We start from the raw sequence: 72089 nt of genomic DNA on the forward strand, positions 1-72089 counted from the left end.
TTTGGATGAAGAAAACAAATCAACTTGTATATATTTGTTTGCAAATGTGCATTTTAGCTATCATGTTAGGTCTAAAACTTTATCTTCAAATGTAGGTTATGTTTATGCTGATGAAACAGAAACGTGTCTTAACCTTGTAACATTAACTGCAGATCAGCTTATTTACAACAGCTAATCGAAACCACAAAATTTTGAAACCTATAGGCCTGCCCAGTACTCTGCTTTTTGTCATTTAACCAATTGATCATTGACTTAATTCCTCCCTGACTCAGATACTCTTATAGGTGCTTAGTCTACATCAATAAACTAAGCAGGCAGACACTTATTCTCATGGAAATGATATTACAGCCTGGGGAAGACAGATAATCTGCAATAAACATGAATCCAAACTAATTAACCTCCAATTAAAATAAATAAATTTATATTTATGAAAAAGTTTTAGTCTTGCAAGTACATTATATGATGTGTTAACAGGTGATCTGTACTATGGGAAAAGAAATAGGAAAGCAGAGGACGGGGTTTCAGGAATGAATGTGAAGAAAGGGACATGATTTAAAGAAAAACAATTTAGACCACACTGAGGGGAGCAAACATGCTCTCTTGCATTCAAGATTCAAGTTTTCCCCTGTCCAATCAAGACTCTTGGTCTTCTACCCAACTTCAAAAATGTTTCCGTCTCTGAGGCTCTATGCAGACTCATGCAAACATGGATGTTCTGAACATTCTGCCTCTCTTCAGTTGAACTGGTTTCATAAAAATTGTTGGTAAACTCCCCCAAATTAAGTAACATTTTATGCAGCAAATTTTGATAATTTTCTGATTCCTGGAGATCTAATATCCAAATTATTTTCCATTTTTCAACACACTGTCAGTGACCTAATTATATTATGTAAAAATATTATATATGCATTGCTATTCTAATATATTATGACTTTAAAAAATATACACAAAATATAAACTAAATGACAGTGAGATAAAAATAAATAAAAATAGAAATGGTAACATTTTCTTCCCCAGGGCATGAAGATATTCATTTTTATGGCCACTGGGCTAATAGATTCTGAATGTACACACATAATTATACCAGTTGTTTAACTATGATAATAATGTAGTTTCTTTCATGTATAGCTTCAATCAAAGTTCTCAGAATACCACAAGGGGCCAAGAATGAAATTAGTGAATAACTCTCTTCATATGCATATATAAAATTTTGAGCTCAATTAAGTAATCATCTAAAGTTCTATTGTTATTCTGTTAATGCATCTACTGGTAAGTAATCCAAACTCTACAATAGATTTCTTTTTTTCAGGGTTTAAATCACAAATCATAATAAAAGCAGAGCAATGGACTTGAAAAAAATGGCCTAGTGAAAAAGTTGGCTTAAAGCTCAACATTCAGAAAACGAAAATCATGGCATCTGGTCCCATTACTTTATGGCAAATAGATGGGGAAATAGTGGAAACATTGGCTGACTTTATTTTTCTGAGCTCCAAAATCAATGCAGATGTTGACTGAATCTGAAAATTAAAAGACGCTTACTCCTTGGAAGGAAAGTTATGACCAACCTAGACAGCATATTAAAAATCAGAGACATTTTTCTGGAATTGAACTGCAGGAGTTGCTTGTATATTTTTGAGATTAGTTGTTTGTCAGTTGCTTCATTTGCTATTATTTTCTCCCATTCTGAATGCTGTCTTTTCACCTTGGTTATAGTTTCTTTTGTTGTGCAGAAGCTTTTAATTTTAATTAGGTCCCATTTGTTTATTTTTGCTTTTATTTCCAATATTCTGGGAGGTGGGTCATAGAGGATCCTGCTGTGATTTATGTCGGAGAGTGTTTTGCCTATGTTCTCCTCTAGGAGTTTTATAGTTTCTGGTCTTACATTTAGATATTTAATCCATTTTGAGTTTATTTTTCTGTATGGTGTTAGAAAGCGTTCTAGTTTCATTCTTTTACAAGTGGTTGACCAGTTTTCCCAGCACCAATTGTTAGAGATTGTCTTTAATCCATTGTATATTCTTGCATCCTTTGTTGAAAATAAGGTGCCCATAGGTGTGTGAATTTATCTCTGGGCTTTCTATTTTGTTCCATTGATCTATACTTCTGTCTTTGTGCCAGTACCATACTGTCTTGATGACTGTGGCTTTGTAGTAGAGCCTGAAGTCAGGCAGGTTGATTCCTCCAGTTCCATTCTTCTTTCTCAAGATTGCCTTGGCTATTTGAGGTTTTTCATATTTCCATACAAATTGTGAAATTATTTGTTCTAGCTCTGTGAAAAATACCGCTGGTAGCTTGATAGGAATTGCATTGAATCTGTAGATTGCTTTGGCTAGTATACTCATTTTCACTATATTGATTCTTCGGATCCATAAACATGGTATATTTCTCCATCTATTAGTGCCCTCTTTGATTTCTTTCACCAGTGTTTTATAGTTTTCTATATATAGATCTTTAGTTTCTTTAGGTAGATATATTCCTAAATATTTCATTTTTTTTTTTTCGTTTTAATGGTGAATGGACTTGTTTCCTTAATTTCTCTTTCTATTTTCTCATTGTTAGTGTATAGGACTGCAAGGGATTTCTGTGTGTCGATTTTATATCTGAAACTTTACTATATTCATTGACTAGCTCTAGTAATTTTCTGGTGGAGTCTTTAGGGTTTTCTATGTAGAGGATCATGTCATCTGCAAACAGTAAGAATTTTACTTCTTCTTTTCCAATCTGGATTCCTTTTATTTCTTTTTCTGCTCTGATTGCTGTGGCCAAAACTTCCACAACTATGTTGAATAATAATAGTGAAAGTGGGCATCCTTGTCTTGTTCTTGACTTTAGGGGAAATGCTTTCAATTTATCACCATTGAGGATAATGTTTGCTGTGGGTTTGTCATATGTAGCTTTTATTATGTTGAGGTATGTTCCTTCTTTTCCTGCTTTCTGGAGAGTTTTTATCATAAACGGATGTTGAATTTTGTCAAAGGCTTTCTCTGCATCTATTGAGATAATCATATGGCTTTTATATTTCAATTTGTTAATGTGGTGAATTACATTGATTGATTTGAGGATATTGAAGAATCCCTGCATCCCTGGGATAAAACCCACTTGGTCATGGTGTATGATCTATTTAATGTATTGTTGGATTCTGATTGCTAGAATTTTGTTAAGGATTTTTGCGTCTATGTTCATCAGTGATATTGGCCTGTAGTTTTCTTTTTTTGTGGCCTCTTTGTCAGGTTTTGGTATTAGAGTGATGGTGGCCTCATAGAATGAGTTTGGACGTTTATGTTCCTGTGCAATTTTCTGGAAGAGTTTGAGTAGGATAGGTGTTAGGTCTTCTCCAAATTTTTGGTAGAATTCAGCTGTGAAGCCGTCTGGGCTTGGGCTTTTGTGTACTGGAAGATTTCTGATTACAGTTCAATTTCCGTGCTTGTGATGGATCTGTTAAGATTTTCTATTTCTTCCTGGTTCAGTTTTGGAAAGTTGTACTTTTCTACGAATTTTCCATTTCTTCCACATTGTCCATTTTATTAGCATATAATTGCTGTATATATTACTTTTTTAATTTACTTTTAATTGGAGTATAATTGCTTTACAATGTGTTGGTTTCTGCTGTACAACTATGAGAATCAACCATAAGTATACATGCATCCTCTCCCTCTTGAATCCCCCCACCATGCACCCCATCCCACTTCTCTAGGTTGTCACAGAGCACTGGGTAAGCTTCCTGTGTCACACAGCCACTTCCCACTAGCTACCTATTAATATTTTACATTTGGTAATGTACTAAGTGTCAACGCTACTCTCTCAATTCAACTTGCCCTCTTCTTCCCCCATTGTATCCACAAATCTCTTCTCTGTCTGTGTCTCTCTTCCTGCCCTGAAAATAGGTTAACCAGTGCCATTTTTCTAGATTCCATACATACATTAATATACAATATTTGGTTTTCTCTTTCTGACTTACTTCACTCTACATAACAGGCTGTAGGTTCATCCACCTCAGCTCAAGTGACCCAATTCGCTTCCTTTTAAGGTTAATTAAAATTCCCTTGTATAGGTGTACCACACCATCTTTATCCATTCCTCTCTCAGAGCACGTCTAGATTGCTTCCATGTCCTGGCTATTTAAACACTGTTGCAATGAATTTTGGGGTACATGTGTCTTTATGAATTGTGGTTTTCTCAGGGTATATGCCCAATAGTAGAATTTCTGACATATGGTAGTTTTGTTAGGACTTCCCTGATGGCTCAGCAGCTAAAGAATCTGCCTGCAATGCAGGAGACACAGGAGATGGTTCAATCCCTAGGTCGGGAAGCTCCTCTGGAGGAGGAAATGGCAACCCACTCCAGTATGTTTGCCATTTCCACCTACCCCTCTGCCATAGTGCTGACCCTCAGTTACATATGTATTAGAAAAGATCTTCCCTGTTTATTAATAAGTCACATTCCTGTCATCTGACATGTTTACCTTTTATTTTTTGAAGAGAACACAGGTAAGTTTCACTCTATTATACAGCATCAATTGTACAACACAATTTTATCAGTTATAGTCATCATGCTACACATTAGATCTTCAAACCTTGTGATTTTCATATGTTAAGATGTGAATAAAAATATGTGTTTTACAAATACATTCCTATTTCCTCCACTCCAAGCCCTGGCAACCACTTTCCTACACTGTTTCTACTTTTTTTTTAGATTCCTTACAATTGAGGTCATACAGTATCTGTCTTTCTTTAACTTATTTAACTTAGCATAAGCCCCTCCAATTTCATCCATGCTGCCACAAATGGAAGAATTTGCTTCTTTATTAATGGCCAAATAAAATTCATATATATATATATATATATATATATACAATATATATATCACATCACATTATTTTAATCTCTTCGCCTGCTGACAGATACTTAGATTGTCCTATAAAAGGTTGTTTTTAGAATTCTGTGATGGAGAAGGAAATGGCAACCCACTCCAGTATCTTGCCTGGAAAATCTCATGGATGAGGAGCCTGGTAGGCTGCAGCATGGGGTCACTAGAATCAGACACGACTGAGCGTCTTCACTTTCACTTTTCACTTTCATGCATGGGAGAAGGAAATGGTAACCCATGCCAGAGTTCTTGCCTGGAGAATCCCATGGATGGGGGAGCCTGGTGGGCTGCCGTCTATGGGGTCGCAAAGAGTCGGACACGACTGAAGCAACTTAGCAGCAGCAACAGGCTACTGTCAATATTGATATAATGAATAAGGGAGTACAGATTTCTCTTTGAGATAATTATTTCATTTCCTTTGAATGTATATTCAGAAATAAATATATATCCAGAAGTGGGATTAATGTCTACATAACAGTTCTTTGTGAAACTTCCAGAAGCTATTCCATGGGAGTTGCACCAATATACATTCCAATCAATAATCCATTAAGACCTCCATTTTCTACACATCCTCAATCACACTTATTTCTTACTTTTTGGTAAAAGCCATTTAAACAGGAATGAGGTGGTATATGTTGCACTTCCTTGATAGTGATGTTGAGCAACTTGTCATATACTACTTGGGCATTCTGTATGTTTTATTGGGGAGAGGGGATTGTCTGTTCTGTAAAAAAAAATAGCATGCCTTTTGTAAACTGTGTTTGAATATACAAAACTCAGTTAACTATCCATACACCAAAACAAATTACAGAAATACAAATAATTATGTTTACAATTGCACCCCCAAAATAAAATACTTAGAAATAAATTTAAGCAAGGTTTTTAAAGAACAATGTATGAAAACATTCAAGACACTCATGAAACAAATGTTTAAAAGACACAAAAGGAAACGTATTTCATATTTATTGACTGGAAGAATTAATATTGTTAATACATCCATACTACCCAAAACTATCTACATATTCACTGCAGTCTCTTTCAAAATTCCAAGGCATTTTTCACAAAACAGAAATAAAAAATTCTACAACTTGTATAAAACTGTTGTTCTCTTTCAGTTGCCAGGTCATGTCTGACTCTTTGTGACTCCACAGCCTTCAACATGCCAGACTTCCCTGTCCTTTACCATCTCCTAGAATTTGCCCAAGTTCATGTCCATTGAATTGGTGATGCCATCCAACAATCTCGTCCTCTCTCAGCCTCTTTTTCTTATGTCTTCAATCTTTCCCAGCATCAGGGTCTTTTTCAATGTGTCAGCTATTCACATTAGGTGGCCAAAGTATTGGAGCTTCAGCTTTAGCATCAGTCCTTCAGAAGAGTATTTGGGGTTGATTTCCTTTAAGGTTGATCGGTTGATCTCCTTGCTGTCCAAGGGACTCTCGAGTCTTTTACAGTACCAGAGTTGGGAAAACATCAGTTCTTCTGCAATCTGCCTTCTTTATTGTCTGTCCACTCATACATGCATACATGACTACTGGAAAGAGCATAGCCTTGACTATACAGACCTCTGTCGGCAAAGTGATGTTTTTGCTTTTAACACGCTGTCTAGGTTTGTCATAGCTTTCCTGCCAAGAAGCAATCATCGTCTAATTTCATGGCTGCAGTCATAATCCACAGTGATTTTAGATTCCAAGAAGAGGAAATCTGTCACTGCTTCCACCTTTTCCACTTCTATTTGCATGTAAGTGATGGCACCAGATGCCATCATCTTAGATTTTTTGATATTGAGTTTTAAGCCAGCTTTTTCACTCTCCATTTTCATCCATATCAAGAGGCTCTTTAGTTCCTCTTCACTTTCTGCCATTAGAGTGGTATCATTCACATATCTGAGGTTGTTGATATTTCTCCCAGCAGTCTTGATTGTAGCTTTTAGGACTCATCCAGTCCAACATTTCACATGACATGCACTGTATATAACTTAAATCAACAGGGTGACAATATTCAGCCTTGACAGACTTCTTCACTAATTTTGAACCAGTTTATTTTTCTTCGTCTGCTTCTAACTGCTGCTTTTTGAACTGCACACAGGTTTCTCAGAAGACAGGTAAGGTTGGTCTGGTGTGCCCACCTCCTCAAGAATTTTCCACTTTGTTGTGATCCACACAGTTTGGTGAGATCAATGAAGCAGATGATTTTCTGGGATTCCCTTACTTTCTCTATGTTCTAGAGAATGTTGCCAATTTGATCTCTGATTCTTCTGCCTTTGCTAAACCCAGCTTGAACATCTGGAAATTCTAGGTTCACTTAATGCTGAAGCCTAACTTGGAGGAATTGAGCATAACCTTGCTGGCATGGGAGATGAGTACAACTGTTTAGTGGCTTCAACATTCTTTAGTACTGCCCTTCTTGGGAATTGGGATGAGGATTGACCTCTTCCTGTCATCTGGGCCCTGATAGCTTTTCGAAATTTTCTAACATATTGAGTGGAGCTCTTTAATACCATCATCTTTGAGGATTTTAAATAGCTTTGCTGGAATTCTATCACCTCCAATAGCTTTATGGGCAGAAGTGCTTCTTAAGACCCACTTGACTTCACATTGCAGAATGTCTGGCTCTGAGTGAGAAACTACACCATTGTGATTATATGGGTCATTAATATATTTTTTGTATAATTCTTCTGTGTACCTTTTCCATTTCTTCTTGGTCTATTCTGCTGTATTAAATCACAAAAAACCAAAGAGTGAAAATGATCCTGGGAAAGAAGAACAAATTCCGACACTAGGGTTGCTGATTTCAAACTGTGTTAGAAAGCTATAGTAATCAAAACAGAATGATTTGCTTCTGGCACGAAAATAGACACATAGGTCAACAGAGCAGAACAACGAAGCCAGAAAGAAATGCACACCCATATATTGTCGGTTAGCTTATGAACAAGGAGCCAAGAATATCCAGTGGGGAAAGGACAAGCTTGTTAAAAATGGCACTGGAAAAACTGGATAGTCCTATGAAAAAATGAAACCCTACCCATCTTTTACCATGCACAAAAATGAACTAAAAAGGGATTAAAAGTTGAATATAAGACTTTAAGCAATTAAACCTCTAGAAGAAAACATTGTGGTAATCTTGCCATCAGTCTTTGCAATGAGTTTTTGGGTTTCACACCAAAAGCAAAGGCAACAACTCCAAAAACAAACTAGTGGGACCACATCAAACTCCAAAGAAAGGAACATCAACAAAATCAAATGGCAATTTACAGATTGACAGAAGATATTTTCAAATCATATATTTGATAAGGGCTTAATATCCAAAAACACATGAGACATACAACTCAAGGGCAAAATACCACAAATAATCAAAAAATTTATTGGAGCATAAGAAAAGTAACAGTTTCATGAATCTGAAGATTAGACTGTAGATGAGAGACACGGCAAGGTTTTCCTTCTAGAACAACAAAAACATGTTCCTTCCTGGCATTAATTTATTCATCTCCACTCACTTGTTTGACAATTACAGTTCACAGTGTACATTCTCCAGTCAATAGCAATCACCCCTCAGTGAGCTGTAATATGTACTAAGAACAACCCACTGGGGGCAGGGAGAGTGGTGAAAAAAACCAGAAACTAATATTTGCATACTTACCAATGAGGCGTATCAAAAGGAAGATAATTTCCAGAGTTTACCATCCATTGTTTTCTATATTTTCATTTCAAAATTGAGCCATCTAGTAAGGAAAATCAGTTAAGAGACCTCAATAATATATAGATAGAAAATCAGTTTTAAATGGGAGCATTAATGGATTATAATTCGGGGGTAATTTATTACTACTCTTGTAACTGTAGTCCTTTTGGTTCTCTACAGCATCAGGTTAATTATTTATTATAAATATTATTACCAACACAGGGACACATACTTCTAAAGTTATAGTGAATAGAGAAAGACATAGAATATATTAGGCAAGAAGTCAAAGTATGGGAAGTCAGCAATGGTAGTAAAGGAAAGGGCAGTTTTGCAGTGAGAGGAAGGAAGGTTCTCAAAGTTTCTTGAAACACCAAGAATAAGCCAGTTGTGAGGAATTAGCTTAATTTTAAACCAGAAACTCTGCCAGAAGAAATTTAAGTTCATAAAAACATTATGATGCTAAAACCCAGAATTTAGACAGAGAATAGGGTTCAGTTCAGTTCAGTTGCTCAGTCGTGTCCGACTCTTTGCGACCCCATGAATCACAGCACACCAGGCCTCCCTGTCCACCACCATCTCCCGGAATTCACTCAGACTCACATCCATCGAGTCCATGATGCCATCCAGCCATCTCATCCTCGGTCGTCTCATGAGTCAACTCTTCACATGAGGTGGCCAAAGTACTGGGTAGGGTATATAGACATTTAAAATTCTCCATTGTTAGTGCATCAGCCACTCAAGGACCACCCTCACTTAAGTATTTCTCTATTGCTCACCCTACAGGTACCAGCATGGAGAAAGAGATAGCTATTCCACGGCAGGAGAACCCTACTTGTATGGCCTCATGGCTTTCATTAAGAAGCATTCCATGCAGCAGATTTCCACCATCCCATCCTGCTGGGAGCCAGTGTGGAGAATCCCACCCAAGGCAGAGGTCATGAGGAAGAGGCCTGATGGGCAAAGGGGAGATCAGGCCTTGAGGGGCCCCCCTTCTCAAGCATCTGCCCCCAAACCAGAATCTGTCTGTCTTACTATTTTATGTCTTTCACCAACTCTTCTGACATTAACAGGGGGCTGTCCCCGACTACCTTTCTCTGGAAAGAATTAACTTAGGGCTTTAGTTAATAAGTCTCCTGGACAAGATAAGAGTGTTTCAATTCAAACCCCCTGTTAGCATTCTAGCTTACTTGGCAGGTTTATTCAGACTCTTGCAACGTTGTTGAGCCAATGCTTGCTGCCAAGTTCTCACATCCCTTATCCATTATGTTCCTGGGAGTGCATATAGTCAGGATGTAGAAATAACAAGCAGTAGCTTTAGCATTAGCAACATTAGACTTTGAGTTAATAAGTTCTTTCTTTGCTGTAACCCGCTGAATCTTTGCTCCATGAAAATGTAACTCTGTACTTTAAGGGTGATGCAGGCTAAGAATTTAAGAAGAAACACTTTAAGGGAAAATTATTGTTCTGGCTGACCAACCTTTATCAAAAAGAGATCATAAAATATCAACAGGCCTCCAGGCCAGAAGATAATGTACAAAAAAAATAAGACTCAGGAAGGAACCTGGTATCGATAAAAGTTAATACTGATGGAATGCTGAGTTGACTCTGCATTTTTCACTTTGCTCAATGTACAACTCAGGGTATAAAAGCCCTCTCTGAAAATAAAGTAAGGGGCCTCACTCACTGAAGCTTGGTCACCCCATGTCATTCTTTCCTTATCTCTTTCTCTATCTTTCTGATATCTTTCATCCTGAGGATATCCATGGACTGTGCTGAGGCTGGACCCCGGCACCATCCCATCTGGCTGACTCCCCACAGTCAACAGGAGTCCTCAACCTGGGATCATTCCACAATCCCCATGGCTCCAGCTCCCAGCTTCCGTGGACACCAGTGGACTTACAAGCCTGTCCAAGGTATGAAAGATGCAGCATGGCTTGTCTATGTGGTTCTCACTCTGTTCAGACTGTCACAGATTAGTGAGTTCACTCCCCCAAAGCTTCAAATGCCTCCCCCATCCCAGTGGATGGCCATGGATGTGGGGATCTCTCCCCTGTGCTTCAGCTCCTTCTCCCCCAGGTGCAAGCTGGTCCCACTTGCTCTGCTCCTTCTTTCCCCTTCCTCCTTGTTCCTTCTTTCCTTTGTCCTACCGAGTTCTGTATGGATCTGGATATTCCTTCCCAGTAGTCAGGGGGTCCTGCCAGTGTTCACCTGGTCTTCTGTGAGAACTGCTGCATCTTTAGACCTTCTTGATGCATTGGTGGAGAGAGGTGTACTCCACTTCCACCTACCCCTCCGTCATCTTGTCCACCCCCATTTGTGCATGTATTAGGAATGAGTTTCCCTTTCTATTAAGTAACACTGTCATCACCACACATGTTTAACTTTTGCTTTTTGAGGAGAACACAGGTAAGCTCCACTCTCTTCAGTTGAGTCAGTCATTCAGTGGTGTCTGAATCTTTGCGACCCCATAGACTGCACGCCAGGCTTCCCTGTCCATCCCCAACTCCCAGAGCTTACTCAAACTCATACCGTTGAGTTGGTATGCCATTCAATGATGTCCACTCTCTCAGAGATTATTTCTTTGAGATTCCTTATAATTGAGATCATATGGTTTTTGTCTTTCTCTCACTTAGCTTATTTAGGGTAATGCCCTCCAGTTTCATCCATGTTGCCACAAATGGAAGGATTTCTTTCTTTTTCTAAATGCTGAATAATACTTACCTATATATGTCACATCACATTGTTTTAATCCATTCATGTGTTGAAAGATACTCAGGTTGTTCATATACCAAGGCTACTGTGAATCCCTCTTTGACACAATGATTTCATTTCCTTTGAGTATATATCCAGAAGTGGGATCATGCATCACATAACAGTTCTCTTCTAAATTTCTTGAGGAACCTCCACAGTATGTTTCTTTGGGAGTTTCACCGGTATACATCCCTACCAACAGTGCATAAGAACTCCTTTTTTTTTTTTTTTTCAAATCCTCAATAACATTTGTCATTTCTTACGTTTTTGGGCTAGCCATTCAAATAAGTATGAAGTAATATCTCTAGTGCTTTTGATCTGCATTTCCTTTAATTATTAGTGATGCTGAGCATCTTGTCATATACCTCTTCATCATCTGTATGTCTTATTTGTGGGAAAATGTCTATTCTTTAAAGGTGTAGCATACATTATGTTTACTATATTTCAATATATGAAACTCAGTTGCCAACCTATATATCAACAATGAACTATCAGAAAGTAGAATAAAGAAAACAATCCCATTTGCTATTGCATCAAAAAAAGATAAAACACTTAGAAATTATCTTAAGCAACGTGTTGAAAGATTTTATACAAAACCTTGAAGACATTGACAAGAGAAATTTGAAAAGACTTAAAGATATGTAAACTTAGGTTGTCTATTCAATGTAAACTTCCCTCTTAGAACTGCTTTTGTTGCATCCTCTAGGTTTTAGATCATCGTATATTCATTGTTCTTTGTTTCTAGGTAAGTTTTGATTTGCCTTATTTCTTCAGTAACCTGTTTATTATTTAGAAATGTGTTGTTTAATCTCCATGTGTTTGTATTCGTTGAAGTTTTTTTTTTTTCCCCCCTATAAACGATATCTAGTCTCGTAGTCTCATGGTCAGAGAAAATGCTTAATATAATTTCAATTTCCTTAAATTTACTGAGGTTTGATTTGTGACCAAAGATGAGAAAAATGTTCCATGAGCACTTGAGATGAAAGTGTATTCTGCATTTGGATGGAATGTGCTGAAGATATCAGTTAGGTCTGTTTGCTCTAATATTTCCTCTTATGCTTATGTTTCTTTATTAACTTTCTGTTCCGTTGATCTGCCCATTGGTATAGGTGTGGTGTTAACATGCCCTACTATTATTGTGTTACTATCAATTTCCCGTTTTGAGTCAGTTAGTGTTTAACTTATATATTGTGGTGCTCCTATGTTGGGTACATAAATAGTTAAAACTGTTATGTGTTTTCTTGGACTGACCCCTTGATCATTTGGTAGTGTCCTTCTTTATCTCTTTTAATAGTTTTGATTTTATGGTCTATTTTTTCTGATATGAGAATTGCCAATCTGGCTTTCTTTTGATTTCCATTTGCATGGAATATCTCTTTCTGTCCTCTCACTTTCAGTCTGTATGTGTCTCTAGGACTGAAGAGGGTCTCTTGTAGACAGCATATTTATGGGTCTTTTTTTCATATCCATTCAGCCAGTCTGTGTGTTTTGGCAGAATGGCAGAAGATAATAGCAAATAAAGCAACTAATAAAGGATTGCTTTCCAAAATACAAGCATCTCAAACAACTCAGTCATCAAAAGCCAAGGGAAGAACTGCAAAAATAAACTAGTGAGACCACATCAAACTCAAAACCTTCTGCATAGTAAAAGAAGCCATCCATAAAATGAAATGGAAACCTATGGAATGAAAAAAAAATTTGCAAATCACACATTTGGAAATGGCTTTGTATCCAAGTATATATAAGGGACTCATGCAACTCAGTATGAAAAGAAATCAAACAACTCAAATTATTAAATGAGCAAAGAAAGAGTAAGTGTTTTGAATAATCTGACCAGTAGACTGTAGATGAGAGACACTGTAAGTTTTTCCTTCCAGAACAAAAGCCCATTTCTTTCTGGCGTTGTATCCTGTTGGTGATTGCAGTTCACAGTATATATCCTTCATTAATAGCAATCATCCTACACTGAGCTATATGTGCTAAGAATAGCCCTACTAACTATAAAAAACTAATAATTACATACTTAATCTTGAGGCATCTAAAATCCAAGGTGATTTTCAGAATTTCTACTCCATTGTTTTCTACATTCTATTTCAAAATTGAAACACCTAGTAAGGAAAAGTAGGGGACCTCAATAATACATGGATAGAAAGTCATTTAAAACTGAGCATTACTGGATTATAATTTGGGGGAATGTATTATTTCTAATACTATTGTAATTTTATTCCCTTTAATTCTCTGCTATACTAGGTTGATATTTATTTAAAATAGTAATACAGCCATTAAGGAGAACAGGGTGGAGATTCCTTTAAAACTGGAAATAGAACTGCCACATGACCCAGCAATCCCACTGCTGGGCATACACAGCGAGGGAACAAGAATTGAAAGAGACATGTGTACCCCAATGTTCACTGTGGCACTGTTTATAATAGCCAGGACATGGAAGCAACCTAGATGCCCATCAGCAGATGAATGGTTAAGAAAACTGTGGTACATATACACAATGGAATATTACTCAGCCATTAAAAATGATACATTTGAATCATTTCTAATGAGGTGGATGAAACGAGCCTATTATACAGAGTGAAGTAAGCCAGGAATATCAATACAGTATACAATTCATATATATGAAATTTAGAAAGATGGTAACAAAAACTCTGTATGCGAGATGGCAAAAGAGACACAGATAGATATATAGAACAGTCTTTTGGACTCGTGGGGGAGGGCGAGGGTGGGATGACTTGGGAGAATGGCATAGAAACATGTATATTATCACATGCGAAATGAATCTCCAGTCCAGGTTCGATGCATGATACAGGATGCTTTGGGCTGGTGCCCTGGGATGACCCAGAAGAATGGGATAGGGAGGGAGAAGAGAGGGATGTTCAGGATGGGGAACACATGTATACTCATGGCAAGTTCCTGTCAATGTCTGGCAAAACAAATAAGATGTTGTAAAGGAATTAGCCTCCAATTAAAATTAACACAATAAAATAAAATAGTAATACCAATATAGAGACACACAGTACTCAAGTTACAGTAGATTGAGAAAGGCAAACCTTATGAGGCAGGAAGTGAAATCATAGAAAATTAGCAATGTTACCAAAACAAGGGGCAGTATTGCCTAGAAAGAAAGCAGAGTTCTCTAATTGTTTGGAGACAACACGAACAAGCCAGATGGGAGCCAGCCAGCTTAAACTGTGTACCAGAAACCACACCAGAAGGAAAATGAAGTTCATAAAAATATGCTGATGCTAAACACCAAAATCCAGACAGTAAGAGAATAGGGTAGGGTTTATGTAGATGCTGAAAATTACTCAGAGAGGTAGACATGGAAGCAAATACACTAATGAGCATCAGAAAGATCAAAGCACAAGAAGGTCTGAAAAATAAATCATAAAGAGACTTGGTAGTCTGATTAAAGGAATAAGAGAATCAAATTAGAAAACCAAAATATAAAGACTTGTGCACATGATAGACCCAGCGAATGCTCAGGTGAGAAAATTTCGGCCTTAGTGACAAGCAAACAGAAGCTTCCAGCATCAGGAACAAACACTCTGGGCAGGACTCAAGACTATGCACTTCTGGAAACAGTCTCAGTTTCAAAGTTTGGGCACTGTACCACCTAAAAGTGAACACAGACAAGAATTATAGCTTGCTATGGCACTGAATCACAGACAGTAGTGTTTGTTAGTTTATTTTTCTCATTCAACTATAAAGTTAATGAATCATTAACCAAAGATAATTGACACCATCAGTTTCCAGTCAGATCCTCATTAGTCATACAGTGGATATCTGAACCTGTTATATGATCCACAATAACAGTTTTTAAAATTGAATTTATTGATGTTTAATTGAAGGGGAATTGCTTTACAATACTGTACTGCTTTCAGCCAAACATCAACATGAATCAGCCATAGGTATACCTATGTCCCCCGCTCTTGAACCTCCTTGCCACCTTCCTTTCCATCACAACCCTTGAAGCTGTTAGAGAAAAATATGGAAGACTTCACAAATTTGAGCATCATCCTTGGGCAGAGACCATGTTAATCTTCTCAGTATTATTCCAATTTTTTAATATATGTGCTACCAAAGCAAACACAAGAATAACAATTTAACAGAAAAAATAATCATATAGTTAGTCATCTACCAATAAATGATCAATTACATTAGGAATTAGGATATTCTGCTATATTTCAGTTCAGTTCAGTTCAGTTTAGTCCCTCAGTGGTGTCTGACTCTTTGCGACCCCGTGAATTGCAGCACGCTGGACCTCCCTGTCCAGCACCAAATCCCGGAGTTCACTCAGACTCACGTCCATCGAGTCAGTGATGCCATCCAGCCATCTCATCCTCTGTCGTCCCCTTCTCCGTCTGCCCTCAATCCCTCCCAGCATCAGAGTCTTTTCCAATGAGTCAACCCTTCACATCAGGTGGCCAAAGTACTGGAGTTTCAGCTTAAGCATCATTCCATCCAAAGAAATCCCAGGGCTGATCTCCTTCAGAATGGACTGGTTGGAGCGCCTTGCAGTCCAAGGGACTCTCAAGAGTCTTCTCCACACCACAGTTCAAAAGTATCAATTCTTCGGCGCTTAGCCTTCTTCACAGTTCAACTCTCACATTCATACATGACCACTGGAAAAACCATAGCCCTGACTAGACAGACCTTAGTCGGCAAAGTAATGTCTCTGCTTTTGAATATGATATCTAGGTTGGTCATAACGTTTTTTCCAAGAAGTCTTTTAATTTCATGGCTGCAGTCACCATCTGCAGTGATTTTGGAGCCCAAAAATATAAAGTCTGACACTGTTTCCACTGTTTCCCCATCTATTTCCCATGAAGTGATGGGACCCGATGCCATGATCTTCGTTTTCTGAATGTTGAGCTTTAAGCTAACTTTTTCACTCTCCTCTTTCACTTTCGTCAAGAGGCTTTTTCGTTCCTTTTCACTTTCTGCCATAAGGGTGGTGTCATCTGCATATCTGAGATTATAGATATTTCTCCTGGCAATCTTGAATCCAGCTTTTGTTTCTTCCAGTCCAGCATTTCTGCTGTATTTATCACCTCCAATAAAGTCAAATTTTATAAGGTCCAAAGTTCCAAGAAGGAATTAAGCATATATTTATGCATAACACATGTATACATGCACAGAAAGATATACGCACAAATACATCTATGTTATACAAACTATTATCCTCCTTGCCTGTCACAATAAGCTCTTTGTTTGATCAAAGAAATAGTCCCAAATTTCTCCACCTTATATGTCTCCTTTTTGAGAACCACTTCTTTTATTTTCATCACCTAATTTTGCTGTGAAAATGCTGTGCTCAATATGCCAACAAATTCAGAAAACTCAGCAGTGGCCACAGGATGGAAGACGGTCAGTTTTCATTCCAATACCAAAGAAAGGCAATGCCAAAGAATGCTCAAACTACCGCACAATTGCACTCATCTTACATGCTAGTAAAGTAATGCTCAAAATCCTCCAAGCCAGGCTTCAGCAATATGTGAGCCGTGAACTTCCTGATGTTCAAGCTGGTTTTAGAAAAGGCAGAGGAAACAGAGATCAAATTACCAACATCTGCTGGATCATGGAAAAAGCAAGAAAGTTCCAGAAAAACATCTATTTCTGCTTTATGGACTATGCCAAAGCCTTTGACTGTGTGGATCACAATAAACTGTGGAAAATTCTGAAAGAGATGGGAATACCAGACCACCTAACCTGCCTCTTGAGAAATCTGTATGCAGGTCAGGAAGCAACAGTTAGAACTGCACATGGAACAACAGACTGGTTCCAAATAGGAAAAGGAGGACATCAAGGTTGTATATTGTCACCCTGCTTATTTAACTTCTATGCAGAGTACATCATGAAAAACGCTGGACTGGAAGAAACACAAGCTGGAATCAAGATTGCTGGGAGAAATATCAATAACCTCAGATATGCAGATGACATCACCTTAATGGCAGAATGTGAAGAGGAGCTAAAAAGCCTCTTGATGAAAGTGAAAGAGGAGAGTGAAAAAGTTGGCTTAAAGCTCAACATTCAGAAAACGAAGATCATGGCATCGGGTCCCATCACTTCATGGGAAATAGATGGGGAAACAGTGGAAACACTGTCAGACTCTATTTTGGGGGGCTCCAAAATCACTGCAGATGGTGACTGCAGCCATGAACTTAAAAGACTGTTACTCCTTGGAAGAAAAGTTATGACCAACCTAAATAGCATATTCAAAAGCAGGGACATTACTTTGCTGAATAAGGTCCGTCTAGTCAAGGCTATGGTTTTTCCTGTGGTCATGTATGGATGTGAGATTTGGACTGTGAAGAAGGCTGAGTGCCAAAGAATTGATGGTTTTGAACTACGGTGTTGGAGAAGACTCTTGAGAGTCCCTTGGACTGCAAGGCGCTCCAACCAGTCCATTCTGAAGGAGATTAACCCTGGGATTTCTTTGGAGGGAATGATGCTAAAGCTGAAACTCCAGTACTTTGGCCACCTCATGCGAAGAGTTGATTCATTGGAAAAGACTCTGATGCTGGGAGGGATTGGGGGCAGTAGGAGAAAGGGACGAGCGAGGATGAGATGACTGGATGGCATCACGGATTCCATGGACATGAGTCTGAGTGAAATCCGGGAGATGGTGATGAACAGGGAGGCCTGGCATGCTGCAATTCATGGGGTCACAATGAGTCAGACACGACTGAGCGACTGAACTGAACAGAACTGAACTGAATTGAACTGAATTTAAATAACAATTTTATTCTTAGATACCATGCCCCTTTAAATTAAGAGCAGAGAAAACCTAGTAAATGCTGATATCTTATCCTTAATTCAATTATCACTCTTCTAGTAAACTGGAAAAAAAGAATCATGCTCAGGTCTCATTCAGAAGGATATAATCTCTATTTTATCAGTTCTCTTGTCCAAACTCAATTCTTGCTCACTTCAGTCTTAAATTCTGCTTACTTACAAAGGGCGCACAGGAAAAGTAATATTAAAATCATGCTAGCAAGAGTCTATGATTTTATGCTTCTGTTGTCCAAAGGTAGGGCCAGGAATAATTTCTGAAATATTACAATACATCACGGAAGCATGAAGGTCTAGTTCTACTGTCAAAGAGGAGATGCTTGGAGACAGTTCAAAAACTAAGCCCCATGCATTGTTAGGATGTACTCCTGACCAAACAAGTAAATTTTGTCCCTAAATAGTCAAAGTCAGGAAAGAGCAGGCCTTGTTCGCAGAGCCACTGACATTGTCTTGGGTGCTGTCCAGGTAATAGTGTTGTATTACCATTTGGAGATTTATTTGCTATTTTTTTGAAGAAACAAACATAACAAGAAGATTAAAGATGCATAAAAGAAGAAGATCTCTCAAGGTGCCTAAAAGAAAGGCTAGCCAGGAGACCAGGCCCCCACACTGATAGTCAAAGACTTTAACAGTGAGTGTTTTATAGACAGAGCAGAACAAGTGGATAAAACCAGTGTTCTAGGGTTGCTTTGTTTTGCAGTCAAAGACAAAATATTTTTCTCTTTAAGCAGAGTCATCACAGCTCCTGCTGTGGTCCTGGTTACACACATGCAGACCGAGGGCCACAGGCATGTGTGATGTGACATCAGGAAGTGAACAGATGAGTGTATTGGTGCCCAGTCACCTGCATCTGCTAATAATGGGACCTGGGAAAAATTACTTGCCCTCTCCAAGTCATTGCATCTTCATTAACACAACTTGATGATCATATTGAAGATTAAGGTTATCTCACAGGGTTACAGTGAAACACAAACTTTAAGATGTTTTAAAGCATTTGGGAAAGTATCAAAGACATGCATGGGGTTACGAAGGTGAGTTAGCAGATCCAAGGTACAGTATCTTTTTTCTGTTAGTATTCTCTCTGTACTCAATAATAGTGATCAGTCAGTCACGTGTTTACCCTTACCTCAGTGTGATGGTAAACCACACAGGTCAACTGGACTTTTCTTGTCATTTCAGTGTCTAAAATTCAAGCATTAGTCAATGTAGAGTGAAAAAATTACAAACTCCTAGACGGCCTTGCTGCTCAGAGTCTGTAGATTCCCAATATTAAACTGTCTTGGAGAATGGCATTCTATCATGTATACTATCATGTAAGAATTGAATCGCCAGTCTATGTCTGACGCAGGATACAGCATGCTTGGGGCTGGTGCATGGGGATGACCCACAGAGATGTTATGGGGAGGAAGATGGAGGGGGGTTCATGATTGGGAACACATGTAAGAATTAAAGATTTTAAAGAAAGACTCCATCAGAAAAGGAGGACACTGGTTCTCCTTAAGGGCCAGTCACCTTCTCTTTCCCTCTAATAAATTTACCTTTTGCCTGACTGCCTAGTTCACTCTTTTTCTCTGCATTTGCCTTACAAATAGTATTTCAAGATAACTGTAACAAATGTAATAATATATGAATGTATCATCACTTTATTTTTTTGCTAGAAAAGTCCCAGCATCGTAGATAGTGCTAATATTAATGGGGTTTGTTGCCTATATTCATAACTGAAAAAAATGCTGCATTTCAGTTAGAAGTTAGTGAAAAAAAATATATAATTGATCTCATCTAAGGTCATAGACCTAAAAGACGCTTACTCCTTGGAAGGAAAGTTATGACCAACCTAGATAGCATATTCAAAAGCAGATACTACTTTGCCAACAAAGGTCCATCTAGTCAAGGCTATGGTTTTTCCAGTAGTCATATATGGAAGTGAGAGTTGGACTGTGAAGAAAGCTGAGCACCAAAGAATTGATGCTTTTGGACTGTGGTGCTGGAGAAGACTCTTGAGAGTCCCTTGGACTGCAAGGAGATCCAACCAGTCCTGGGCGTTCTTTGGAAGGAATGATGCTGAAGCTGAAACTCCAGTACTTTGGCCACCTCATGCGAAGAATTGACTCATTGGAAAAGACTCTGATGTTGGGAGGGATTGGGGGCAGGAGGAGAAGGGGACAACAGAGGATGAGATGGCTGGATGGCATCACCAACTCGATGGATGTGCATTTGAGTGAACTCTGGGAGGTGGTGATGGACAGGGAGGCCTGGTGTGCTGCGAATCATGGGGTCACAAAGAGTTGGACACAACTGAGTGACTGAACTGAACTGAACTGAAAGTCATGGACACCTTGAATTTCATCTGTGGACCTGAAATTAAGACCCTGATCTATACCCATGTGTACTAAGAACTATGAATCCTGTTTAAGATGGACTGGTTGGTCTACAGTGAGTCTTGAAGATTTAGACACATGTTGACAGCATTCAGAAGCCACATGTCAGACTAGAGAGAATTCTGTATTGACTCAAAGTCAAATACATTAAAATTCAAAAGAATAAACCTAAACTTTTAAGTGGAAAAAAATAAATAAATAAAATTAAATTAAAAAAATAAAAAACTAAAAAAACAAAACAAAAAAAAAACAAAAAAAGAATGCCCTGAACACTCTGGCTCAGAATTAAGTTCCAAATGTTTGCAGAGCACAGAAATACTTCTGGGAGCAATTCAAAAATACAGGAAATAACTTACTTCTCCAAGTATCTATCTGTGCAAATATCATCATCCACCTAAATTTTACACAGAAGGCACTCCTTCTTGCCCACCCCAGCTTCTACAGCAGCAACTCCTGCTCAGAGCAACAGAGAAATAAAGGCTTCCCTCCACAGGATGGATTTGATAACCTCAGGCAAATAGATCATTTCAGAATGGCTCATGTTTTTATTTAAACAGGGTCCTGCCTGCTGCTGCTGCTGGTCATGTCAAATCTGCTCCTGTGCAAAGGCAACTCATGCCCCTCCTGCGGTCCTGACGTGTTTGTCACCTCCCTGAAATCCCTTACAAACGTGTTTATTGATTCCGCCAGGCTCTCCCACAACTTCCATAACCTTTCTGCAATAATGTTCAAGGAGTTTGTAAGTACTATGGTAGTGGTGGTTTAGTTGCTAAATCGTGTCCGACACTTGCGACCCCATGGACTGTAGACCACCAGGCTTCTAGAAGTAAACTTTGCCTAAGTGACGGCGCTATACTATCCTTTGAACAAGAAGGCTGCAATAACACACTCTCTTGGGCAAAGAAGCTGTCAGCTCATAAGATGTGGAAATTGAAGAAAGGATCAGTTTTGTGAAATCTCAAAGTTTCCTAAGAAGTGCAATAACTTTTTCAATTTCCTTTCATTCATTTTCTTTTTTAAATAAGCAAAATAAATGATTTTGTATTTGTCAGGTAGGAATGCTATAAAATAATACATTAGATTCAGTGGAATAAACAACAGAAATTTATTTCCTCACAGTCCGGGGGCTAGAAGTCCAAGATCAGGGTGCCAGCAAGGTGAGGTTCTGGTAAGAACTCTTTCTTCCCAGGCTGGCTTCTCCGTGAGTCCTCACAAAGGGTGGGTGGTGGGGAAGAGAGATAGAGGAAAAGACACAGAGACACAGAGAGAATTCTCTGGTGTTTCGCTTCATGAAGACACTAAACCTATTGGATGAGTGTTCCACCCTAAGAGCTCATTTCCCATTAATGGGCTTCACTGGTGGCTCAGATGGTAAAGAATCTGCCTGCAATGTGAGAGACTTGGGTTCTATCCCTGGGTCTGGAAGATTCCCTGGAGAAGGGAATGGCAAGCCACTCCATTATTCTTGCCTGAAATCCCATGGAGAGAGGAATCTGGTGGGCTATAGACCATGGGATCCCAAAAAGTCGGAACCCTTTTCAAAACACAGTATTTTGGCAGTTAGGTCTCTAACACATGAATTAGAAGAACACAGATTCAGTCCACAATACTACCTGACACAAAGCACTTTTAGGTGGGACTGGGGAAAGGAAGCATATTGATTTTCTGGTCCTTCAGTGTCTCTGGGCTTTCTTCCCCAGGCTCAGAATAAATAGCCAATAAATGAGACATGCTCTGCAGTGAACTGGGTAGATGGAACTTATTAAACAAAGCTGAATCCCGATCACAAAAACGAATACTGGTAGTTCTTTTAATGCTACAAATTATTGTTTTAAGATTTGCAGTGAATAGGTTTCGAGCTACAATAGAAGGGGTGTTTACAATTGGAAACAATTATTCTCTTTCTGAGGAAGGTATTTGAAAGTTGTATGTTAATTCTTTACAGTCAATCAGGGAGCACACAGTAGAGCAGACAGCTAATAAAAGGCGGTGCTAAAGGTTTCTATTAAAGTTATGCAGTTCTTTTTACTCACTAGATTTTCTTTCATCCTCCATTTTGACTGTCCATTTTTTTCCCAACTCTTGCAAGTAGACAAAAGATTAAATGGTTAAATATAGGTGCATGCATACATTCTAAGTCAATTCAGTTGTGCCCAACTCTTTGCAATCCTACTGACTCTAGCCCAACAGTCTCCTCTGTCCATAGGATTGGCCAGGCAAGAATACTGGAGTATGCCCCTGTACCCTCTTGCAAGGGATGCTCCACACCTAGGGATCAAACCTGAGTTTTCTTATATCTCCTGCATTGGCTGGAATATTCTTTATTACTACCATCCCCTGGGAGGCACCAAATATTGGTACATATGCACTATATTTGGTTTAAATAGTAAAAAAAAAAAAAAAAAGATAATAATAGAACAGAGAAGGGAAAAGGTTAAACTTAAAAAAGTTATATGTAAAATCATTTTTATAGAGACAAGGTATGGAAAAGTAGGAAAAGAAGGACTTTCACATTTTGCGATGCCCCCCTGTTAAAAAAAATACACGTCTATCAAACATGTTAATGTTCTGTTAATGGGTTCATCTACTGAATGCCCAACAACCCTAACTAACTGCCTGATCACTTTCAGGATGAAAAATATGCCCAGGGCAAACAGTACTATATCAATGCAACCAACAGCTGACATACCAATTTTTTCCATACTTCCGAAGAAACAGATAAAGCTCACCAGATGAACGTGAGTTTACCCTGGGTTTTTCATCAGATCAAATGAGACAGTATGTAGGTTACCAGACTTCAGATTATTAGAGGTTATGTAACTGTACACACAGAAAAAGGTGGAGGAACCGTAATCAATTGAAGAGAAATTATATTATGCAGTTGATGAAGCATGAGCAAAATCAAGGGATGACTAAAGATCTGTAGTTCAGTTCAGACGCTCAGTCGTGTCCGACTTTTGCGACCCCATGATCCGCAGCACGCCAGGCCTCCCTGTCCATTACCAACTCCCGGAGTTCACTCAGACTCATGTCCATCGAGTCAGTGATGCCATCCAGCCATCTCATCCTCTGTTGTCTCCTTCTCCTCTGCCCCCAATCCCTCCCAGCATCAGAGTCTTTTCCAATGAGTTAACTTTTTGCATGAGGTGGCCAAAGTATTGGAGTTTCAGCTTTAGCATCATTCCTTCCAAAGAAATCCCAGGGCTGATCTCCTTCAAAATGGACTGGTTGAATCTCCTTGCTCTCCAAGGGACTTACAAGAGTCTTCTCCAACACTGTACTTCAAAACCATCAATTCTTCGGTGCTCAGCCTTCTTCACAGTCCAACTCTCACATCCATACATGACCACAGGAAAAACCATAGCCTTGTCTAGAGGGACCTTAGTCGGCAAAGTAATGTCTCTGCTTTTGAATATACTATCTAGGTTGGTCATAACTTTTCTTCCAAGGAGTAAGCGTCTTTTAATTTCATGGCTGCAGTCACCATCTGCAGTGATTTTGGAGCCCCCAAAATAGAGTCTGACAGTGTTTCCACTGTTTCCCCATCTATTTCCCATGAAGTGATGGGACTGGATGCCATGATCTTTGTTTTCTGAATGTTGAGCTTTAAGCCAACTTTTTCACTCTCCTCTTTCACTTTCATCAAGAGGCTTTTTCATTCCTCTTCACTTTCTGCCATAAGGGTGGTGTCATCTGCATATCTGAGGTTATTGATATTTCTCCCAGCAATCTTGATTCCAGCTTGTGTTTCTTCCAGTCCAGCGTTTTTCATGATGTACTCTGCATAGAAGTTAAATAAGCAGGGTGACAATATACAACTTTGATGTCCTCCTTTTCCTATTTGGAACCAGTCTGCTGTTCCATGTCCAGTTCTAACTGTTGCTTCCTGACCTGCATACAGATTTCTCAAGAGGCAGGTCAGGTGGTCTGGTATTCCCATCTCTTTCAGAATTTTCCACAGTTGATTGTGATCCACACAGTCAAAGGCTTTGGCATAGTCAATAAAGCAGAAATAGATGTTTTTCTGGAACTCTCTTGTTTTTTCCATGATCCAGCGGATGTTGGCAATTTGATCTCTGGTTCCTCTGTAGTAGCAACATAAATAATAGATCTATTGATTGTCCATGCAGACAACTTTAGTTCAACCAATGCATTAGACACAGGATTGCAGCTATTATTCTTTATGAAAACAGGAAATGAATGGGAACTTCCATGTGTAAAATATAAGATTGCAAAATTCATAAATATGTAAGAAACACACCTCAGTTTTGAGTCCTTCCTCTTACTAGTGACTCCTACTTGGGAATCCTATACTGCACCACCCACGCTCCCACATCTGCCTTTCAAGGCTCTCCTGATTCTTCTTCTACTTCTCCTATACCTCCTTCATTTGTCATTCTCAATGACTCTCTGTCACGTTTTATTCTTAATTTGTAAGTCTCCCCCACAATGGCCTATAAAACATTGTTTTGCTTCTCATGGCTGCAACAATTGCCTCTGTTTTGAGGACAACATGTTTATATATCAAGCCTCAATCACTTATGGCAACTCCAAATTTTCACTGTTATAATCTCTCCTTTCTGATTTCGTGCATTATCCTTCCTCCTAACATTATTTAAACTATTTTCACATGCATCCCCCCTTAAAATTCTTTCTCTCTCTACAAGCTTCTTATGATACCGTCATTGTTTTCCTCTGTTAAGCTCATTTATTAATGAGGGTGAACAAGTAAAGGAAAAAGGACAAAGAGGAAGAAGAGGAGGGATTGTTCAATAAACTTATTGAGATTTACTACATGGCCTCACATTTTACTAAGCACTTTATGTGCATTAGTATATTTAATCCTACTCAGTTGTCTGTTCTTTACCAGTAAAACAGTTCATGATTATAAAAAAATCAAGCATATTAACTAGAGATCTTCAGCCCCTGGGATTTTCAGGCTCAATTCTGCTAGTAGTAGTGAACTGGGGAGGGAACCCTAGTATGAAAGAGGTGTCAGAGGTTTTCCTATCAAGCGCCTTAAAGATTGAGAACATGTCAGACAAACTTCAAGCATTCACAGAGAGTCAGTTCAGCAAGGTGAGCATCCTGCAGAGGGCTTTCTTGCTTTGTTCATGAATGAAAGAGGTGACCTCTGTAATGCGTAAGGAGTTTGGAAATATCTCATTTTGCAAGAAAAAGATTCATGACTACTATATGCTAGACTGCTACTACATAAAGCAGGAGCCTAGTCATTCATAGTGATAGATTCTACTGTGAAGGAATCAGAATTTCTATGCAATTTTTGACATGTGCAGCTTTGCCTGCATTGCACACAATTCTGCCAGAAGCTTGCCTCTTCCTGGGCACAGGTGGTTGAAATATTTTCAAGAGTATTAGTACTAGAGAACAGAATTTCCAAGATCAGCATTTTTCTAAAGTATGCCAGAAAGAAAAATATCAATACAGTATACTAACACATATATATGGAATTTAGAAAGATGGTAATGATAACCCTGTATGCGAGACAGCAAAAGAGACACAGATGTATAGAATGGACTTTGGGACTCTGGGGGAGAGGGAGAGAGTGGGATGATGTGGGAGAATGACATTGAACATGTATACTATCATGTGAGAAACGAATCACCAGTCTATGTTTGATACAGGATACAGGATGCTTGGGGCTGGTGCACAGGGATGATCCAAAGAGATGATATGGGGTGGGAGGTGGGAGGGGGTTCAGGATTGGGAACTCATGTACACCTGTGGTGGATTCATGTCAATGTATGGCAAAACCAATACAGTATTGTAAAGTAAAGTAAAAATTAAAAAAAAATTGAAAAAAATAAAATAAAAATACAGTATCCCAGAACATCTGCTATTGAAGTTCCACTTGTCTTCTTTCTCTGTTCTCCTCAAACCAACGGATGAGAGTAGGAAGGAAGAAAAGAGAATGTTAAAATTAAACCTGTGTTATGTTTCTACTTTTTAGATTTCTAATAGTTTTCTCATAGGCTGGTTCCCAAATCCATATCTAGAGAGATTTATATTCCTATGTCTTCCCCAAATCTTAATTTGATAATTTGAAGAAAAAAAGATAACCAAATACTAATAAAATGCATAAGAAGTCATTATCATTTGGGTATTCAGATTATTGTTCCAGTCTTGCAGACAATATAGGAGGCTCGCATTACCTGGTCAGGACTCCCATCCCTGACGTCCAGCGATGAAGATAGGCGTGATTCTGAATTTTATAACCTGTTCCACTGCCTGTGCAGGAATTCATGTAAAGTTGACATGTACATCAAGATCCTAGTGTGCCAAACTGCAAAGTGTGCCAAATTCACATCCATCCCATCCAGCTCTGAGATGGTCATAATGATCTATCCCATAGCAAGCTATTTTGAAATTTTACAGCTTTTTAATGCATGCTCTGTAATGGGTCTTTTCTTAAAAAAATAAACACAGATGCTTTAGAGATGTCAAAGTCTGAGAGGGCATTTTGTTAACATTTCTTATCTTAATTTAAGAGAAAATCAAAAGAAAATCCACTCTTACATTGAGAGACTGAAGCGCCTATTAAAGTTAGTCACAAATAGCAGAACCTGGCATTACAAAGAAGACCATTAAGAGATTATGTAAGAATCACAGCCAATTATTCTGGGTCAAGTTATTAGAATCAAAGATTTAGACAATTGTTCATGGCTCTGGTCATGCCACCAAGAAGACTGAATTCTCAGGATTCTTTATGAAAGCCAGCCACGAACTGTCAGCTAACTATCACAGTGTAAAACCAGACAAGACAAGTGCTTTGCACTTTTGTGTAAATAGTATGAGGTTTATTGAACTGTCTAAAGATTGTTAGGATGCTGTCTTAGTCCTTCTGGGTTGCTATAACAAAATATCACAGACTTAAAAACAATGAAAATGAATTTCCACAGCGTGGTCATGCAGGGTCCTTTTTGGTCATACACTTCTTACTGTATCCTCGCACAGGGGATGGCTCCGGAGCTCTGTGTGTCTCTTATATATAAAAGCGCTCATATCTCATTGAGGAGGCTCCACCCTTATAACTCCATCACCTCACAAAGGCCCCACTTAGGGTTACCATAACCATGAGAATCAGCGTTTCATCATATGAAATTTCTGGGGGACACAAAGGCTGAGACCATAGCAGATACAAACGTGATCTGGCTCATCCTCCTCCAGGGGCTGTCGTCACTCACACTCCACTGCATCCTCATCTCCTGCATCACCGGGCACCCATTCCACACATTCCATCACTCTGGGTTTCCCAAGTCCAGGTCAGTCAAGTGTCAGCTCCATCTCATATTCAGCCTATTCAATGTTTCCCTCTCCCCTGCTGAGGCCCAGGGGACCTACCAGAAAGTGCAGATGTGTCCATTTCTGCAAGGTTCCTTCTCTCTCCATCTCTGGATCTTCATTCCTGGGGTCATGTTGGAACAGGGTAGATGGTAACAAGAGGGAAAGTTCTGACATCACTGACTTACATGGTGCTGTTGTAGCCTTCTCTTGGTCCAGATGGACTGATCTGAAATTCCCCCTGACTGACAAGTGTTCCCTTGAGGGGTATCCTGGTGATTTTCCAGGACATTCACAAGTTGGGGATCCCCAAATTCATAGTTTCCTTTTTAATCAAAGGAAATGTTCTCAAACCCATAGCTCCCCACCTGCAGTAGTCACCAAAGCCTCTCTGTTTCCCTCACTCTGCAAGCACCATCTGGAGAATATTAAGCAGCCCACAGTGAGCTGCCTACTAGCTCACCCACAGGAGACCCATGTATCATAAACACTCTAAACAATTGAATGGCAGAAATACTGGTGTGCATCTGTCCCTGCCTGAGGCCTCTGGACAATTGTCCAATTGGTCATGTAGATACTGAGTAGATCAGAAAGCTGAATTCAAAAACACATTTATCTGAAAAGTGAGATACCATTCTCTCTTCCTTTTAGAGTAACTATCCTTGTCATTAATTATTTGGCCTTACAAACATGCCCTAGTAGGTCCCTGAATTATAAAATTCTCCTAATAGACTGAGACTGGAGCAATGTGACTGGATTAGGGATGCTCAGCTTGTTAAACAGCCTCCAAACAATCTGGGATGAGGGCCAATCTCTTGACTGGCTCTGCTAAGAAGTCAGTGATATTGCTGGGCTGGTTTTGCAGCATCTTTAGGGCTTATAGCAGTAATTCCTGGTAAAGAAAATGGGAAATCAAAAGGTAGATGGGAAAGGGGGATGCATAAGAGAGAAGTAGAGAAAGACAGAAGGAAGGAAAACCAGGAAAAAGAAAGTGAGCCTAGGGCATGGGTAGTGAAGGATGAAATGCTGTTAGAACACTTTATTTTTAAGGACCCAAATATATAGGCTTTTTTTTAATATCCTAAGAGCAAATATTTCATATTACCTTTCCATGAAAAAACCTTGCAAGCACTTTCTAAGTCAATTACTGCCCTAAACATCTAATTCTGTTACTTGCTTAACTTTCTTCCCTTCAATGTCTCTATATTTCCAGCAGAGAGGATGGCATTTATTAGAGGGATAATTTGGCAATTAAGGGGACAATACAATTGGAGGAAATATACACACAACAATAGACCACACACATCTTCATATATTTGTCTCTTATAAAATTTATTTCAAGCATAAATTTATGTCTTTAGATCAACAACAGTAGTGGTGACATTCAGAGGTCTCTCCTTGCTTGACTGTGACATAAAAAGTGAATACTGTAGATTTCAGACAATATTGAACAGAGCCATGGATATACTATAGAGTCAGTCAGGAATAGCCAAGGCGGGGATACTTGGACAGCATTTAACAATCACTCCCTTGCCATCCACAAAGTGTTGATTTTCCCCTCTTTTACACATTTGCATGTAATATTACATTTGAAGAAATGGCCCTGTTATATCAAGAATAGTAGTAGTGGTTACCGAAAAGAAACAAACAAATGAAGAACCTTTGAAGTTCAGTGACCTTATAGATTAGTAAATCACATGTCATGGATACAATGAGGACTTAAATTGAGGTTTAATAAAATCTCTATTTTCCAGAAGCAGGCCCGCAGTTTGTGGAGAAGGAGAGGGTGATATAAACACACCAACTGCTATACTGCATGGTAGCGTGAAGAAGCAGTGATGCCACCACGGGGCCACAGTGGATTGAAGTACAGCTAGGAGCCGTCTGAGTGTGTCATAGGAGTGATGCTGATGGGATAGCTTTCTGATGGAGTTTTGAAAAGTTGATGGGACCTTGATGTGCAAAAATAGGAAAACAGTATATCTGTCAATTCATTTAGGATCATCCTATGAAGTAAGGATCTCTGACATCCCAGATCAAGGCAACTGAGATATTAACACATATAGCATTATAAGGTATCAGTGGAAAATCAAGTCTGACAAAAACACGAGATATGTTCATTTTTTTACCATTCATGTTTATCTCTCATGATTATGCTCCCATGATATACTGCATATATTATTGTAGGGTTAGAATGGAGAAATACTTGTATGGATTTTTATGCATTAGCGAGAATCATATATTGCAAAATGGACAGTTTCTCTTTATTCTTCAACCCAACAGGAATCCAAGAACATTCAGTCCAAGACAGCAGTATGTCCAGAATTAGAAAAGAGAAACTTTAATGTGGATTGAGGAGTTGTGGCTGTTGGCTTTGGTAGAGAAAAAGAAAGAGACCAGAAAGAGCTGGGAATATTATGGCAATAAAAATCAAAATGGGTTCATGTTGATGTATGGCAAAACCAATAAAATATTGAAAAGTAATTAACCTCCAATTAAAATAAATAAATTTAATTTTAAAAAATCAAAGAGAGCTCTGCCAAGTAAACTGAAGCAAAGCATGTGAGAGATACAGGAAATGAAATAGACCTTGACCACATGCAAGGAATGAGGCAGACATAATAGTCAAAAAAGGTATCCAACAATATGGGACTAGTTCAGTCAATAAATGATTGAAAAGTGAGGGGGGGGGAGATAAATTACAATTTTATCCAAAATCACCTGAGTTCTATTTTCCTGTATTTCATCAACTTAGTACCAGAAATCACCAAAAAATGTTAAGGTTCTGCAACAAATGATAGAAATATGCACTCTAAGGTGCCTCTGCTAGACCCTATGGAATACCAGAACCAAAGAAAGACTACCCAGTGATAACAAGCAGTAAGTCACTAGTCACTCTCAACACTTAAATAAGACATACATTGTAAAGCATAGAGGATGAATGGAAATCAAATGGAAACAACCAATACCTTTACAGAGCCAGCCTAAACAAAATCTAAAACCCAAACAAACTAGAGGTAATGGTCTCCTTAATCATGTGCCCACTTTCTCCAAGAGTTTCTCATTCCTTTTGCCTGAATCCTCCCTTGTTTGCTAACCCTTCATTGCCCTACTCTCAGCAGACTGTCACCTAATCACTAATCAAATAAATAATTAAACAGTGTTCACTCCTGAGACATATTTGTATTGATGGATTCTTCAAACTGAAAAGCTTTCTAATCCCCTGAAAGTAAAATGCTAATACTGCCAGGACTCCATTCCAGCCTCTTTCCAAAGTGCCCAGTGGGCAGCAATTGCGAGTCTAGCTACTTAGACGTCTTCTGCCATAATTATAACCTGTTTGGATAGTGAAGACAGGAGACGGATGAAGCACTGAAAGATGTCGAGAAAGAAATGGATGGACAAGTGGAAAATACCATAAGCCTTAAACACTGATCTATGCCTGCATACCATACTATGTGTGATGGGAGCCAGGTAGGCCTAATGAGGGATGGATTTTTCAAGAAAGCTCTCTATGAGTTGGCACTGAGAAGTTTGATTCAATTCAACTGTTTCAACATGATTCTTTGATTCTAAGACTCAGAGTCACTTGTCTCATTTAACTGCACTAAGTCAGAAAGGGAATATACTTATGGCCTATTTGAACATTGCCAAGAGATCGTAAAAGTTTTCATCACAAGGAAAAAATTGTAACTATTTCTAATGATGGATGGTCACTAGAATTATTACGGTGATCATTTCGCAATATATATCAAATAATTATGTTGTACACCTGAAAACAATATAACAGTATATCTCAATATTATCTACGTATAATGATACATGAAACTGAAATAGCATATTTGTCAATGCGACTTATATAATAACTTATATAATGATCATATAATCATTACGTTATGGACATAACACATATGCATACCTTAATTAACTTCAGTCACTCAGTCATATCCAATTGTTTGAGACCACACTGACTGCAGCACATCAGGCTCCCCTGTCCTCCACCATCTCCTGGAGCTTCTTCAAACTCGTGTCCATCGACTCGGTGATGCCATCCAACCATCTCATCCTCTGCCATCACCTTCTCTTCCTGCCATCAATATTTCCCAGCACCAGGGTCTTTTCCAGTGAGTCAATTCTTTGCACAGTTGGTCAAAATATTGGAGCTTCAGCATCAGTATCAGTACTTTCAATGAATATTCAGGGCTGATTTCCTTTAGTATGGACTGGTTTGATCTCTTTGCCGTCCAAGGGACTCTCAAGAGTCTTCTCCAACACTGCAGTTCAAAAGCATCAATTCCCTGGTACTCAGTTTCCTTATAGTCCAGCTCTCACATCCATACTGACTACTGGGAAAACAATAGCTTTGACTAGATGGAATTTTATTTATATATATAAACATATATGTACACACACCTATGTAAGGAAAAGTTTTTGAAAAGCAATATAATTATATTTTGGATAAAGAAAACAAATAAACTAGTATAATTTTTTTTCAACTATGCATTCTGGCTATCATGTTTGGTCTAAAACCTTATCTTTAAATGTAGTTTATTTTTATGCTGATAATAGATACAGAAACATGTCTTAACCTTGTAATATTAACTGCAGAACAGCTTATTTACAACAGCTAATCAAAGTCACAAAATTTTGAAACCTATAGTCTTGCCCAGTACTCTGCCATTGATCATTTAACCAACTGATCATTGACTTAATTCCTCCTTGACTCAGAAACTGTTATAGGTGCTTTATTTACATCAATAAACAAAGCAGGCAGACACTTATCCTCAGGGAACTGGTATTCTAGCTGGGAGAAGACAGGTAATCTGCAATAAACATGAATCCAAGTACATTATATGGTATGTTAACAGGTGATCTGTACTATTGGAAAAGAACTAGTAAAGCTGAGGATGGGGTTTAGGGAATAAAGGTGAAGAAAGGGAGGTGATTCAAAGAAAAACAACTTAGACCACACTGAGGGGAGCAAACATGCTCTCTTGCATTCAAGATTCAAGTTTTCCCCTGTCCAATCAGGTCTCTTGGTCTTCTACCCAACTTCAAAAATGTTTCCTTCTCTGAGGCTCTATGCAAACTCATGCAAACATGGATGTTCTGAACATTCTGCCTCTCTTCAGTTGAATTGGTTTCTTAAAAAATTTTTGGTAAACTCCCCCAAATTAAGTAACATTTTATGCAGCAAATTTTGATAATTTTCTGACTCCTGAAGAAGTAATCTCCTAAGTATTTTCCATTTTTCAACACACTGTCAGTGACCTAATTATGTAAAAGTATCATATATGCATTGCTATTCTAATATATTATGATATTTAAAAAATATACACAAAATATAAACTAAATGACACTGAGATAAATATAAATGGAAATGGTAATAGAAATAGTAATATTTTCTTCCCCGGGGCATGAGGACACTCATTTTTATGGCCACTGGACTGATGGATTCGGAATGTACACACATAATTATAACAGTTATTTAACTATCACGATAAAGTAATTTCTTTTACATATAGTTTCAATCAAAGTTCTCAGAATATCACAAGTGGTCAAGAATACAATTATATGTGAATAACTCTCTTCATATACATGTGTAAAATTTTGAGAGCTCAATTAAGTAATCATCTTTGGTTCTTCTGTTATTCCATCAATTCATCTACTGGGAAATAATCCAAACTCTACAAGAGGTATCTTTTATTCAGGGTTTAAATCTCAAGTCATAATAAAAGCGGAGCAATGGCCTAGAAGAATGAATAAAATGTCATATGGATATCATCATATATATGCATTTGTAAAGAAAATTAATGAAAAAATATAGATTTACAGATTGCTGAAACAGAAAGTGTACTCACTCAGAGCTGAATATACATATCACCTAGAAAAAATACTTTCTCAGCTTCTGATGACTTCTAAAGAAAGGGACTCCACGACTTTCATCTCCAGCCTACTGTGGACTCTTTTCCACTTTCCTGTTCAACTTCCCTCCATGAAATCTCTTCCCTAGGTTATAAAACACACCTTAGGCTTCTGGTTCTGACAAGATGACATTAATCTCTTTGTGCCCAGTCCTCTGTTTATTCTGAAAAAAAGAAGAGACCACTAAAGGAGACCTTGTATATTTGGCAAGAGGAAGGTGAACTACTTTAGGGCCTGAAGAATGGAAGAGCAACAAAGCAGCACCTAAGAGAAGACAAGCCAGGCCCAGCATTCCTGACCTCCAACCTAGATCAGAAGGCAGCCTGAGTAGGGCTGTTCCTCCCAAGCAACAAATGTGAAGGAACACCAGGTGGTGGTTTAGTTGCCAGGCTGTGCCTGACTCTTTAGGACCCTATGGACTATAGCCCACAAGATTCCTCTATCCATGGAATTCTCCAGGCAAGAATACAGATTCCCATGCCCTCCCCCGGGGGATCTTCCCAACCCAGGGGTTGAATCCAGGTCTTCATGAGGCACGTGGATTCTTTACTGTCTGAGCCACCTGGAAAGCCCAAAAACTCAACAATGGCATGAATACCTAGAAAATAAAAGGATAAAAGCATATGTTAATATTAGATAAAGTAGAGTTGAGAGCAAAGAAAATTTCCAAAGACAAAGGAATACAAGGACATTACATAAAGAATAAAGAGTTGAATCCCTGGGTCAGGAAGATCCCCTGGAGGAGGGCATGGCAACCCACCTCAACATTCTTCCCTGGAGACTCCCCATGGACAGAGGAGCCTGGCAGACTATATAGGCCATGGGTCACAAAGAGTTGGACATGACTGAAATCACTTAGCACACATGTAAGGCAGTAAAACTTAAAAGCCCTCACCAAAAAGATCTTGAAAGGTAAATATGTGAGGTGATATTAATAGATATGTTAATTAAATCAATCAGGGAATCCATTCATAATGTATACCTATTTAAATTGTAAGATATTCTTTAAATATCTTGTCATTTTATCTGGAAAATATAGTTTTAAAGTAACTAGCCTCCAATTAAAATAAATAATTTTAAATTTAATTAAAAAAAAACCTGAAAAAATAGCAAGAATTTCAATGCTTTTTATATAATTTATTTCAGACATTACACTTGGTATGTAAAGGGTTGTTTTTTTTTTAATTCCAGATAATAACCAGTGGGATTCATTCATCGGATTTTCAGAAAAGTCAGACACCTTGGAAATTATCTAGGCAATTCTCGCATATTAAGGATATATAAGTAAATCCAACAATGATTATGTCACTTATCTAAACTTATAAAACTTGATGCAAAAGTAGCAATAGAAACCAGGTTTCCTAGGTTTAGATGAATCTTTACCGAATTACCCGGCGAAAGGAAATATCTCCTATGCTCTGCATAACTTGATTCTTATCTCTTTCACAGAACTGATCATATTCCACCGTGTATTCATTGTCCAGTTAGCATAAGTTTTACCAAGTAAATTGAATTCCTTGAAGGTTCAATCCTGGCATGTCTGTTCTTACTCTATATTCTCACATATGGCTAAAGCCCCTTATAAATGCCTTCTTCTCCCTGGAACACCCTTTCTCTCTTACATGATTACCTCCTTGACATCTTTCAGATCTCTGTAAAAACAATCACCTCCAAACACCGTTTCCTGACTCTGACACAGCTCAGGTCTCCTTGTTATGTGGACATATGGCATTCTGTGCTTGTCCCTCTCAACAGGTATCCCAATTGTGGCGCAACATTTAACTTTGAAATTCAACTCATTTCTGATTTTCTATTAAAATTTAAGTCCTAATTCACAAAGTCCACATGTGTGCTCTTCACTGCTGTCCATTCTTTGCATCCAGCAGACCTTGCTTAGGTGTTTGTTCAATGAAACACTTTTATTCGTGCAGAATAAAATTTCAATGAATTTTTGAGCTGCTCTCACAGCATACAGTGAACTAAAACCTGTTTGATCTTGTATTCCTCCTACACTAGCCCTCACAGTTTCATGTCCTAAGATAATGTGATAATCGATCACTGACAAAAAGGCTGAATAGGACAGAATCTTAACTGCTATTCCAGATAAAAGTTCCTTTTGTGTGTTTTTTTTTTTTTTTCCTTTCAGAAAGAACTTGCATTCTAGATTGCTTTCAGGTGAATAGAAACTGGACTGACATGTTAACTGGAAAAAAAAAAAAACAACACTGTTGCAGTAAACAAAAGTAGACAAATCACACATATGTATACGTCAAGAATCATTTTATCAGGAGCTGTTGGCTCAGACAGTAGAGTCCCTCTGCAGTACAGGAGACCTGGATTCCATCCCTAGTCAGGAAGATCCCTGGAAGAGGGCATGTCAAACCACTCTAGTATTCTTGCCTAGAGAATCCCCATGGACTGAGGAGCCTGGTGGGTCGTCAGACCATGGAGTTGTAAAGTGTTGGACTCGACTTAGCAACTACACATAGAAAAATTCCTCAAGGTGACATACTGACATTTAGAAACAGTTTCTCTCACTAGTGTGCCTAACTACAACTTCTGCTTTTCAATGAAAGACCAAAGATAAAAGTAGTATTCCATAATAATCAAGTAATTATTTCTATCAAGGGATTTTTCTTAAAGCTAAGCTAGAGAAATACACAGTGAGATAGAGAAGAAAATGCGAAGTAGAAGAGATCCAAACAAGGAGGCTTCATGACCGATAATTTCCTTTTCAGGAAAAAGAATAAAACCTCAGTTTGGGATCATGTTTTATACAGAAATTTGCATACTCTTTGGAAATGTAAAAATTTTCTACTCTAATTTCCTTGTTTAGTTGAGAAAACCAAGGCCTAGAGAATTGAAGATAAGTTTTCTAAGTCAAAGAGCAATTATGTTAGGATCTGATGAGAACCCAGTGACAGGCCTTAGGGTCCAGTTGCTTCACCTTTAGGCTGACAGGCTGGAGACTGGGGTAGCAGTAATGGTGCCGTCTCCAGGCTGAATTGCTTTTACTTTGGGAAACCTCTATCTTTGCTCTTAACACCCTAAACTGATTGCATAAAATCCATAATCTATTGGTTTAAATGTTAATTACATCTAGGAAAATATCTTCCCAGGTGAGCATGTCAAAGAACTACAATTTGAAGGAAATGTACAGCTCTATGGAGTATGTCACCACGTGCCCCTGGAATTGAATATCTATGCTACCTGTTCCACATTCAAGACCTAGGAAGGGAAAACAAGATTGACAATTTTTTTTTTTTTTTAGCACTTAACCATATCCAGTGTTTTAGTGCATGCAGGCTGCTATTACAAAATGCCAAAGGCTGGGTGGTTTATAAACCATGTTTGTTTGTTTGTTTGTTTTTTATCACAGTTCTGGAGGCTAGAAGTCCAAGATCAGGGTGCCAGCATGGTTGAGTGAGTGAGAGCCTCTTCCTGGATATATCCCTAAATAAAAGGGATGAGCAAGTATTTCAGGCCTCTTTCACAAGAGCCATAATCCCATTTATGTGCCATCTGCCTTCATGTGGGTTCTGAACTCATGACCTAATTATTTACAAATGGTCCCACCATCTAAAATCGTCACTTTGGGGATTAGGTTTTCAACATATGAATTTTGGGAGAACACAGTATGAGACCATGGCACCCAACGAGGAGTCTGTCTTGGCTAAGGTAACCCAAAGCTTCATCCATACTGAATGCTCTGTGGTGTTGATACGAAGCCATGGACTAAGGAATTATAGATTACTCCTGGTATATACCCAGGGAATTGCAGGGTTTTGATAGGTACAGATAAAAAACTGCCCAGATTAAAAATTTTTTTATTTGGGGGAAAATTGTCTATTCTGTAAAAAATAGCATGCATTTTGTATACTGTATTTGAATGTATAAAACTCAGTTATCTATCCATACACCAAAACACATTATAGAAATACAAATAATCCCATTTACAATTGCATCAAAAAAATAAAATACTTAGAAATAAATTCAAGCAAGGTGTTGAAAGATCTATGTATGAAAACATTCAAGACACTCATGAAAGAAATGTTTAAAACACACAAAAGGAACATATTTCATATTTATTGACTGGAAAAATTAATATTGTTAATACATCCATTCTATCCACAGCTATCTACGTATTCACTGCAATCTCTTTCAAAATCCAAAGGCATTTTTCACAAAACAAACAAAAAAATTCTACAACTTGTATAAAACTGTTGTTATTGTTCAGTTGCCAGGTCATGTCTGACTCTTACTGACTGCATAGACTGCAACACGCCAGACTTTTCTGTCCTTTACCGTCTCCTAGAATTTGCTGAAGTTCATGCCATTTGAATTGGTGATGCCATCCAATCATCTCATCCTCTGTCACCCTCTTTTTCTTCTGCCTTCAATCTTTCCCAGCATCAGGGTCTTTTTCAATGAGTCAGCTGTTCACATAAGGTGGCCAAAGTATTGGAGCTTGAGCTTCAGCTTCAGCATTAGTCCTTCTGAAGAGTATATGAGGTTGATTTCCTTTAAGGTTGACTGGTTTTGAACTCCTTGGTGCCCAGGGACTCTCAAGAGTCTTCTAAAGCACCACAGTTCAAAAACATCAATTCTTCAGCACTCTGCCTTCTTTTTTTTCTGTCCAGCTCTTACATGTGCACATGACTTTTGGAAAGAGCCTAGCCTTGACTATACAGACCTCTGTCCACAAAGTGATGTTTTTGCTTTTAACACACTGTCTAGGTTTGTCATAGCTTTCCTGCCAAGAAGCAATCGTCTTCTAATTTCATGGCTGCAGTCACCATCCACAGTGATTTTAGAGCCCAAGAAGAGGAAGTCTGTCACTGCTTCCACCTTTTCCCCTTCTATTTGCATGTAAGTGATGGCACCAGATGCCATGATTTTAGCTTTCTTGACATTCAGTTTTAAACCGGCTTTTTCACTCTCCTCTTTCACCTCCATCAGAGGCTCTTTATTTCCTCTTCGCTTTCTGCCATTAGAACGGTATCATTCACATATCTGAGGTTGTTGATATTTCTCCCAGCAATCTCGATTCCAGCCTTTAGGACTCATCCAGTTCAACATTTTGCATGACATGCTCTGCATATAAGTTAAATCAGCAGGGTGACAATATTCAGCCTTGATGGACTCCTTCACCAATTTTGAACCAGTTTATTGTTCCTTGTCTGCTTCTAACTGTTGCATTTTGAACTGCATGCAGGTTTCTCAGAAGACAGCTAAGGTTCGTCTGGTATTCCCATTTCCTTAAGAATTTTCCACTTTGTTATGATCCACACAGTTTGGTGAGATCAATGAAGCAGATGATTTTCTGGAATTCCTTTGCTATACCTATGTTTTAGCAAATGTTGCCAATTTGAGCTCAGGTTCCTCTGCCTTTTCTAAACCCAGCTTGAACATCTGGAAGTTCAAGGTTCACATAATTCTGAAGCCTAGCCTGGAAGATTTTGATCATAACCTTAGTAGCATTGGAGATGACTGCATCTGTTCAGTGGCTTTAACATTCTTTAACACTGTCCTTCTTAGGAACTGGGATGAAGATTGACATTTTCCAGTCCTCTGGTCACTGCTGGCTTTTCCAAATTTTCTGACATATTGAGTGGAGCATTTTAATAGCATCATCTTTCAGGATTTTAAATAGCTTTGATGGAATTCTATCACCTCCACTAGCTTTGTTGACAGCAGTGCTTTTTAAGACTCACTGGAGTTCACATTCAGAATTTCTGGCTCTGAGTGAGAAACTATACCATTGTGATTATCTGGGTCATTAAGATATGTTTTTGTATAGTTTTCTTTGTATTTTTTCCATCTCTTCTTGGTCTATTATGCTGTATTAAATCACAAAACACCAAAGATAAAAGTGATCTTGAGAAAGAAGAACAAAGTTTCGACTAGGGTTGCTGATTTCAAATTGTATTAGAAAGCTATAGTAATCAAAACAGAATGATTTGCTTCTGGCACGAAAACAGACACATAGATCAACAGAGCAGAATAGCAAGCCAGAAAGATACACACACCCATATATTGTCGATTAGCTTAGGAAAAAGGAGCTAAGACTGTCCAGAGGAGAAAGGACAAGCTTGTCAAAAATGGCACTGGGAAAACTGGTAGTCCTATGAAAAAATGAAACTGTACCCCTGTCTTTGCCATGACGAAAAATCAGCTAAAAAGAGATTAAAAAGTTGAACATAAGACTTTAAGTGATTAAACACTGAGAAGAAGACACTGAGGTAATCTTCTTGCCATCGGTCTTTGCAATTGTTTTTTGGGTTTCACACCAAAAACAAAAGCAACAATTGCAAAAACAAACTAGTGGGACCACATCAAACTCCAAACAAAGGAACATCAGCAAAATCAAACGGCAACTTACAGATTGACAGAAGATATTTCCAAATCATATATTTGATAAGGGCTTAACATCCAAAAATACATGAGACATACAACTCAAGGGGTAAAAAACCCAAATAATCCAAAAATTTAATGGAGCATAATAAAAGTAAGAGTTTCCATAAATCTGAAGATTAGAATGTAGATGAGAGACCCAGCAAGGTTTTTCTTCTAGAACAACAAATGCCTGTGCATTCCTGGCATTACCTTCTTAATCTCCACTCACTTGTTTAATAATTACAGTTCAATGTGTACATTCTTCAATCAATAGCAATCACCCCACAGTGAGCTGTAATGTGTACTAAGAACAGCCCCACTGTGGGAAAAAACCTAATATTTGCATCCTTACTAATGAGGCATATCAAAAGGAAAGCAATTTCCAGAGTTTACCACTCCATTGTTTTCTATATTTCATTTCAGAATTGAGCCACCTAGGAAGGAAAATGAGTTGAGACCTCAATAATATATAGATAGAAAATCAGTTTTAAATGGGAGCATTAATGGATTATAATTTGGGGTAATTTCTTATTATTGCTGTAACTTTATTCCTTTTGATTCTCTACTGCATCAGGTTAATAATTTATCATAACTATTAATACTAATAGGGACACCTACTGGTAAATTTACAGTGAGTAGAGAAAGAAAGAATATATTAGGCAAGAAGTCAAAGTATGGGAAGCCAACATTGGCAGTAAAGTAAAGGTCAGTATGGCCTTAAGAGGAAGGAAGGTTCTGAGAGTTTCTTGAAACACCAAGAAAGAGTCGGATGTGGGGAATTAGCTTAATTTGTAAACCAGAAACTCTACCAGAAGAAATTTAAGTTCATAAAATAGTATGATGGTAAAACACAAAATTTAGACAGAGAATAGGGTAGGGTCGGGTATATAGACATTCAAAATTCTCCATTGCTTAGTGCATTGCTCAGGCACTCAAGGACCACCTTCACTGAAGTCTTTCTCTATTGCTAACCCTACAGGTACCAGCATGGAGAAAGAGATAGCTCTACTACGCAGGCAGTTGGACTCTCTTTTATGGCCTCCTGGCTTTCCTTAAGAAGCATCCCATGCAGCAGATTTCCTCCATCCCATCCCATCAGCCTGACTCCCCACAGTCAACAGGAGTCCTCTCCCTGGGATCATTCCACAATCCCCATGGCTCCAGCTCCCAGCTTCCGCGGACACCACTGGACTCACAACCCTGTCCGAGGTATGAAAGGCTGCAGCATGGCTTGTCTATGTGGTTCTCACTCTGTTCAGACTGTCCCAGATTAGTGAGTTCACTCCCCAACTGCTCAAATGCCTCTCCCATCCCAGTGAACGGCCATGGACGTGGGGATCTCTCCCCTGCACTTCAGGTCCCTCTTCCACTGATGCAGGCTGGTCCCCTTGCTCTCCTCCTTCTTTCCCTCCACCTTGTCCCTTCTTTCCTTTGTCCTACCAAGTTCTGTATGGATCCAGATAATCCTTCTCAGTACTCAGGGAGTCCCTCCAGTATTCACCTTGTCTTCTGTGAGAACTGCGGCATCTTTAGACGTTCTTGATGCATCCGCGGAGAGAGGTGTACCCCACTTCCACCTACCCCTTCGGCATCTTGTGTACCCCCATTTGTGCATGTATTTTTGGAACGAGTTTCCCTTTCTATTAAGTAACATTGCCATCACCACACATGTTTAACTTTTGCTTTTTGAAGAGGACACAGGTAAGTTCCACTGTCTCCAGCTGAGTCAGTCATCCAGTTGTGCCGACTAATTGAGACCCCATGGACTGCAGCATGCCAGGCTTCCCTGTACATCCCAGACTCCCAGAGCTTAGTCAAACTCATGTCCATCGGGTCAGTGATGTCCCTTGATGATGTCCACTCTCTCAGACAATTTTAAAATTACAACACAATCTTATTAGTTAAGGTAACCATTCTCTACATCAGATCCTCAGTCCAGTTCAGTTGCTCATTCATTTCCGACTCTTTGTGACCCCGTGGACTGCAGCAACACAGGCTTCCCTATCCATAACCAACTCCAGAGCTTGCTCAAACTCATGATTAGGTCTCATGATTAGATCATGAAGCTAAAATTTAGATCTTCAGACCTTATTAATTTTTTATATATGAAAGTGTGTAACCTTTCAAAATCTCTTTCTATTTCCCCTACCCTCCAGTCTTTGGCAATCATTTTTCTACTCTGAGTTCCATCTGGTTTTTTTTTTTTTTTTTTTTTTTTTGAGATTGCTTATAATTGAGATCATATGGTATTTGTCTTTCTATGACTTAGTCCATTTAGTGTAACGCCCTCCAGTTACATCCATGTAGCCACAAATGGGAGGGTTTCTTTTCCTAACGGCTAAGTGATATTTATCTCTATATGTCGCATCACATTGTTTTCATCCATTCCCCTGTTGAAGGATTCTTGTTTCTATACCAAGGCTACTGTGAATAATGCTGCAATGAACATGGGAATACAGATCTCTCTCTGAGACAATGATTTCATTTCCTTTGACTATATATCCAAAAGTGACATAACGGTTCTCTTAAATTTCTTGAGGAACCTCCACACTATGATTCCATGGGAGTTGCACCTGTATACATCCCTACCAATAGTGCATAAGCACTCCTTTTTCTCCTCATCCTCAATAACATTTGTCATTTCTTACATTTTGGTACTAGCCATTCAAAGAGGTATGAGGTGATATCTGTTGTGCTTTTGATCTGCATCTCCTTTGATTATTAATGATGCTAAGAATCTTGTCATATACTTCTTGATCTTATTTGTGGGAAAATGTCTTATTTGTGGGAAAATCTCTATTCTTTAAAGATGTAGCATACATTATGTTTATCATATTCCAATATACGAAATTCAGTTGCCGACCTAGATATCAACAATAAACTATCAGAAAGTGGAATAAAGAAAACAATCCCATTTGCTATTGCATCAGAAAATGATAAAACACTTAGAAATAAATGTAAGCAAGGTGTTGAAAGATTTTATACAAAACCTTTAAGACATTGATAAAAGAAATTTAAAGAGTTAGAGATACATAAAGTTAGGTTGTCAATTCAACGTGATTTTTGAGGTAGAATTTGTATTTCTAAAAACTTCCCTCTTAGAACTGCTTTTGTTGCTTCCTCTAGGTTTTAGATCATCACGTTTTCATTGTTCCTTGTTTCTAGGAATGCTTTGATTTCCCTTATTTCTTCCGTAACCTGTTCATGATTTAGAAATGTGTTGCTTAATCTCCATGTGTTTGTGTTCTTCACAGATTTTTCCCCCCGTATAATCGGTATCTACTCTCATACTGTTGTGGTCAGAGAAAATACTTGATATAATTTTAATTTCCTTAAATTTACTGAGGTTTGATTTGTGACCCAAGATGAGGAAAATGTTCCATGTGCACTTGAGAAGACAGTATATTCTTCTGCATTAGGATGGAATGTATGAAATATCAATTAGGTCTGTTTGCTCGAATATTTCCCTTTAGGCTTATGTTTCCTTATTAATTTTCTGTTTTGATGATCTGCCCACTGGTACAGCTGCAGTGAAAATGTGCCCTACTATTATTGTGTTACTGTCAATTTCCCCTTTTATGTCAGTTAGTGTTTACATTATGTGTTGAGGTGCTCTATTGTGGGTAAATAATATTTAAAAGTGCTATGTCTTTTCTTGGACTGGTCCCTTAATCATTTGTTAGTGTCTTTCTTTATCTCTTATAATAGTTTTCATTTTAAGGTCTATTTTTTCTGATATGAGAATTGCCAATCTGGCCTTCTTTTGATTTCCATTTGCATGGAATATCTTTTTCATCCTCTCACTTTCAACCTGTATGTGTCTCAAGGACTGAAGTGGGTCTCTTGTAGACAACATATATATGGGTCTTATTTTTGTATCCATTCAGCCAGTCTGAGTCTTTTGGTAAGAATGGGAGAAGATAGCAGCAAATAAAACAACTGGTAAAGGATTGCTTTCCAAAATATAAGCAACTCAAACAACTCAGTCATCAAAAGCAAAGGCAAGAGCTGCAAGAATAAACTAGTGGGACTGCATCAAACTCAATACCTTGTGCAGAGTAGAAGAAGCCATCATTAAAATGAAAAGACAACCTATGGAATGAAAAAAAAGTATTTGCAAATCACATGTTTGGTAAGGGCTTCATATCCAGTATATATAAGAGATTCATGAAACTCAGCAGGAAAAAAAATCAAACAACCAAAATTATTAAATGAGCAAAGGAAGAGTTTGTGTTTTTAAAAATCTGAAGAGTAGACGGTAGATGAAAGACACTGTAAGTTTTTCCTTCCAAAAAAGAAACCTGTGTCTTCCTGATATTGCTTTCTTTGTTTTCAATCACCTTTTTGGTGATTACAGTTCATAGTATACATCCTTCACTCAATAGCAATTACCCTACACCGAGTTATATGTGCTAAGAATAGCCACATTAATTATAAAAAAATAATAATTACATACTTAATCTTGAGGCATCTAAAATCCAAGGTGATTTTCAGAATGTTCACTCCATCATTTTCAACATTCTATTTCAAAATTGGAACTTCTAGTAAGGAAAAATGTGTAGGGGACCTCAACAATACATGGATAGAAAGTCATTTAAAACTGGGAGCATTACTGGATTATAATTTAGGGGAATGTATTATTCCTAATGCTATTGTAATTTTATTCCCTTTAATTCTCTGCTATACTAGGTTGATAGTGATTTAAATAGTAATACCAACATAGAGGCACATGGTGCTCAAGTTACAGTAGGTAGAGAAAGACAAAGCTTGTGTGGCAGGAAGTGAAATCAGAAAATTAGCAATGGTTTCAAAACAAGGAGCTGTATGCCTAGAAAGAAAGCAGAGTTCTCTAATTATTTGGAGACAACACGAACAGGCCAGATGTGAGCCAACCAGCTTAAGCTGTGTACCAGAAACAGCACCAGAAGAAAAATGAACTTCATAAAAATATGCTGATGCTAAATGCCCAAATCCAGACAGTAAGAGAATAGGGTAGGGTTTATGTAGATGCTGGAAACTACTCAGAGAGGTAGATATGGAAGCAAATACACTAATGAGCATCAGAAAAATCAAAGCACAAATGGGTCAGAAAAATAAATCATAAAGAGACTTGGTAGTCTGGTCAAAACAATAAGAGAGTCAAATTAGAAAGCCAAAATATAAAAACTTGTGCACATGATAGACCCAGGGAATGCTCAGCAGAGAAAATTTCGGCCTTAGTGACCAGCGAACAGAAGCCTCCAGCATCAGGGACAAACACCCTGGGCAGGACTCACGACTGTGAGCTTCTGGGAACAGCCTCAGTTTCAAAGTTTGGGCACTATACCACCTAAAAGCGAACACAGACAAGGATTATGGCTTGCTATGGCACTAAATCACAGACAGTAGTGTTTGTTAGTTTACTTTTCTCATTCAACTATAAAGTTAATGAATCAATGACCAATAATAATTGACACCATGAGTTTCCAGTCAGACCCTCTGTTATATGATCCCCAATAACAGTTTTAATAATTGAATTTATTGATGTTTAATTGAAGGGGAATTGCTTTACAATACTGTACTGCTTTTGGCCAAACATCAACATGAATCAGCCTTAGGTATACCTATGTTCCCTTGCCCTTGGACCTCCTTCCCACCATCCTCCAGTCCCACCCCTCGAAGTTGTTAGAGAAAAAATCATATGGTTAGTCATCTACCAATACATGATCAATTACATTAGGAATTAGGATATCTGCTATATTTACTGGCTCTAATAAAATCGAATTTTATAAGGTCCATAGTTCCATGAAGGAATTAAGCATACATTTATGCATAGCACATGTATACATGCACAGAAATAGATGCACACAAATACATCTATCTTATACAAGCTATTATTCTACTTTCCTGTCACAATAAGCTATTTAGTTGATGATAGATACAGTCCCAAGTTTCTCCAACTTATATGTCTTACTTTTGAGAACCGCTTCTTTTATTTTCCTTTTTTTTTCAGTTTTATTTTATTTTTGGAGTCTTTTCTCTCCACACTTTGAACTTATTGTGTTGTATTGGGGAACAGTTAAACAATTTTGTGATAGTTTCAGGTGAATGAAGGGACTCAGCTATACATATCTATGTATCCATTCTCCCACAAATTCCCCTCCCATCCAGGCTGCCACATAATTGAACAGAGTTCCATATGCTATACAATACATCCTTGTTGTTATTCATTTTAAATGTAGCAGTGTGCACATGACCATCCCAAACTCCCTAACTATCCCTTCCCCCCAGCAACCATAAGTTCATTTCTTGAGTGTGTGAGTCTCCTTCTGCTTTGTAAGTAAGTTCATTTGTATCATTTCTTTTTAGATACCACTTGTAAGGAATATTGTATGATATTTCTCCTTCTCTGTCTGACTTAATCTACTCAGCATGACTCTCTAGGTCCATCTATGGACCTACATATGGAACAATGTATGTTGCTGCAATCGGCATTATTTCATTCTTTTCAATGACTGAGTAATATTCTGCTGTATATATGTACCACATTTTTTTTTGTTGTTTATATGTATCTATTTATTGATATTTACCACTTAATAGAGTCACCATTTCTTTCCTGTATCCTTTTTGTTTTCTTTTTTGGCTGTATCAATTTATTTAAAACTTTTTTTAAATATAAATTTATTTATTTTAATTGGAGACTAATTCCTTTACAATATTTTATTGGTTTTGCCATATATCAACATGAATCTGCCACAAGTGTACATATGTTACCTATCCTGACCCCTCTCACCTCCCTCCCTGTACCGTCCCTCTGGGTCATCCCAGTGCACCAGCCCCGAGCATCCTGTATCATGCATCGAACCTGGACTGGTGATCCGTTTCACATATGATATTATACATGTTTCAGTACCATTCTCCCATATAATCCCACCCTCTCCCTCTCCCACATCATCCCACCCTCTCCCTCTCCCACAGAGTCCAAAAGACTGCTCTATACATCTGTGTCTCTTTTGCTGTCTCGCATACAGGGTTATCATTACCATGTTTCTAAATTCCATATATATGTGTTAGTATACTGTGTTGGTGTTTTTCTTTCTGGATTACTTCACTCTGTATAATAGGCTCCAGTTTCATTCACCTCATTAGAACTGATTCAAATGTATTCTTTTTAAAGGCTGAGTAATACTCCATTGTGTATATGTACCACAGGTTTCTTATCCATTCATCTGCTAATGGACATCTAGGTTGTTTCCATGTCCTGCCTATTATAAACAGTGCTGCGATGAACATTGGGGTACATGTGTCTCTTTCAATTCTGGTTTCCTCAGTGTGTATGCCCAGCAGTGGGATTGCTGGGTCATAAGGCAGTTCTATTTCCAGTTTTTAAGGAATCTCCACACTCTTCTCCATAGTGGCTGTACTAGTTTGCATTCCCACCAGCAGTGTAAGAGGGTTCCTTTTGCTCCACACGCTCTCCAGCATTTACTGCTTGTAGACTTTTCTATTGTAGCCATTCTGACTGCTGTGAAGTGGTACTTAATTGTGGTTTTGATTTGTATTTCTCTGATAATGAGTAATGTTGAGCATCTTTTCACGTGCTTGTTAGCCATCTGTATGTCTTCTTTGGAGAAATGTCAGTATAGTTCTTTGGCCTATTTTTTGATTGGGTCGTTTATTTTTCTGAAATTGAGCTTCAGGAGATGCTTGTATATTTTTGAGATTAATTCTTTGTCAGTTGCTTTGTTTGCTATTATTTTCTCCCATTCTGAAGGCCGTCTTTTCACCTTGCTTATAGTTTCCTTTGTTGTGCAGAAACTTTTAATTTTGATTAGGTCCCATTAGTTTATTTTTGCTTTTATTTCCAATATTCTGGGAGGTAGGTCATAGTGGATCCTGCTGTGATGTATGTCAGAGAGTGTTTTGCATATGTTCTCCTCTAGGAGTTTTATAGTTTCTGGTCTTACATTTAGATCTTTATTCCATTTTAGTTTATTTTTGTGTATGGTGTTAGAAAGTGTATTTTCATAGCCTAATTTTAAATAACCATTTTATTCTTAGATACCATGCCCCTTTAAACTAACTAAGAGCAGAGAAAACCTAGTAACGGTTAATATTTATCCTTAATTAAATTACCACTATTCTGGTAAATTGGAAAAGGAATCATGTTCAGATCTCATTCAGGAGGATAAAATTTCTATTTTATCAGTTCTCTTGTCCAAACTCAATTCTTGCTCACTTCAGTCTTAAATTCTGCTTACCTACAAAGGATGGACAGGAAAAGTGATATTAAAATCATGCTTGCAAGAGTCAATGATTTTATGCTTCTGTTGCCAAAGGTAGGGCCAGGAATAATTTCTGAAATATTACAATACATCATGGAAGCATGAAGGTCTGGTTCTAGTATCAGAGAGAAGATGTTTGGAGATGGTTCAAAAACTAAGCTCCATGGGTTGTCAGGATGTACTCCAGACCAGACAGATAAATTTGATCCTTAAAAAGTCAAAGTCAGGAAAAGGCAGGCCTTGTTCACAGAGCCAATGACGTTGTATTAGTGCTGACCAGGTAATATTCTTGTATTACCATTTGGAGATAAATTGCTATTTTCTCAAAGGAGCAAATGTAACGAGAGGATTAAAGATGCATAAAAGTAGAAGAGCTGTCAAGATGCCTAGAAGAAAGGCTAGCCAGGAGAACCAGGCCCCCACACTGATAGTCAAAGAATTTATTTAACAGTGAGTGTTTTATAGACAGAGCAGAACAAGTGGATAAAACCAGTGTTCTCAGATCACTGCTGTTTCGCAGTCAAAGACAAAATATTTTTCTCTTTAAGCAGAGTCATCACAGCTCCCGATGTGGTCCTGGTTACACACATGCAGACCAAGAGCCACAGGCATGTGTGATGTGACATCAGGAAGTGAACAGATGAGTGTATTGGTGCCCAGTCACCTGCATCTGCTAATAATGGGGCCTGGGGAAAATTACTTGCCCTCTCCAAGTCATTGCATCTTCCTTAACATAACTTGATGATCATAGTGAAGATTAAGGCTGTCTCACAGGGTTCCTGTGAAACACAAATTTTAAGATGTTTTAAAGCTTTTGGGAAAGTATCACAGACATGCATGGGGTTACCAAGATGAGTAAGCAGGTCCAAGGTACAGTACCATTTTTCTCTTAGTATTCTCTTTGAACGCGATAGTAGCGATCAATCAGTCATGTGTTTACTCTCACCCCAGTGTGATGGTAAACCACACAGATCAACTGGACTTTTCTTGTTATTTCAGTGTCTAAAATTCAAGCGTTAGTCAATGTAGAGTGAAACAATTACAAACTCCTTGAGGGCCTCCCTGTCAGAGTCTGCAGAGTTCCAACACTAAACTGTCTTAAAAATATGGCCTATACAGTCTGGCTCAGAATTAAGTTCCAAATGTTTTTAGAGCACAGAAGTTCTTCTGGGAGCAATAGAAAAATGCAGGGAGTAACCTACTTCTTCAACTATCTATCTGTGCAAATATCATCATCCATCTAAATTTATACAGAAGGCACCCCTTCTTCCCCACCCCAGGTACTACAGCACCAACTCCTGCTCAGAGCAACAGGGAAAAAAAATGGCTTCCCTCCACAGGAATGACTTGATAACCTCAGGTGACTACATCATCTCAGAATGGCTCATGGTTTTATTTAAACAGGGTCCTGCCTGCTGCTGCTGGTGGTCATGTCAAATCTGCTCCTGTACCAAGGCAACTCATGCCCATCCTGCTTTCCTGACATGTTTGACATCCCCCTGGAATCCCTTACAGACCTGTTTCTCAAGCCACCATGCTGTCCCACTACATTTTTGGCCTTTCCTGGATAATGTTCACTGAGTTTGTAAGTACTATGGTGGTGTTGGTTTACTTGCTAAGTCATGTCTTGCTGTTGCAACCTTATGGACTGTAGCTGGCCAGGCTCCCAGATGGAACCTTCGCATAAGTGACTAGCTATACTGTGCTTGCAACAAAAAGGCTGCATCAGCCAAACTTCAAATAACACAGTCTCTAGGTCAAAGAAGCCATCAGCTCATAAGATGTGCAAGTCAAAGAAAGGGTCAGTTTTGCGATATCTCAAAGATTCCTAAGAAGTGCAATAACTTTTTCAATTTCCTTTCATTCAATTTCTTTTGTAAATTTCCAAAATAAATGAGTTTGTATTTGTCAGCCACAATGCCATAAAAGAATACAATAGACTCAGTGAAATAAACAACAGAAATTTATTTCCTCACAGTTCTGGAGGCTAGAAGTCCCAGATCAGGGTGCCAGCAAGGTTAGGTTCTGGTAAGAATTTATCTTACCAGGCTGGCTTCTCCATGCCTCCTCACACAGGGTGGTCAGTAGGGAAGAGAGATAGAGGAAAAGACACAGAGACACAGAGAAAATTCTCTGGTGTTTCACTTCATGAAGACACTAAACCTATTGGATGAGTGTTCCACCCTAAGAGCTCATTTAACCTTAATGGGCTTCACTGGTGGCTCAGATGGAGAAGAATCTGCCCACAATGTGAGAGACCTGGGTTCTTTGCCTGAGTCTAGAAGATTCCCTGGAGAAGGGAATGGCAATCCACTCCAGTATTCTTGGCTGAGAAATCCCATTGACAGATTAGTCTGGTGGGCTATAGTCCATGGGGTCCCAAAATTCAGAACCCTTTTCAAAACAAGGTACTTTGGCAGTTAGGGCTCAAACACATGAATTTGAAGAAAACACATTCAGTCCATAATATTACCTGACATAAAGAACTAACGTGAAAGAGGAAAGTGAAAAAGTTGCTTAAAGCTCAACATTCAGAAAACTAAGATCATGGCATCTTGTCCCATCACTTCATGGGAAATAGATGGGGAACAGTGGAAGCAGTGTCAGACTTTATTTTGGGGGGCTCCAAAATCACTGCAGATGGTGACTGCAGCCATGAAATTAAAAGACACTTACTGCTTGAAAGGAAAGTTATGACCAACCTAGATAGCATATTCAAAAGCAGAGACATTACTTTGCCCACTAAGGTCTGTCTAGTTAAGGCTATAGTTTTTCCAGTAGTCATGGATGGATGTGAGAGTTGGACTGTGAATAACGCTGAGTGCTGAAGAATTGATGCTTTTGTACTGTGGTGTTGGAGAAGACATTTTAGAGTCCCTTGGACTGCAAGGAGATCCAATCAGTCCATTCTAAATTAGATCAGTCCTGATTGTTCTTTGGAAGCACTGATGCTAAAACTGTCCTTTACTTTGGCCACCTCATGTGAAGAGTTGACTCATCGGAAAAAACTCTGATGCTGGGAGGGATTGGGGGCAGTAGGAGATAGGGACGACAGAGGATGAGATGGCTGGATGGCATCACCGACTCGATGGATGTGAGTTTGAGTGAACTCCGAAGATGGTGATGGATAGGGAGGCCTGGCATGCTGTGATTCATGGGGTCGCAAAGAGTCAGACAGGACTGAGCGACTGAAATGAACTGAACTGAGGAAAGGGGACCATGTTGATTTTCTGGTCCTTCAGTGTCTCTCTGGGCATTCTTCTTCAGGTTCAGAATAAATAGCCAAAGAATGAGAACTGCTCTGCAGTGAACTGGGTGGATGGAACATGTCAAACAAAGCTGAATCCTGGTCACAAAGGTGAATTCTGTTAGTTTTTTTTTTTTTTAATGCTACAAGTTATTGTTGTAAGATTTGCAATGTATAGCTTTAGAGGTATAGTAGAATGGGAATTTACAATTGGAAACAATTATTCTGTTTCTGATGAAGGTATCTGGAAGTTGTATGTTAATCCTTTAGGTCAATCAAGGAGCACACAGTAGAGCAGACAGCTAATAAAAAGCGGTTTTAAAGGTTTCTATTAAATTGATGAAGTTCTTTTTACTCACTAGTTTTTGTTTCATCCTCCATTTTTGACTACCCATTTTTTCCAAATCTTCCAAGTATTATCTTTAAGTGTTCATAACTTTCGCTAAAGAGTAGTTTTTCTCTATCAATATGTTAGCTAAATTTTTCTACTCTTATTATTCTCAGTCCTTTTCTTAGTATTTCCTATAACTTTATGACAAGTTTTTCTGCCATTCCAATTTTGTCACCATAAACAACATTGTATTTGCACCTGGGATGAACACTAAGCTTTTTGGTGTGTGGATAAATCAAAGTCATAACTGTATAAAACTTTATAAGAGAATATATTGGCTCTAACCCACAGTAAACAAGAGGCTAAATGGTTAAATAGAGGTGCATGCATGCATTCTAAGTCACTTCAGTTGGGTCCAACTCTTTGCAACCCTACTGACTGTCGTCCAACAGGCTCCTCTGTCCATAGGATTGGCCAGGCAAGAATACTGGAGTATGCTGCTGTACCCTCTTGCAAGGGATGCTCCTCACCTAGGGTCAAACCTGAGTCTTGTTATATCTCCTGCATTGGCAGGAATGTTCTTTACCACTACTGTCACCTGGGAAGCACCAAGTATTGGTACAAAAGTACTATATTTGAGTCAAGTACTAAAAAATAATATAATAATAAAATAGAGACGGGAAAAGGTTGAACTTAGAAAAGTTAGATGTAAAATCATTTTTATAGGGGCAATGTATAGAAAATGTAGGAAAAGAATAACTTTCAAATTTTGTGATGCCTCCTGTTAAAAAAATTACATGACTGTCAAACATGTTAATGTTCTGGTAATGGGTTCATCTATTTAATGCCCAAAAACCATAATTAATTGCCTGATCACTTTCCAGAAGAAAAATATGCCAAGGGCAAACTGTACAATATCAATGCCACCATTAGCTGCCATATCGATTCCCTCAATACTCCCAAAGAAAGAGAAGAAGCCGAAGAGACGGATGTGAGTCTTTCACCTGGGTTTTTCACCTTATCAAATGAGACAGTATGTAGGTTACCAGGCTTCAGATTATTAGAGGTTATGATAAATGTACATGCAGAAAAAGGTGGAGGAACAATAAGCAATTGAAGAGAAATTATATTATGCAGTTGATGAAGCATGAGCAAAATCAAGGGATGACTAAAGATCTGTAGTAGCAATATAAATAACAGATCTATAAATTGTCCATGCAGACAACTTTAGTTCAACCAAGGCATTAGACACAGGACTGCAGCTATTATTCTGGATGGAAACAGGAAATGAATGGGAACTTCCATGTGTAAACTATAAGATTGCAAAATTCATGAATATGTAAGAAAGAAACCCCAGTTTTGCGTACTCCCTGTTACTAGTGAATTCTACATGAGAGTCCTATACTGCACCACCAGAGTCCCCGCATCTGCCTTTCAAGGCTCTCCTGATTCTGCTTGTACTTCTCTGACACCTCCTTCGTTTCTCATTCTCAATGACTCCTCTGTCACCTTTTATTCTTATTTTGTAAGTCTCCCCCACAATAGCCTATAAAACGTTGCCTTGCTTCACACGGCTGCAACAATTGCTTCTGTTCTGAGGACAGCAAAGTTTACATATCAAGCCTCAATCATTTATGGCAGCTCCAAATTTTCACAGTTATAACATCTTTTTTTCTGATTTCCTGTATTATCCTTCATCCTAACATTGTTTAAAATATTTTCACATGCATCCCCCCTTAAAATACTATCTTCTCTCTCTACAACTTTCTTAATGATACCAGCATTCTTTTCCTCTGTCAAGCTCATTAATAAAGAGGATGATCAAGTAAAGGAAAAAGTCAAAGAGAAAAAAGAGGAGGGATTTTTCAATAAGCTTAAATTTAAAGTTTACTGAGAGTTAATACATGACCGTACATTTTACTGAGCATTTTACGTGCATTACTATATTTAATCTATTCAGTTCTCTGTTTTTATCAGTAAAACAGTTCATGGCTGTAAAGAAATCAAGCATATTAACTAGAGATCTTCAGTCCCCAGGATTTTCATGCTCAATTCTGCTAGTAGTGGTGAACTAGAGGGGAAAACCCTCCATTGTGAATCCCACTGATGCTGTTACTAATGACAACACTGTGCCATTTTCTGCCCGGAGACATGTCAACAAAACAGACTGTTCTGATATCAGCAGGAGGCTGGTGTTGGGATCAGCTGAGGAGAGAAGCCTGTTTAGGAATGCCATGTCTTCTTCCTTGTCTCTTTGTTGTAATATCATAAAACAATTACCGATCAAACATCAATATGAAGGACTCATCTGATTCATTAATACAAATGAATCACTGGGTGACAATGACGTGGACACAAGTGGAATCCCTCTTTCCTGGGTCAGGCACTGCAGGCACGTACTGACTTGCCGTAAATACTTAGATTTCTCTCACGCAAATATACAAACATAAAAGAACTCACTGAGTGGTAGTAGAATTTCAGGGGAAAAAAGAAAATTCTTCATGTTATAAATTCGAATGCATCAGAAGAATTACTTCCTAAAATAAACTAGATTTTTTAATAATTCAGCAAAGTGTGAACTATTAGCTTACATTTTATACTTTTCCAACTTTCACTACCCTCTAAAATCTCTGCATACACATAGGAATAACCAAGAGTTTTTTAGGTCAGCTGCTCTGAGCAAAGATCACATGTTACCAAAACCACTGAATTATGATTATTTTAATGAGACTGTTTCTTCTGGTTGCTTAGATTGAAGATCTTAGCAAGTGGATACTCATTTTCCTGTACTCCTGGAATAGACCTCTGAATCTTCTAGTCACGGATTGCACAGTATGAAAGAAGTCTCAGAAACTATCCTATCAAGTGCCAAAGAGAACGTGAAAAAAGTAGAAGAACTTCAAGAATTCATAGAGAGACATTTCTGCCAGGTGAGCATCCTGCAGAGGGCTTTCTTGCCGTTTTCATGAATGAAAGAGGTGACCTCTGTAATGCGTAAGAAGTTTGGAAATATCTCATTTTGTAAGAAAAAGATTCATGACTTCTGTATTCTAGACTGCTACTATATAAAGCAGGAGTCTAGTCATTCATAGTGATAGACTCTACTGTAAAGGAATCAGAATTTCACTGCAATTTTTGACATATGCAGCCTTCCCTGCATAGCACATAATTACCCCAAAAGCGTGCCTCTTCTTGGGCACTGGTGGTTGAAATATTTTCAAGAGTAAGAGAACTAGAGAACAGAATTTCCAAGATCAGCATTTTCTTCAAGGTAACCCAGTACATCTGCTATTGAAATTCTGCTTGTCTTCTTTCTCTGTTCTCAAATCAAAGGATGAGAATAGGAAGGAAGAAGAGAGAAAGTTAAAACTATACTTGAGTTACACTTCTACTTTTTAGATTACTAATAGTTTTCTCACAGGCTGGTCCAAAATCCATATCTAGATAGTTTTATATTCATATGTCATCCCCAAATTTTAATTTGATATTTAGAAGGAACAAAGATAAGCAAATCCTAATAAAACACATAAGAAGTCATTATCTTTTGGATATTCAGATGATTATTCCAGCAATGCGGAAGATGTTGAAGGCTCATGTTTACTGGTCAGAACTCCCATCCCTGATGTCCAGCGATGAAGATGTGCGTCAGTCTGCATTTTATAACCTGTTCCAGTGCCTGCACAGGGATTTTCTTATAATGGACCTTTATAACATATTCCTGGCATGCCTACATATTGAGTGCTAAATCCACATCCATGCCATCCAGGTCTGAGATGGTCATAATGATCTATCCCATAGCAAGCTTATTTGAAATTTATAGCCTTTTAATGCATGTTCTGTGAAATGGGTCCCCTCTTAAAAAAAAGAAACAAAGACTCTGTAGCGATGTCAAACTCTAAGAGGGCAATTTGTCAACGTATCTTATTTTCATTTAATAGAAAATCAAAAGAAAATCCACCCCTACAATTGAGAGAATAAAGCTCGTATTAAAATTAGAAATGAATCATCAGTCCAGGTTCGATCCATGACTGGATGTTTGGGGCTGGGGCACTGAGACGACCCAGAGGGATGGTACGGGGAGGGAGGAAGGAGAGGGGTTCAGGATGGGGAACATGTGTATACCTGTGTTGGATTCATGTTGATGTATGGCAAAACCAATACAATATTGTAAAGTAAAAATAAATAAATAAATAAGTAAACCACATACACACACAAAAAAATTAGTCACAAATAACAGAAGCTGGCATTACAAAGAAGATCATTAAGAGATTACTTAAGAATCAAAGCCAGTTATTCTAGGTCACATTATTAGAATCAAAGAATTAAACAATTGTTCATGGTTCTGGTCATGCTACCAAGAAGACTGAATTCTCAGGATTCTTTATGAAAGCCAGGCACGAACTGTCAGCCAGCTATCACAGTGTTACATCAGACAATATAAATGATTTGAGCCATTGTATAAATAGCATGAGGTTTACTGAACTGTCTAAAGATTGTTAGGATGCTGTCTTAGTCCTTCTGGGTTGCTATAACAAAATATCACAGGCTTAAAAACAATGGAAATGGATTTCCACAGTGTGGTCATGCAGGGTCCATTCTGGCCACACACTTGTTACTGTAGCCTCACATTGGGGAGGGCTCCCCACAGCTCCCCACCTGCAGTAGTCACCACAGTCTCTCTGTTTCCCCCACTCTGCAAACACCATCTGAAGAAAATTAAGCAGCTCACAGGAAACCCATGTATCATAAACACTCTGAACTATTGAACGGCAGAAATACTGGTGTGCATCTGTCCACCACTGGATTCTGGACAATTGACCAACTGGTCACATAGACACCGAGTAGATCAGAAAGATGGATTTAAAATACATTTATCTGAGAAGTGAGATACCATTCTCTCTTCTTTTAGAGTAACTATCTTCTGCTTCTGTTAGGTCCATACCATTTCTGTCGTTTATCGAGCCCATCGTTGCATGAAATGTTCCCTTGGTATCTCCAATTTTCTTGAAGAGATCTCTAGTCTTTCCTATTCTGTTGTTTTCCTCTATTTCTTTGCATTGATTGCTGAAGAAGGCTATCTTATCTCTTCTTGCTATTCTTTGGAACTCTACATTCAGATGCTTTTATCTTTCCTTTTCTTCTTGGCTTTTCGCTTCTCTTCTTTTCACAGTTATTTGTAAGGCTTCCCCAGACAGCCATTTTGCTTTTTTTCATTTCTTTTCCATGGGGATGGTCTTGATCCCACAGTTCAATTCAGTTCAGTGGCTCAGTTGTGTCCGACTCTTTGCGACCCCATGAATTGCAGCATGCCAGGCCTCCCTGTCCATCACCAACTCCCAGAGTTCACTCAGACTCACATCCATCGAGTCAGTGATGCCATCCAGCCATCTTATCCTCAGTCGTCCCCTTTTCCTCCTGCCCCCAATCCCTCCCAGCATCAAAGTCTTTTCCAATGAGTTAACTCTTCGCATGAGGTGGCCAAAGTACTGGAGTTTCAGCTTTAGCATCATTCCTTCCAAAGAAATCCCAGGGTTGATCTCCTTCAGAATGGACTGGTTGGATCTCCTTGCAGTCCAAGGGATTCTCAAGAGTCTTCTCCAACACCACAGTTCAAAAGCATCAATTCTTCAGTGCCCAGCCTTCTTCACAGTCCAATTCTCACATCCATACATGACTACGGGAAAAACCATAGCCTTGACTAAACGGACCTTAGTCGGCAAAGTAATGTCTCTGCTTTTGAATATGCTATCTAGGTTGGTCATAACTTTTCTTCCAAGGAGTAAGCATCTTTTAATTTCATGGCTGCAATGACCATCTGCAGTGATTTTGGAGCCCCAAAAAATAAAGTCTGACACTGTTTCCACTGTTTCTCCATCTATTTCCCATGAAGTGATGGGACTGGATGCCATGATTTTTGTTTTCTGAATGTTGAGCTTTAAGCCAACTTTTTCACTCTCCTCTTTTACTTTCATCAAGAGGCTTTTTAGTTCCTCTTCATTTTCTGCCATAAGGGTGGTGTCATCTGCATATCTGAGGTTATTGATATTTCTCCCAGCAATCTTGATTCCGCTTGTGTTTCTTCCAGTCCAGCGTTTCTCATGATGTACTCTGCATAGAAGTTAAATAAGCAGGGTGACAACATACAGCCTTGACGTCCTCCTTTTCCTATTTGGAACCAGTCTGTTGTTCCATGTGCATTTATAACTGTTGCTTCCTGACTGGCATACAGATTTATCAAGAGGCATGTTAGGTGGTCTGGTGTTCCCATCTCTTGAAGAATTTTCCACAGTTTATTGTGATCCACACAGTCAAAGGCTTTGGCATAGTCAATAAAGCAGAAATAAATGTTTTTCTGAAACTCTCTTGCTTTTTCCATGATCCAGCGGATGTTGGCAATTTGATCTCTGTTTCCTCTGCCTTTTCTAAAACCAGCTTGAACATCAGGGAGTTTACTGTTCATGTATTGCTGAAGCCTGGCTTGGAGAATTTTTAGCATTACTTTACTAGCGTGTGAGACAGTGCAATTGTGCGGTAGTTTGAGCATTCTTTTGCATTGACTTTCTTTGGGATTGGAATGAAAACTGACCTTTTCCAGTCCTGTGGCCACTGCTGAGTTTTCCAAATTTGCTGGCATATTGAGTGCAGCACTTTCACAGCATCATCTTTCAGGATTTGAAATAGCTCTACTGGAAGTCCATCACCTCCACTAGCTTTGTTCATAGGCCCGCTTGACTTCACATTCCAGGATGTCTGGCTCTAGATGAGTGATCACACCATCGTGATAATCCGGGTCGTGAAGATCCTTTTTGTACAATTCTTCTGTGTATTCTTTCCATCTCTTCTTAATATCTTCTGCTCCTGTTAGGTCCAGACCATTTCTGTCCTTTATTGAGCCCATCTTTGCATGAAATGTTCCCTTGGTATCTCTAATTTTCTTGAAGAGATCTCTAATTTTTCCCATTCTGTTGTTTTCCTCTATTTCTTTGCCTTGATCGCTGAAGAAGGCTTTCTTATCTCTTCCTGCTATTCTTTGGAACTCTGCATTCAGATGCCTATATCTTTCCTTTTCTCCTTGGCTTTTCACTTCTCTTCTTTTCACAGCTATTTGTAAGGCTTCCCCAGACAGCCATTTTGCTTTTTTGCATTTCTATTCCATGGGGATGGTCTTGATCCCTGTCTCCTGCACAATGTCATGAACCTCATTCCATAGTTCATCAGGCACTCTATCTATCAGATCTAGGCCCTTAAATCTATTTCTCACTTCCACTGTATAATCATAAGGGATTTGATTTAGGTCATACCTGAATGGTCTAGCAGTTTTTCCTACTTTTTTCAATTTAAGTCTGAATTGGTAATAACGAGTTCATGATCTGAACCACAGTCAGCCCCTGGTCTTGTTCTTGTTGACTGTACAGAACTTCTCCATCTTTGGCTGCAAAGAATATAATCAATCTGATTTCAGTATTGACCATTTGGTGATGTCCATGTGTAGAGTCTTCTCTTGTGTTGCTGGAAGAGGGTGTTTGCTATGACCAGTGCATTTTCTTGGCAAAACTCTATTACTCTGCCCTGCTTCATTCTGCATTTCAAGGCCAAATTTGCCTGTTACTCCAGGTGTTTCTTGACTTCCTACTTTTGCATTCCAATCCCCTATAATGAAAAGGACATCTTTTTTAGGTGTTAGTTCTATGGGAAATAGATGGGGAAACCGTGGAAACAGTGTTAGACTTTATTTTTTGGGGCTCCAAAATCACTGCTGATGGTGATTGCAGCCATGAAATTAAAAGACGCTTACTCCTTAGAAGGAAAGTATGACCAATCTAGATAGCATATTCAAAAGCAGAGACATTACTTTGCCGACTAAGGTCCGTTTAGTCAAGGCTATGGTTTTTCCAGTTAGCCATGTGTGGATGTGAGAGTTGGACTGTGAAGAAAGCTGAGCACTGAAGAATTGATGGTTTTGAACTGTGGTGTTGGAGAAGACTCTTGAACGTCCCTTGGACTGCAAGGAGATCCAACCAGTCCATTCTGAAGGAGATCAACCCTGGGATTTCTTTGGAAGGAATGATGCTAAAGCTGAAACTCCAGTGCTTTGGCCACCTCATGCGAAGAGTTGACTCATTGGAAAAGGCTTTGATGCTGGGAGGGATTAGCGGCAGGAGGAGAAGGAATGACAGAGGATGAGATGGCTGGATGGCATCATGGACTCGATGGACATGAATCTGCATGAACTCCGGGAGTTGGTGATGGACAGGGAGGCCTGGCATGCTGCAGTTCATGGGGTTGCAAAGAGTTTTACACAACTGAGCGACTGAAGTGAAATGATCCTTGTCATTAATTATGTGGCCTTGCAAACATGCCCTAGTAGGTCCCTAAATCATAAAATTATCCAAGTAGACTGAGTCTCTACTGAGACTGTAGCAGTGTGACTGGATTAGGGATGCTCAGCTTGTTTAACAGCCTCCAAACAACCTGAAATGAGGGCCAATCTTGACTGGCTCTCCTAGGAAGCCAGTGATGTTGCTGGTCTGGTGTTGTAGCATCTTTAGGGCTTTAGCTGTAGTTCCTGGCAAAAAAATTTGGAAATCAAAAGGTAGAAGGGAAAGGGGCATGAAAAAAAGAAAAGGAAGAGAAAGACAGAAGGAAGGAAAGGCAGCAAAGGGAAAGTGAGTCTAGGACTTGGGTAGTGAAGGATGAAAGGCTGTTGAACACTTTATTTTTAAGGACCCAAATATATTTGCTTTTTTAAATATCCCAACAGCAAATATCTCATATTTCTGTTTATTTCCATTTTCTCTTCTCCTCTTTTTTCTGAAATTGTCCTTTATATTAGGAGTATTCTTTTGTTGTTACTAAAGGCCATAGTTATAGAGATGAACAAAGCTTAACAACTCCTCAGGGCACAATCCAGCCAAATCATCTTCTTTTAGGCAGACACCTTTCACCCACATACAGGAACACTGTCCAGCAAAACCAATCTCTTCCCTCATAGCCAGGGTTATTCTTGCCTGAGTCCTCCCCCTGCCTCTACCTGGGATGACCCAAACCTTTCAGAACATGACAGAATACTCTCTCCCAAAGCAATCTATCAATTCCTCCTTTGACTCCTTCATGCATGTAAAGTGTCAGCTTTCTTGTACTTTCACTTTCTTCTTTCAAAACGTAAAAGACTTTCAAACACCCTGTAAGCACTTTGTAAGTCATTTACTGCCCAAAACATCTAATTCTATTTTGTTACATGCTTAACTTTCTTTCCTTCAATGTCTAGATATTTCCAGCAGAGAAAACGGTATTAATTAGAGTGAAAATTTGGCAAAAAGGGGGAAAATGTAATTGGAGGAAGTATACACACACCAATAGACCACACACATCTTCATGTATTTGTCTCTTATAATATTTATTCCAAGCATAAATTTAGGACTTTACATCAAGAACAGAGGTGGTGACATTGAAAGTGCTCTCCTTGCTTGACTGTGACATATAAAGTGAATACTGTAGATTTCAGACAATATTGAACAGAGCCACAGAAACATTATAGAGTCGGTCAGGAATAGCCAGAGCAGGGATACTTGGACAGCATTTAAGAATCATTCCCTTGCCATCCAGAAAGCATTGATTTTCCCCTCTTTTACGAATTTCCAAGTAGGATTACATTTGAAAAAATGGCCCTGGTATATCAAGAATAGTATCAGTGGTTACTGAATGGAAACCAACAAATGAAAAACCTTCAAAGTTCACTGACCTTATAGATTAGAAATCACATGTCATGGATACAATGACTTAAACTGAGGTTTAAAAAAATCTCTATTTTCCAGAAGCAGGCCTGCAAGTTGTGGAAGAGGAGAGGGTGATATAAACACACAAACTGCTATATTATATGATAGTCTGAAGAAGAATAAGATGTGATGTCAACATGGTGCTACAGTATATTGAAGAAAAGCTAGGAGCCATGTGAGTGTGTCATAGGAGTGACGCTGATGGGATGGCTTTATGATGAAGTTTTGAAAAGTTGATGGGATATTGATGTGCAAAAATGGGAAAATAGTATCTGTCAATTAACTTAGGATCATGTTATGAAGTAAGGATCTCCAACATCCTAGATCAAGGCAACTGAGATATTAATAAGTATAGCATTAAGAAATTTTCATTTTTTACCATTCATGTTGTATCTCTCATGATTATGCTTCTATGATATACTGTATACATTATTGTTGGGTTAGAATGGAGAAATAATTGTATGGATTTTTATGCATTAAGGAGGATCATATATTGCAAAATGGACAGTTTGTCTTTATTTCACAACGCAAGAGGAAACCGAGAACATTTAGTCCAAGAGAGCAGTATGTCCAGTATTAGAAAAGAGAAACTTTAATGTGGATTGAGGAGTTATGGCTGGTCAAGAAAAAGAAAGAGACCAGAAAGAGCTGGGAATATTATGACACTAAAAATCAAAGTGGGTTCATGTTGATGTATGGCAAAACCAATAAAATATTGTAAAGTAATTAACCTCCAATTAAAATAAATAAATTTAATTTAAAAAGATCAAAGAGGGCTCTGCCAAGTAAAAAGATGCAAAGCATACGAGAGATACAGGAAATGAAATAGACCTTGACCACAGGCAAGGAATGAGGCAGACATAAGAGTCAAAAAAGACATCGAACAATATGGGACTAGCTGAGTCAATAAATGACTGAAAAGTGAGAGAGAAGGGGGGAGATAAATTACAGTTTTATCCAAAAGCATCTGAGTACTATTTTTCTGTATTTCATCAACTTAGCACCAGAAATCACCAAAAAATGTTAAGGTTCTGCAGCAAATGATAGAAATAAGTACTCTAAGGTGCCTCTGCTAGACCCTATGGAATACCAGAACCAAAGCACGACTACCCAGTGATAAGCAGTAAGTCACTAGTCACTCTCAACACTTAAATAAGACATACATTGTAAAGCATAGAGGATGAATGGAAATCAAATGGAAACAACCAATACCTTTACAGAGCCAGCCTAAACAAAACCTAAAACCCAAACAAACTAGAGGTAATGGTCTCCTTAATCATGTGCCCACTTTCTCCAAGAGGTTCTCATTCCTTTTACCTGAATCCTCCCTTGTTTGTTAACCCTTCATTGCCTTACTCTCAGCACACTGTCACCTAATCACTAATCAAATAAATAATTAAATAGTGTTCACTCCTGAGACATATTTGTATTGATGGACTCTTCAAACAAAAAAGCTTTCTAATCCCCTTAAAGTAAAACACTAATACTGGAAGGACTCTATCCCATCCTCTTTCCAAAATGCCCAGTGGGCAGCAATTGCGAGTCTAGCTACTTAGACGTCTTCTGTCATAATTATAACCTTTTTGGATAGTGAAGACAGGAGATGGATGAAGCACTGAAAGATGTCGAGAAAGAGATGCATGGACAAGTGGAAAAGATATCATAAGCCTTAAACACTGATCTATGCCAGCACACCATACTATGTGTGATGCCTGCCAGGTGGGCCTAATGAGGGATGGATTTTTCAAGAAAGCTCTCTATGAGTTGGCACTGAGAAGTTTGATTCAATTCAACTGTTCCAACATGATTCTTTGATTCTAAGACTCAGAGCCACTTGTCTCATTTAACTGCACTAAGTCAAAAAGAGAGTATACTTATGGCCTATTTGAACACTGCCAAGAGATCGTAAAAGTTTTCATCACAAGGAGAACATTGTAACTATTTCTAATGAGGGATGTTCACTAGAATTATTGTGGTGATCATTTCACAATATATATCAAATAATTATGTTGTACACCTGAAGCCAAAATAACATTATATGTCAATATTATCTATGTATAATGATATCTGAAACTGAAATAGCATATTTGTCAATGTGACTTATATAATGACTTATATAATGTAATGATCATATAATCATTATGTTATGGACATAACACATATGCGTACCTTCAATTAACTTCAGTCACTCAGTCATATCCGATTGTTTGAGACCACACTGACTGCAGCACATCAGGCTCCCCTGTCCTCCACCATCTCCTGGAGCTTGCTCAAACTCATATCCATCGACTCGGTGATGCCATCCAACCATCTCATCCTCTGCCATCACCTTCTCTTCCTGCCATCAATATTTCCCAGCACCAGGGTCTTTTCCAATGAGTCAATTCTTTGCATCAGTTGGCCAAAATATTGGAGCCTCAGATTAAGTATCAGTCCTTTCACTGAATATTCAGGGCTGATTTCCTTCAGTATGGACAAGTTTGATCTCCTTGAAGCCCAAAGGACTCTCAAGAGTCTTCTCCAACACTGCAGTTCAAAAGCATCAATTCCCTGGTGCTCAGTTTCCTTATAGTCCAGCTCTCACATTCATACTGACTACTGGGAAAATCATAGCTTTGACTAGATGGAATTTTATTTATATATATAAACATATATATATACATACCTATGTAAGGAAAAGTTTTTGACAAGCAATATAATTATATTTTTGAGAAACAAAACAAACTAGTATAATTTGTTTTTTCAAATGTGAATTTTGGCTATCATGTTTCATCTAAGCCCTTATCTTTCTTTTTTTTCTTTTTTTTTCCTACAGCTTTGTATTTCCCCTTTTTTTAAAAAAAATTACTTTTACTTTATAATACTGTATTGGATTTGCCATACATCAACATGAATCCGCCACGGTTGTACACATGTTCCCAATCCTGAACCCCTCTTCCACCTCCCTCCCCATACCATCTCTCTGGGTCATCCCAGTGCACCAGCCCCAAGCACCCTGTATCCTGCATCAAACCTAGACTGGTGATTTGTTTCTTATATGATATGATACATGTTTCAATGCCATTCTCCCAAATCATCCAACCCTCTCCCTCTCCCACAGAGTCCAAAAGGCTGTTATATATATCTGTGCCTCTTTTGCGGTCTCACATACAGGGTTATGGTTATCATCTTTCTAAATTCCATATATATGCGTTAGTATACTGAATTGGTGTTTTCCTTTCTGGCTTGCTTCACTCTGTATAATAGGCTCCAGTTTCATTCACCTCATTAGAACTGATTGAAATGCATTCTTTTTAATGGCTAATACTCCATTGTGTATATGTACCACAGCTTTCTTATCCATTCATCTGCTGATGGACATCTAGGTTGCTTCCATGTCCTGGCTATTATAAACTGTGCTGTGATGAACATTGGGGTACACGTGTCTCTTTCAATTCTGGTTTCCTCGGTGTGTATGCCCAGCAGTGGAATTGCTGGGTCATAAGGCAGTCGTATTTCCAGTTTTTTAAGGAAGCTCCACACTATTCTCCACAGTGGCTGTACTAGTTTGCATTCCCACCAACAGTGTAAGAGGGTTCCCTTTTCACACCCTCTCCAGCATTTATTGCTTCTAGACTTTTGGATCACAGCCATTCTGACTGGTATGAAATGGTACCTCATTGTGGTTTTGATTTGCATTTCTCTGCTAATGAGTGATGTTGAGTATCTTTGCATGTGTTTGTTAGCCATCTTTATGTCTTCTTTGGAGAAATGTCTATTTAGTTCTTTGGCCCATTTTTTGATTGGGCAGTTTATTTTTCTGGAATTGAGCTGCAGAAGTTGCTTGTATATTTTTGGGATTAGTTGTTTGTCAGTTGCTTCATTTGGTATTATTTTCTCCCATCTGAAGGGTGTCTTTTCACCTTACTTATAGTTTCATTTGTTGTGCAGAAGCTTTTAATTTTAATTAGATCCTATTTGTTTATTTTTGCTTTTATTTCCAATATTCTGGGAGGTGGGTCATAGAGGATCCTGCTGTGATTTATGTCAAAGAGTGTTTTGCCTATGTTCTCCTCTAGGAGTTTTATAGTTTCTGGTCTTACATTTAGATCTTTAATCCATTTTGCATTTATATTTGTGTATGGTGTTATAAAGTGTTCTAGTTTAATTCTTTCACAAGTGGCTGACCAGTTTTCCAAGTACCATTTGTTAAAGAGATTGTCTTTAATCCATTGTATATTTTTGCCTCTTTTGTCAAAGATAAGGTGTCCATAGGTGCATGGATTTATCTCTGGGCTTTCTATTTTGTTCCATTGATCTATATTTCTGTCTTTGTGTCAGTACCATACTGTCTTGATGACTGTGGCTTTGTAGTAGAGCCTGAAGTCAGGCAGGTTGATTCCTCCAGTTCCATTCTTCTTTTTCAAGATTGCTTTGGCTATTTGAGGTTTTTTTGTATTTCCATACAAATTGTGAAATTATTTGTTCTAGCTCTGTGAAAAATACCATTGGTAGCTTGATAGATATTGCATCGAATCTGTAGATTGCTTTATGTAGTATACTCATTTCACTATATTAATTCTTATGATCCATGAACATGGTATATTTCTCCATCTATTAGTGTCCTCTTTGATTTCTTTCACCAGTGTTTTATAGTTTTCTATATATAGGTCTTTAGTTTCTTTAGGTAGATATATTCCTAAGTATTTTATTCTTTTTGTTGCAATGGTGAATGGAATTGTGTCCTTAATTTCTTTTTCTACTTTCTCATTGTTAGTGTATAGGAATGCAAGGGACTTCTGTGTGTTGATTTTATATCCTGCAACTTTACTATATTCGTTGATTAGCTCTAGTAATTTTCTGGTGGAGTCTTTAGGGTTTTCTGTGTAGAGGATCATGTCATCTGCAAACAGTGAAAGTTTTACTTCTTCTTTTCCAATTTGGATTCCTTTTATTTCTTTTTCTGCTCTGATTGCTGTGGCCCAAACTTCCACAACTATGTTGAATAGTAGCAGTGAAAGTGGGGTCTTGTTCCTGACTTTAGGAGATATGCTTTCAATTTTTTACCATTGAGGATAATGTTTGTTGTGGGTTTGTCATAGATAGCTTTTATTATGTTGAGGTATGTTCCTTCTATTCCTGCTTTCTGGAGAGTTTTTATCATAAATGGATGTTGAATTTTGTCAAAGGCTTTCTCTGCATCTATTGAGATAATCATATGGCTTTTATTTTTCAATTTGTTAATGTGGTGAATTACATTGATTGATTTGCTGATATTGAAGAATCCTTGCATCCCTGGGATAAAGCCCACCTGGTCATGATGTATGATCTTTTTAATGTGTTGTTGGATTCTGATTGCTAGAATTTTGTTAAGGAATTTTTGCATCTGTGTTCATCAGTGATATTGGCCTGTAGTTTTCCTTTTTTGTGGTATCTTTGTCAGGTTTTGGTATTAGAGTGATGGTGGCCTCATAGAATGAGTTTGGAAGTTTACCTTCCTCTGCAATTTTCTGGAAGAGTTTGAGTAGGATAGGTGTTAGCTCTTCTCGAAATTTTTGCTAGAATTCAGCTGTGAAGCCGTCTGGACCTGGGCTTTTGTTTGCTGGAAGATTTCTGATTACAGTTTCAATTTCCGTGCTTGTGATGGGTCTGTTAAGATTTTCTATTTCTTCCTGGTTCAGATTTGGAAAGTTGTAATTTTCTAACAGTTTGTCCATTTCTTCCATGTTGTCCATTTTATTGGCATTTAATTGTTGATAGTAGACTCATGATCTTTTGTATTTCTGTGTTGCCTGTTGTGATCTCTCCATTTTCATTTCTAATTTTATTGATTTGATTTTTCTCCCTTTGTTTCTTCATGAGTCTGGCTAATGGTTTGTCAATTTTATTTATCCTTTCAAAGAACCAGCTTTTGGCTTTGTTGGTTTTTGCTATGGTCTCTTTTGTTTCTTTTGCATTTATTTCTATCCTAATTTTTAAGATTTCTTTCCTTCTTCTAAACCTGGGGCTCTCCATTTCTTCCTTTTCTAGTTGCTTTAGGTGTAGAATTAGGTTATTTATTTGACTTTTTTCTTGTTTCTTGAGGTATGCCTGTAATGCTATGAACTTTCCCCTTAGCACTGCTTTTACAGTGTCCCACAGGTTTTGGGTTGTTGTGTTTTCATTTTCATTCATTTCTATGCCTATTTTGATTTCTTTTTTGATTTCTTCTGTGATTTGTTGGTTATTCAGAAGTGTGTTGTTCAGCCTCCATATGTTGGAATTTTTAATAGTTTTTCTCCTGTAATTGAGGTCTAATCTTATTGCATTATGGTCAGAAAAGATGCTTGGAATGATTTCAATTTTTTTGAATTTACCAAGGCTAGATTTATGGCCCAGGATGTGATCTATCCTGGAGAAGGTTCCATGAGCACTTGAGAAAAAGGTGAAATTCATTGTTTTGGGGTGAAATGTCCTATAGATATCAATTAGGTCTAACTGGTCTATTGTATCTTTTAAAGTTTGTGTTTCTTTGTTAATTTTCTGTTTAGTTGTTTATCCATAGGTGTGAGTGGGATCTTAAGGTCTCCCACTATTATTGTGTTATTGTTAATTTCCCCTTTCATACTTGTTAGCATTTGTCTTACATATTGCAGTGCTCCTATGTTGGGTGCATATATATTTATAATGGTTATATCTTCTTCTTTGATTGATCCTTTGATCATTATGTATTGTCCTTCTTTGTCTCTTTTCACAGCCTTCGTTTTAAAGTCTATTTTATCTGATATGAGTATTGCCACTCCTGCTTTCTTTTGGTCTCTATTTGCGTGGAATATCTTTTTCCAGCCCTTCACTTTCAGTCTTTACGTGTCCCTTGTTTTGAGGTGGGTCTCTTGTAGACAACATATATAGGGATCTTGTTTTTGTATACATTCAGCCAGTCTTCATCTTTTGGTTGGGACATTCAGTCCATTTACGTTTATGCTAATTATTGAAAAGTATGATCCTGTTGCCATTTACTTTATCGTTTTGGGTTTGGGTTTATACACCCTTTTTGTGTTTCCTGTCTAGAGAATATCCTTTAGCATTTGTTGGAGAGCTGGTTTGGTGGTGTTGAAATCTCTCAGCTTTTGCTTGTCTGTAAAGCTTTTGATTTCTCCTTCATATTTGAATGAGATCCTTGCTCGGTACAGTAATCTTGGCTGTAGGTTATTTTTTTTTCATCACTTTAAGTATGTCTGGCCATTCCCTCCTTGCCTGAAGATTTTCTATTGAAATATCAGCTGTTTTCCTTATGGGAACCCCTTGTGTGTTATTTGTTGTTTTTCCCTTGCTGCTTTTAATATTTGTTCTTTGTGTTTGATCTTTGTTAATTTGATTAATATGTGTCTTGGGGTGTTTCGCCTTGGGTTTATCCTGTTTGGGACTCTCTGGGTTTCTTGGACTTGGGTGATTATTTCCTTCCCCATTTTAGGGAAGTTTTCAAATATTATCTCCTCAAGTATTTCTCATGGTCTTTCTTTTTGTCTTCTTTCTGGGACTCCTATAATTCAGATGTTGGAGTGTTTCATATTGTCCTGGAGGTCTCTGAGATTGTCCTCATTTCTTTTAATTCATTTTTCTTTTTTCCTCTCTGATTCATTTATTTCGATCATTCTATCTTCTACTTCACTAATCCTATCTTCTGCCTCCATTATTCTACTATTTGTTGCCTCCAGAGTGTTTTTTATCTCTTTTATTGCATTATTCATTATATATTGACTCTTTTTTTATTTCTTATAGGTCCTTGTTAAACCTTTCTTGAATCTTCTCAGTCCTTGTCTCTAGACTATTTATCTGTGATTCCATTTTGATTTCAAGATTTTGGATCATTTTCACTATCATTATTTGGAATACTTTATCATGTAGATTCCGTATCTCTTCCCATTTGTTTGGTTTGGTGGGCATTTATCCTGTTCCTTTACCTGCTGGGTATTCCTCTGTCTCTTCATCTTGTTTATATTGCTGCGTTTGGGGTGGCCTTTTTGTATTCTGGCAGTTTGTGGAGTTCTCTTTATTGTGGAGTTTCCTCACTGTGGGTGGGGTTTGTACAGGTGGCTTACCAATGTTTCTTGGTTAGGGAAGCTTGTGTTGGTGTTCTGATGGGTGGAGCTGGATTTCTTCTCTCTGGAGTGCAATGAAGTGTCCAGTAATGAGTTATGAGACGTCAATGGTTTTGGAGTAACTTTGGGCAGCCTGTATATTGAAGCTCAGGGGTGTGTTCCTGTGTTGCTGGAGAATTTGCATGGTATGTCTTGCTCTGGAACTTGTTGGCCCTTGGGTGGTGCTTGGTTTCAGTGTAGGTATGGAGGCATTTGATGAGCTCCTATTGATTAATGTTCCCTGGAGTCAGGAGTTCTCTGATGTTCTCAGGATTTGGACTTAAGCTTCCTGCTTCTGGTTTTCAGTCTTATTTTTACAGTAGTCTCAAGACTTCTCCTCTATACAGCACTATTGATAAAGCATCTAGGTTAAAGATGAAAAGTTTCTCCACAGCGAGGGATGCCCAGAGAGGTTCACAGAGTTACATGGAGAAGAGAAGAGGGAGGTGGGAGTTAGAGGTGACCCAAATGAGATGAGGTGGAATCAAAAGAGGAGAGAGCAAGCTAGCCAGTAATCACTTCCTTATGTGTGCTCCAGAGTCTGGACCGCTCAGAGATGTTCACAGAATTATTCAGAGAAGAGAAGAGGGAGGAAGGAGACAGAGGTGGCCAGGAGGATAAAAGGGGGGAATGAATAGGAGAGAGACAGATCCAGCCAGTAATCAGTTCCCTAAGTGTTCTCCACCATCTGGAACACACAGAGATTCACAGAGTTGAGTAGAGAAGAGAAGGGGGAGGGAGGAGACACAGGCGACCTGGTGGAGAAAAAGGAGAGTCCAAAGGAGGAGAAAGCAGTTAAGCCAGTAATCTCGCTCTCAAGTAAAAATGGGTACTGAACATTGGGTTTTGAAGGTACAAAATTGATAACAAACACCAAAAAGCAAAGATTAAAAATCTAGAGTAGAGGTTGGATTTTCAAAAGTACAATATTAAAGAGAAGAAGAAGAAGAAAAAGTCACAAGAATTATTAAAATATATATATACATATATGAAGTTTGCTTTAAAAATAGGGTCTTTTTTTTAAAGTAATAGTAGGTTATAAAAATGAAAATTAAAGGGAGTAATAGAGGACTTAAAAATTTAAAAAGGTTAAGAAAAGAAGAAAAAAAAAAGAAAAAGAATGATCATAAAAATAGTGAAGATATATCTAGGACTTTCTCTGGTGTTGTTGTGGGCAGTGTGGGGTCAGTTCATTTTCGGATAGTTCCATGGTCTGCCTTACACTTCTCAAGATCTATAGGTCCCTTCCTATGTAGTCAGTACTAACGACAGGGTTTTAATCTATTGCATCGGTCATTTCCAAGGCGGTTCCCTCTGTTTTAGCTTCTTCTGTTTGCTGGTCTCTTCAGTGTCTCATTTCCGCCCTGACACAAGGGGGGCGGTGGTGGACACATTTTTTAGACTCACTTGTTCAGTTACGCTGTGGTGAGGGAGGGACACTGCAAACAAATAACACTGGCGTGTGCTCACAGTGTCTCAGCCACACTGGGCCTGCCCCCACTTGTGGCACACACAGCTCAGGCTCTAGGTTGCTCCACCAGGAACCGTCTGAGGCCAGCCCTGGGCTGCATACATCTCCCAGGTCTAAGCCGCTCAGGCTCAGGCACTCAGATAGTCCTCAGAGGCACAGACTTGGTTGGGATGGCATTTTGTGCCCTTTCCAGGTCCGAGTAGCTGAGGTGTTTGGCGAGTGCGGTCGCTGCGACTTATCACTTCTCCTGTCCCTGTTACTCGTTTTTCTGGGTGTACAACTGGTGCACCTTCTCAGGCGGATGATGACTATCCAGAACCCCAAGAAGTCTTAGTTAACAAAGAAGCCTGCTTGCAGTTTGGTAGATAATGTCTCCCTGGGGCTGCAATTGCCCCCTTCCAGCCCTTCTGGCTGCCTGTCACCAGAGGAGGATGGTCTGCAGCTGGCTAATTCTGTTCCATCCTGTGTTCTGTGCAAGGTCCTGGTGGTGTCTTAGAAAGTGAAAGTGAAGTCGCTCAGTCGTGTCTGGCTCTTTGCGACCTATGGACTCTAGCCCACCAAGTTCCTCCGTCCATGGGATTCTCCAGGCAAGAATACTGGAGTGGGTTGCTATTTCCTTCTCCAGGGGATCTCCTTGACCCAGGGATCGAACCAAGGTCTCCCACATTGCAGGCAGATGCTTTAACCTCTGCACCTTGTTAGAGCTTTTCGCTTGGTAGCTATCCCACAGTCTGGTTTGCTAGCCCAAGGTAGTTTGTTTTAGTTACCCTCAGGGTTACCCTCGGGGCATTTGGGCCTGATCCT

The 72089-nt window shown here is 38.5% G+C and overlaps 1 non-coding gene and 1 pseudogene across 1 annotated transcript; one reads left to right on the top strand and one right to left on the bottom strand.

The window, feature by feature from the left end:
* Positions 1 to 9385: 9385 nt before the first annotated feature.
* LOC128055478 (placental prolactin-related protein 1-like) lies at positions 9386 to 55684 on the top strand (annotated as a pseudogene).
* Positions 15286 to 15394, bottom strand: LOC128057027 (U6 spliceosomal RNA). Its single transcript, XR_008200223.1, has one exon. It is a non-coding gene; the product is annotated as a U6 spliceosomal RNA (small nuclear RNA).
* Positions 55685 to 72089: the final 16405 nt, after the last annotated feature.

This window comes from Budorcas taxicolor, chromosome 11, assembly GCF_023091745.1.
Source record: "Budorcas taxicolor isolate Tak-1 chromosome 11, Takin1.1, whole genome shotgun sequence".
NCBI lineage: Eukaryota > Metazoa > Chordata > Mammalia > Artiodactyla > Bovidae > Budorcas > Budorcas taxicolor.